This window comes from Peromyscus californicus, unplaced genomic scaffold (genome assembly GCF_007827085.1).
Source record: "Peromyscus californicus insignis strain IS unplaced genomic scaffold, ASM782708v3 Scaffold_2__1_contigs__length_46816999, whole genome shotgun sequence".
Lineage (NCBI taxonomy): Eukaryota > Metazoa > Chordata > Mammalia > Rodentia > Cricetidae > Peromyscus > Peromyscus californicus.
Genome location: NW_026294540.1, coordinates 35,605,952 through 35,678,040, shown reverse-complemented (window position 1 = coordinate 35,678,040; position 72,089 = coordinate 35,605,952). Strand labels below are relative to the sequence as shown.

At 38.0% G+C, this 72,089-nt stretch overlaps 1 protein-coding gene and 1 long non-coding RNA gene across 2 annotated transcripts in view; one reads left to right on the top strand and one right to left on the bottom strand.

Annotated features, from left to right (window-relative positions):
• The window catches only part of LOC128120400 (uncharacterized), a 7,284-nt gene extending 385 nt beyond the window's left edge, over positions 1–6,899 (bottom strand). Inside the window, exon 1 of the long non-coding RNA XR_008221863.1 lies at positions 5,848–6,899. This is a non-coding gene — a long non-coding RNA (uncharacterized LOC128120400). The remainder of the gene's footprint in view (positions 1–5,847) is intronic.
• Positions 6,900–54,749: 47,850 nt separating this feature from the next.
• Positions 54,750–62,255, top strand: LOC128120816 (cytochrome P450 3A19-like). The gene is made up of 3 exons (XM_052755024.1): positions 54,750–55,093; positions 58,372–58,534; positions 62,160–62,255. Exons 1-3 carry the CDS (start codon positions 54,897–54,899, stop codon positions 62,253–62,255), a joined length of 456 nt encoding a protein of 151 aa, XP_052610984.1. The 5' UTR covers positions 54,750–54,896.
• Positions 62,256–72,089: the final 9,834 nt, after the last annotated feature.

Here is a 72,089-nt window from a genome sequence, read left to right as displayed (position 1 = left end):
GTATATCCAGAGTCTCCCCAATATGCTAGCATTTCAGTGACTGTAAGAATATAGGTTTTCAGTCTCGATTCTCAAAAACGTCCAGGAGTTGCCCTACTGTTCACTCAATTCCTGCTTCACCATAAATGCACTGCCAGGCTCCTCTTCTAGCTGCCTTCCTTCTTCTGGGATAATTCATCTTCCAGGGAGAAAGAGCTAATCACCAGCCTCACCATGTCCCCCTTATTCTCAAGAAACAGGGAACCTCAGACTATTGACTGAATCCCTGCAGCTACAAGTGTGCTGTGTAACAATTTCCTATGAGTTCATACATCCATTTCTGGAAGAAGACTCAGGAAGTACTATTTGAAACATTCTCTTCAAGACAGAGGTTCTCAATCTTTCGTATACTGCCGTCCTTCAATACAGTTCCTCATGTTGTGGAGACCATTAACCATAAAGTTATTTTCCTTGCTACTTCATAACTTTAATTTTGGTAGTGTTGTGAATCATAATGCAAATATATGATATACAAGGATATCATATATTTTGAGGATCTTGTAAAATTCACCAGGGAACCACTCCATTTATACTCTCATTTTTTATGTAAGGAGATTTTTAAAAAATGCTCTTTCAATATTACCTCTTCTTGTTTCTGATCTGCTCTAATTACTGCTTTCATTATGGTATATAAATGTTTCTAGAAATCCATACCTTGTAGCATGAATATTAATGGTACTTATTAATAAAATCAAACCTGAGGCCAGTTATTGGGGTGAACTCTGAAAGATCAGAGAAGCAGAAAAAGCCACAGCCACCTCACCTTGCCAATTCCTCAGCTGATTCTGTTTCCTCAGACTGGAAGCCTCTGAGTCCTCATCTGAATGAATCTCAGCTGAACTGCTGCTAGAAGCTTAACAGTCAAATGCTTAACCAGCCAAATGTTTCTAGTTTCTGGTTTCCACGCCTTATATATCTTTCTGTTTTTGCCATCACTCCCTGGGATTAAAGGCTCTCTTTCTGGGATTAAAGGCGTGAGTCACCATGGTTGGCTGTATCCTTGAACACATGGATTTCTGCCTCTGGAATGCTAGGATTAAAGGTGTGTGCTACCACTGCCTATCCTCTATGTTTAATATTGTGGCTATTCTGTCTCTGACCCCAGATAAGTTTATTAGTGTGCACAATATTTTGGGGAACACAATACCACCACAATACTTCTTTTCTAAAATTTTGAATTTAATGAAATAACGGTTTTCAGATTTTCTTTATAATGATCTGGATTTTATGTTCCTGGATCTTCATGATGTCATGTCTAGTTTATCACCTTGGGCATTTTCACTTTCCTTTGGTGGCTTTGTCTAAGGGTTTATTGATGATGATTTTCCATTCAAAGAACTGGATGTTCATTGATTCTTGGTATTGTTTTTCCCCAATTATATTTCATTAACTTTTACCTTCCACCTATTTCTCTTTTTCTTTGTATTTTTCCTACTGATTTGGTGTTTGTTATGTTTTTTCCAGTGCTATAAGTTGTATCATTAAGCCATTTATTTGAGGCCTCTGTGACTTCTAAATTTAGGCACTTAGAAGCATAAACAGCCTTCTTAGACTGTGTTCCCAACATACCACAAGTTTTCATATTTTTTTACATTTATTTCTTTATTTTTATTTCATGTGTATGGGTGTTTTATCTGCATTTATGTCTGTGCACCACATGCATGTATTGCCTAAAGAACTTGGAGTTACAGATGAGTGTGTGCCTCCATGTGGGTGCTAGTAATTGAACCCAGGTTCTCTGCAAGAGCAGCTAGTACTCTTAACCCCTGAGTATACATGTTATTTATAATAAAGATTTATTAGCACTTATGTTCTAAAAACTCAACCCATGTCCCCTGTAGGCAAAATGCAAGTGCTCACTCTTAATCGCCAAGCCACGTTTTCATTCCTCAAGGACCAAAACTGTCATCAATTGAAACAGTGATGTCTGCTTATTTTTAGCTCCATTTCCTCAGAGAGAAACGTTTTTTTTTTTCAGTCCTTTCATTCTAAGGGAGTGCCTGTCTTTTAAGACAAGACACTTTTCTTTGATGCAAGATTGTTTCTATACCCATTATTGGGAAGATGTGTGTGTGTGTGTGTGTGTGTGTGTGTGTGTGTGTGTGTGTGTGTGTGTGTGTGTGTGTTGTTCACATGTGTTTGTGTTGCTTGTGGGGAGAGGTGCATGTGCATATAAGTTGGCATTCATTTGTATGCCCAAGGTTGGCATCAGAAAATTCCATCCATCATTCTTCACTTTATTCACTGAGGTAGAGTCTATCAGTTGAACTGAGAACTTGCTTGTGCAGGCTAATTTGCCCTGAATTTGCCCAGTCTCCACTTTCTATGTTGTTGAATTGTTGATGGGCTATCAAGCCTACCCAGCATTCTGGGGTCTCAATATCTGAACTCAAGTTTTCAGAAACACCTGGAAAGTACACTATGCATCATTCTCCCTTGCCTTATTCCTGCCTTTGCATCCATTTTTATAAGTATGTGTGTTTAATTTTTAATTTTATATGCTTGTATTTTATATGAGTGGGTGTTATACCTGCATGTACATCTATATACCACTTGCACTTCTGATGTCCATGGAGCACAGAAAGAGTATTGAAACTCCTGGAAATGGAGTTACAGATGGTTGTGAGCTACCATGTGCATCCTGGAAATGGAACCTGAGTTCACTGGAAAAGAAGCCATTGCTCTTAAACACTGAGCAATCTTTGCAGCCCCTGATTAGTCCAAGATGGGGCAATTGAAAATAATAATAATAATAGTTGTTGTTGAAAGTTGTGTAATTCTTTTTTGGATTTTGTTTGGTGTTATCCTGCTCCTCTCTTGCTTAACTTTCACTCATGTATAGTTTATTCTTGCCAGTGACCTAATGGATGTATTTACATTTCTCTTCAATGTGAAGGGTACCTTCCAGAATCTTATGTAGTTGTAGCTTAGTGGATTTGATATCATTTTTATAGAATGTTTTCTTTTCTTTCTTTATCATGACTGAAAAAATTCTGTGTTTGTTATAATAATCTAGTTTCCTAGTGTGTTTCAAAAGTTGAAATGCTCAATCCCAAACTTTTCTGGATTAAATTTTTCCCCTTGAGAATTTTGCCCCTCTCTGGAGTGTTAGTGCATACCTTTAATCCCAACACTTGGGAGGCAGAAGCAAGCTCTGTAAGTTTGAGGCTATATTGATCAACATAGTGAATTCCAGGCAAGTGAGGGATACATAATGCCACTCTGTCTCAAAATTAAGGGAGAAAGGGAGGGGCACTGGAAGGATGGTTCAGAAGTTAAGAGCATTTGCTGCTTTTTCAGAGGACCCTGGTTTGCTTCCCAGCACCCACATGGGTAAAAGCCCAGTCCATCTCTCTACTCATTGGAATGTTCTAATTTTGCTATCTTGTCTTCAAGCTCAAAGTCTGCCCTGATACATTTTATTGGCAAGCCTTTCCACAAAGCCCTTTGTTACACTGAATGTGTTCCCTTCAAGCATTTCAGTATGATCTTCACTGAATTCCTCTTTCACGTTTGTTTAATTCACTTTCTCCTTTTCATTTAACTGTTTCTTTGTGTCATCATGTGATTTATTGTGGGGTTAATTTTCTTCTTTAATTTTGTTGGCAATACATATAATCATTCATTTGAGGTCTTTGGTATTTCATCTAATCCATTCTGATTGGAGGTCATTTTGGGGAATGGATAATTTTGGGAGGAATTTTTTGTAATATTTGTTTCTCCTGTTATCTTGTTTTCTTCCTCTGATTTCCTGGTGATGAAATGGCTCTGTTGTAACACATCAGAGTTATTTGTAATACCTTCCCTACATGAGTTCATGAGCTCAGTTAACCTACACTCTTGTAAAGGCTACATGGTGAAATTGTTGGACCTGTGAACACATTCTGTTTGTAGTAACTTTTAATGAGTGTGGGAGTACTTGGGCAGAGTGCAAGTAAACGTGTCCTAGAAAACTCTGGTGCCTCAGAGAGTTACTCTTCTGACCCCTGATATTAAGCAAGTTTTTCCCTGTTAGAATTCAGATTTATAAGTACTCTCCCCATTTCTTGGTTTAATGGCTTTATCATTTGCAAAAGCTTCTTCCAATGTGTCTGTTTTCACATCCTTAAAGTAAGAATGAAAAATAGTACCAGCACTACTTATCCCACAGATGTAATGTATGGAACTCTTTTTTTAACTTTTCAATTTATAAAAAGATTTTTTTATTATTTTAAATATTGTGCTCATGTGTTTATGTGTAGGTACATGCACATGTATGCAGGTGCCCACAGAAACCAGAGGTGATGAATCTCCCTGAAACTGCAGTTACAGACAGTCATAAGCCACCTAATGTGTATATTAGGAACCAAACACTGTGCCCTTTGCAAGAGCAGAATAGTCTCTTAACCAATAACTATTTGTCTAGCCCCTGTACTTTCTTTTTTGTTTAATGTTCATACATACTATATAAAGTGTTTTGAACAAATCCTCACCCCATTCCCTCACCTCCAGTTCTTCTACTATATCCTCCATAATGCTTTCCTCCACATTTCATGTGTTTTGTTGTTGTTGTTTAATAGCCACTGATTCCATATAGGCCTGACTGTGTGCCCATGGGTATGAGACCATGTATTGGAGCTTGGGTAGTACTTTAGGACTCTACAATTTTATATTACTACAAATCCCTAAGACTAAAAGATCATCAAGGAAGAGGGGATAGAAGGATTGTTGAGCCAGAGAGAACAGTTGTTTGCAGAGAAACAGAGTGCAGTTACACACATGAACTCATGGGGATTGTGACATAAGATCAAGCATGCCAGTACCCCAGCATGGATGCAAAAAGGGCTCATGCAGTCCCATCTTTTTCTTATAATTTTGTATTATTAAGAAAATTTCTATTCATTTTACATACCAACCACAAATCCCCATCCCTTTCTTCTCCCATCCTCAGCTTTCCTCCCTCCCATTCTCACCTCCTTCAAGACAAGGTCTCTCGTGAGGAGTCATCAGAGCCTGATAGACTCAGTTGAGGCAGGTCCAAGCCCCTCTTCTTACACCAAGGTTGGGTAAGATGTCTCACCATGCACACCAAAACACTCCAAAAAGCCCACTCATGCCCTAGAGATAGATCCTGACCCCGCTGCCAGGGGCCTCCTTAAGCAGATCAAGCTACATAACTGTCTTGCCTATGCAGGGGTCCTAGTCCAATCCCATGGAGGCTCCACAGCTATTGGTCCACAGTTCATGAGTTCCTACTAGTTTGATTTAGTTGTCTTTGTTTATCCATCATGATTTTGATGCCCCTTGCTCATAGAACCCTTTTTTTCTCTTTGCCTGGACTCCTGGAGCTTGGCTGTGGATCTCTGGATTTGCTTCAATCAGTTACTGGATGAAGGATCTATGATGACAGTTAGGGTATTCACTAATCTGATTACCAGGGTACCTAGTTCAGGCACCCCCTCCACTACTGTTAGTAGTCTCAGGTGGAGTCATCCTTGTGGATTTCTGGGAACTTCCCTAGCACCCAGTTTCTCCATATCCTCATGATGTCTCCCTCTGTCATAGTATACTTTTTGTTGCTCTTCCACTTCATCCCTATTTCTGCTCGACCATCCCATTCCCTTATATTCTCATTCCCCATCCCCTACCCTCAATTGCATCCCCTCACCCCCAGTCTACTCATGAAGATCTCATTAATTTTCCCTTCTGAGGACAGTCAATGTGTTCCTCTGGGGATTCTCCTTGGTAGAAAGCCCCTTTGGAGCTGTGGGTTGTAGTCTGATTATCCTTTGCCTTTCATCTATTATCTACTTACAAATGAGTACATACCATGTTTATCCTTCTGAGTCTGGGTTACTTCAGTAAGGATGATATTTTCTAGTTCCATCCATTTTCCTGCAAATTTCATGATGTCACTTTTTTCATGCTGAGTAGTATTCTATTGTGTATATGGACCATATTTTCTTTATCCATTCTTCAGTTGAAGGGCACCTAGCTTGTTTCCAGGTTCTGGTATTATGATCAATGCTGCTATGACATAGTTGAGCACGTGTCCTTGTAGTATGATAGAGCTTTCCTTAGGTATATACCCAAGAGTTATAATGCTGTGTCCTGATGTAGATAGACTCCCCATTTTTGAGAAACCACCATACTGTTTTTCAAAGTGTCTGTACAAGTTTGCACTCCCACAAAAAAATGGAGAAGTATTCCCCTTGCTTCACATGCTCTCCAACAAAATTTGTTATCAGTGTATTTATTTTAGCCATGATGAGCGATGTAAGTTGGTATCTCAGTGTTTTGATTTGCAGTTCCCAGATGACTAAGGATGTTGAGCAATTCCTTAAATGTCTTTTGGCCATTTGTGATTCTTCTCTTGAGAATTCTCTGTTTGCTTCTGCAGCCCATTTTTTAATTGGATTGTTTGGTATTTTGGATGTCTAGTGTCTTGAATTCTTTATATATTTTGGAGATAAGCCCTCTGTCAGATGTGGGATTGATGAAGATCTTTTCCCATTCTCTAGGCTGTCCTTTTGTCTTATTGACCGTGTCGTTTGCCTTATAAAAGCTTCTCAGTTTCAGGAGATCCCATTTAATAATTGTTGTTCTCAGTGTCTGTGCTACTGGTGTTCAATTTAGGAAGTGGCCTCCTGTGTCAATGCATTCAAGGCTATTTCCTTCTTTATCTTCTGTGAGATTCAGAGTAACTGGATTTATGTTGAGGTCTTTGGTCCACTTGGGCTTGAGTTTTGTACATGGAGATTGATATGGATCTATTTGCAGTCTTCTACATGTTGATATCCAGTTATACCAGCACCATTTGTTGAAGATGTTTTCTTTTTTCAACTGTATAGTTTTGAATTTTGTCAAAAATTAAGTGTTCATACGTGTGTAGATTAATGTCAGGGTCTTCAATTTGATTCCATTGGTCCACATGTCAGTTTTTATGCCCGTATCAAGCTGTTTTTATTTCTGTAGCTTTATTATAGTACAGCTTGAAGTCAGGGATCATTACGCCTACAGAGGTTGATTTATTGTACAGGATTCTTTTAGTTATCCTGGGTTTTTTTTGTTTTTCCATATGAAGTTGAGTATTGTTCTTTCCAGGTCTGTGAAGGATTGTGTTGGGATTTTGATGGGGATTGCATTGAATCTGTACATTGCTTTTGGTAAGATTGCCATTTTTACTATGTTAATTATACCTATCCTTGAGCATGGGAGATCTTTCCATTTTTATATCTTCTTCAAATTCTTTCTTCAGGGACTTAAAGTTCTTTTCATACAGGTCCTTCACTTACTTAGTTATAGTTACCCCAAGGTATTTTATATTATTTGTGGCTATTGTAAAGGGTGATGTTTCTCTGATTTTTTTTCCTCATCCCATTTGTCATTTGTATATATACACGAGAGATACTGATACTTTTGAGATAGTCTTGTATCCTGCCACATTACTGAAGGTGTTTATCAGTTGTAAGTGTTCCTTGGTCGAATTTTTGGGGTCATTTATGTATACTATCATGTCATCTGCAAATAGTGACAGTTTGTCTTCTTCCTTTCCAATTTTTATCCCTTTAATCTCCTAGCTAGAACTTCAAGTACTATATTGAATAAATATGAGGAGAGTGGACATCCTTGTCTTGTTCCTGATTTTAGTGTAAGTGCTTTGAGTTTCTCTACATTTAATTTGATTATGGCTGTTGGCTTGCTATAAATTGCCTTTATTATGTTTAGGTATGTTACCTGTATTCCTGATCTCTCCAAGTCCTTATCATGAAGGGTTGTTGGATTTTGTCAAAGGCCTTTTCAGCATCTAATACAATGATCAAGTGGTTTTTTTCTTTCAGTTTGTTTATATTGTGTATTACATTGAAGGACTTTTGTATGTTGAACCAACCTTGCATCTCTGGGATGAAGCCTGCTTGATCAAGGTGGATAATTGTTTTGATGTGTTCTTGGAGTCCTTTTGCCAATATTTTATTGAGTGGTTTTGCATCAGTGTTCATGAGGGAGATTGGTCTGTAATTCTCTTTCTTTGTTGCATCTTTGTTTGGTTTGGGTAGCAGAGTAACTGTAGCCTCATAAAAGGAGTTTGGTAATATTCCTTCTGTTTCCATTGTGTGGAACAATTTAAAGAGTATTGGTATTAGCTTTTCTTTGAAGATCTGGTATAATTCTGCATTGAAACTATCTGGTCCTGGACTTTTTTTGGTTAGGAGACTTTTGATGACTGTTTCTATTTCCTTAGGGTTTATTGGTCTATTTACATAGTTTATCTGGTCTTGATTTAACTTAGGTATGTGGTACCTACCCAGAAAATTGTCCATTTCTTTTAAATTTTACAATTTTGTGGAGTACAGTTTTTTGAAGTATGACCTGATCATTCTCTGGATTTCCTCGTTGTCTGTTGTTATGTCTCCCTTTTCATTTCTGATTTTGCTAATTTGGATGCTCTCTCTCTGCCTTTTGGTTAGTCTGGATAAGGACTTGTCTATCTTGTTGGTTTTCTCAAAGAACCAATTCTTTGTTTTATTGATTCTTTGTATTGTTCTCTTTTTTTCCTTTTTATTGTTGTCAGCTCTTCAATTTGATTTATTCCTGGCATCTTTTCTCCTGGGTGACTTTGCTTCTTCTCCTAGAGCTTTCAGGTGTGCTGTTAAGTCACTACTGTGAGATATCTCCAACTTCTTTATGTGGGCATTTGGTACTATGAATTTTCCTCTTAGCACTACTTTCATACTGTCCCAAAGTCTGGGTATGTAGGACATTCATTTTCATTGGTCTTTAGGAAGTTTTCAATTTCTTTCTTTATTTCTTCCTTAACCCGTTGGTGATTTAGTTGAGCATTTTTCAGTTTCCATGAGATTGTAGGCTTTCTGTAATTTTGTTGTTGTTGAACTCTAACTTTAAGCCATGGTAGTTTGATAGAATACAGGAGGTTATTCAATTTTTTGTATCTATTGAGATTTGATTTGTGACCAAGTATCTGGTCTATTTTAAAGAAGGTTCCATGGTGGTGCTGAGAAGAATGTATATTCTTTTGTGTTAGGGTGGATTATTCTTTAGATACCAACTAAGTCCATTTGAGACACAGCATCTGTCAGTTCCCTTATTTTTTCTGTTAAGTTTCTGTCTGGCAGATCTGTCCATTGTTGAGAGTGAGGAGTGGAAGTCTCCCACTCCTAGCGTGTGGGGTTTGATATGTGGTTTAAGCTTTAGTAATGATTGTTTTACAAATGTGTATGCCCTTGCATTTGGACATAAATGTTCAGAAGTGAGACTTCATCTTGATGGATTTTTCTTGTGATGCATATGTAATGTCTTTCCCAACCTCTTTCAGTTGATTTTAGTTTGAAGTCTATTAGATATTAGGATAACTACACCAGCTAGCTTGAGTCCATTTGGTTGGAATGTCTTTTCCCGGCCTTTTGCTCTGAGGTAGTGTCTGTCTTTGAAGTTTAATTGTGTTTCTTGTATGCAGCCGAAGGACAAATTCTGTTTTGTATCCTTCTGTTAGCCTGTGTCTTTTTAGAAGTAAATTGAATCCATTTATATTAAAGGGTATTGGTGACCAGTGATTGTTAATTCCTGTAATTTTTTGGTGGTAGTGTTGTGTGTTTCCCTTCTTTGGTATTTGTTGGTGTGTAACTATCTCTTGCCTGTGTTTTCGTGGGTGTATCTGACTTCCTTAGGTTGGATTTTCCCTTCTAGTGCTTTCTGTAGGGCTGGATTTGTGGAAAGGTATTGAAAGTTCAGTTTTATCTTGGAATATTTTATTTACTCCCTCTGTGGAGATTAAGAGTTTTGCTGGGTATAGTAGTCTGGGTTGGCATCCATGGTTCTTAGTGTCTGCATAATGTCTGTCCAGGACCTTCTGGCTTTCAGAGACTCCATTGAGAAGTCAGGTGTTATTCTAATGGATCTGCCTTTGAATGTTACTTGGCTTTTTTACTTTGCAACTCTTAATATTTTTTGTTTATTCTGTATATTTAGTGGTTTGATTATTATATTGCGAGGGGACTTTCTTTGGATCAAGTCTATTTGATGTTCTGTAAGCTTCTTGTATCTTCATAGGCATTACCTTCTTTAGGTTGGGAAAGGTTTTTTCTGTGATTTTGTTGAATATATTTTCTGTGCTGGTATTCTTATCCTTCTTTTATCCCTATTATTCTTAGGTTTGGTCTTCTCATAGTGTCCCAGATTACCTATACATTTTGTGTTATGACTTGTTGGCTTTAATATTTTCTTTGACTGACAAATCTATTTCATTTATCATATCTTCAATGCCAGAAATTCTCTTTTCCATCTCTTGCATTCTGTTGGTTATGCTTGTATCTGTAGTTCCTGTTCATTTACTCAGATTTTCAATTTCCAACATTCCTTCAATTTGTGTCTTCTTTATTGTCATTATTTCAGTTTTTAAATCTTAAACTGTTTCCTTCACCTGTTTAATTGCTTTTTCTTTGTTTTTTGGCTTTCTTTAAGGAATTTTCAATTTCTTTCAAATTTTTGTTTGTCCTTTCCTCAATTTCTTTAAGGGAATTTTTCATTTTCTCTTTGAAGGCCTCTATCATCTTGTTAAAGTAATTTTTAAGGTTGATTTCTTCTGCTTCTTCTGCATTGGGATGTTCAGTTCTTGCTGATGTACAACCACTAGGTTTTGGTGGTATCATATTTGTTTTTATGTTTCTGATTGTATTTTTGCACCAGCATCTGCCTGTTTCTTCCTCCACTTGGTCTATGTAGTGTCAGTGTCTGAGGGGGCCTCTCTTCCTCCAGTCAGAGCTGTTGGTCCTCTTAGTCCTATGGGCTCTGGTGGGCTCTGTCTCAGGGAGAAGCTGTGGTCTTGGAGTGTTGGTGGGTTTGGAGGGTGGGTTGGGGGATGGTGGTAGTCTGGCCTGCTTGCAGGAGACCTGCCTGCTGGCCTGAGACTAGGTCTGCCATGGGCAGTGGTGTGGGTCCCAGGGGTTGTGCCCCTGGACCCAAATCCTAGAGGTTGAGCTGATAGGCTAGGGGAACAAAGATTCACCTTAGTCCAACCAGTGTTGGCAGGCTCTGTGCAGTTCCATCATTACCTGAGGAACTTCTGCAATTGATTGCTCCTATGGGAAAGAGTCTGTTTTCATCAGGAACTTTTTAAAGAGTTGGAAAAATAACTCAGGATAGTCTGTGAAATGCTAGAAACATGTTAGTGGTTGCCTGGTCTGGAAAGAGATGCTGGGAATAATGATCTCCTTTGCTACAGAATTGACAGAAGGTTTTATCATTTGGTGCCTGGAGAGCAGAAGGAATGTTCCTTCTTATCACCATCACCCTCATCAATGAGCTTTCTAAAAACTATCACTTTCTCCCTATGAAGCAGGCCACGTTGGTGACACTATGTATACAGAAGGTCTAGGCTGAGATGCTGTTCTCCCACTTACCCTGTGTGGTCTTGGGTGAAGATTGTATCTGGGGCTAGAGTGTGGAAACTTCAATGCTAGCTATACTTGCACTTAGTGCTGTAGTATTGGATCAGAGAACTAACCTTTCTTTGACTTAGTATACCAATGTTAAGCAAAAGTTTTGAAAGTTTTTTTTTTTGCAATACAATTCAGTTCTACATATCAGCCACGGATTCCCTTGTTCTCCCCCTTCCCACCCGCCTCACCTTCTCCCCAGCCCACCCCCCCATTCCCACCTCCTCCAGGGCAAAGCCTTCCCCACAGACTGAGATCAACCTGGTAGACTCAGTCCAGGTAGGTCCAGTCCCCTCCTCCCAGGCCGAGCCAAGTGATCCTGCATAGGCCCCAGGTTTCAAACAGCCAACTCATGCAATGAGCACAGGACCCAGTCCCACTGCCTGGATGCCTCCCAAACAGATCAAGCCAATCAACTGTCTCACCCATTCAGAGGGCCTGATCCAGTTGGTGACCCCTCAGCCATTGGTTCATAGTTCATGTGTTTCCATTCGTTTGGCTATTTGTCCCTGTGCTTTATCCAACCTTGGTCTCAAGGAATAGGAGACCATGGTAAATGAAGACCACATGAGAATAGGAAGAAGCAAAGTGCTAGAGAGGCCCACAGAAATCCACAAAGATACCCCCACAACAGACTGCTGGCAATGGTCGAGATATAGCCCGAACTGACCTACTCTGGTGATGGGATAGCCAAACACCCTAATTGCCGTGCTAGAAACCCCATCCAACTACTGAGGGATCTGGATGCAGAGATCCATGGCTAGGCCCCAGGTGGATCTCTGGTAGTCCAATTAGCGAGAATGAGGAGGGTTTATATGAGCGAGAATTGTTGAGAAAGTTTTTTTTTAAATTATTTTAAAGAAGATCTATTTGATAAGACTCTTGATTGACTTACATCAGTAATTGTGTCAAAATACTTAAAAAAATAAACCTTACCTTTCATTTTTGGACTTTTTTCTCTGTCTCTTTCTGTCTCTATTTCTCTGTCCCCTTGTTTATGTCTCTCTCTGTCTCTGTCTTTTTTCTCTGTTTTATTATCTTTCTTTCTCTGTTATATCTCTGTCTCTCTGTCTCATTCTCTCATACACACATGAGTTATTAGGTAATAGACTAGTGTGGGGTCATTGACATCACAGTCATATGCATCCACAATTTTCATGGCTCAGGTGAAGAGTTACAACTTTTCTCTGGCATGTCTGGCATGTCTGGTAAGTTATTGGGTTTGGTTTCTCTGATTGGATTTCAAGATGCCCATATGCCCTGTAGTCTCAATTCCTCATGATAAGTTTATAGGTGACAGCCCTTCTAATTCCTGGAATAAGTCATTTATTAGTCTGTGTCACATGGGTGGTACCCAACAGATGGTTGTTATCTGAAGATTCACCTTTGGGTATAATTGTCCTCTACCCTCAAACTGGAATGAAAAGCTATCTGTAAAGTGGAGTATCTCAGGTCAAGGTACGGTGTGGAATAACTTAGAGCAGTGCATATCTGATTTCAATAAGGAATTCTTAAGTCTCATACATTCACAGTGTGCTTTGGTTTCTGAAGATAGAGTCATACAGTCTATGTTAATTTCCTCACCTTGTGACCAAATTGTTGACAAGAATCAACTTAAGAACATAACAATTAATTTGGTATAACCGTTTAAGAAAGGACAGAGTCCATTACAGTGGAGAAGGCAATGAAGCTGGGGCATAAGATGACTGACCACATTGCATCTACAGGCAGGAGATTTGACAGACACAAAGTGCAGCAAGAGATAAAGCACATCCCTATACACCGCATCACCAGGTAGGATGAGATCATCAGAGTACACTGGAGATACTTCACATCTAATCTACAATATTCTGCCACAGGCCCCATAGGTTCAGGATTTTAACGAGAACTCCTGGAAAGGAGTGATGTCTACAGCGACTGATGGACTGATTAGAACTGTCATAAGATGAAGATGTTGGAATGCTGCAGGTCTGGAGCCCAATTACTCTATCTTGGGAAGTTTTACCTCCCTGGACAGCCATCCCTTGACAGTCTCTGTGTCAGAACTAACTAATAGATAAAACACATTTGGAATCTATTAACCCAGCTTCCACCAACCCCAAAGCTAAGATTGTTATAAGACGGCATCTGAGGCTTATCTGGGAGATTTCCCCATCTTGCTTTAACCACCTCTATGAGGTACCAAAAGTAATTTTAAATTGGCTTGATTTATGACTTACTTTGTTCTGTTACTATAAAAACTCCAAAAAAACTGCTTCCACGAAGGAACATTATATCTGAAGGAATCTAAATGTATGTTTGCAGGCCATAGTCACACATATATGTTCCAAAATAAAACATGTTTTTAATTCTTTTGAGGTGAGAGGTGTTTCTTTTGATGACAATGGCTATTTCATAATGCAGAATTCATTTGTTACTACTTCTATGCTCTTCACAGTCCCCACAGTCTCCATAGTCACCATAGTCCCAGAGTTGCCACAAAAATGTTCAAAAGTCCATTGTCTCTTCTGAGACACAAAACAAATTCTGGATTCTAAATCCTTGAGAAATTTAAAAATGAAACAAAACAATGTTACATGGATCCAATATATAATGTCACTGATTTAGTGTCTCCATTCCAAAGAGATAAATGATGTTATAGCAAGGAAGGTTTAGATTGTTGCTTGACCAAAATTACAAAGGATAAACATGACATCTTTCAACTCAATTTTCAGCATCAGGCTTGTGATGGAATCCTGTGGTCTCTTAAAAAACTTGGTGAAGCCTTCCCCTCAAATTCAGCAATCTACAGTGTGTACATCTCTCTTGACTCAACTCCTTCTTCTTAATTTAGTATGCATCATATGGCCATGACATCTCCAAAGTTCTGGGCTCTCCAGCTTCATAACTTCATGCAGTGTCCCCTAACGGTCTCCTTTCAGGAAATTCAGCCTTTCTGCACATTGTTTGGCCTCAGCAACATTCAAGAATCTCAGAGAAGTTTCCATGCTTTCTCATTCTTGTATTTTTATTCCCTCAAAAGCAGAACCATGTGAATGACACATTCTGCTTCCAGCTTGAGCTGTTCTCTAGCCTCCATGGAACATAATTGCAGTGGACTCTAGGTTTCTCAATAGACAAATATGTGAAAAGACTTTTCTAGGTTTCTGCTCCTGTAGGATGCTCAGATTCAGGCTCTCTATCTTTAGAGTATGAATATTCTCAGAGTGGATTCTGGGTCTTGTCCTCAAGGCATTTTCCTAGTGCCCAGGGGAAGAAGCTATGTTACTTTCACACAGGACTTGTACATCACTTCCAACAGTTACAGGTACTTTGGAAACTAGTTCATTTGAAACTTTAAATGCATTCATGCTCCTCTTTCTTTACCCATCTGCATGCTTGTCTGTGTCTCACTGCTTCATTTATTTCCCTTTCACTGTAGACCTGGATAGGAGAAATTAGAATGAACCACAGTGAAGCCTGATTGCTATACTCTATTGAAATTTCCTCTGCAAAAAATGAGTCCATTTCCATAGAGAAGTCAGGAAACTTCCTACCAACCATTTAGCTTTCATACTGCCCAAAGGTGCTGTAGGCTGTTGCAGGAGAAGAGACAGCAGTGATGTTATGCAGTGTTGGAGTCTGCATGCTGCAATTCCAATCTGTCACACACAAAGTGCCTACTGGTACAATAATGGTATGATAGTTATGAGGTAACTAAATGCTTTATGACATATGATTGCCTAAAGCAGTGTTTCTCAACCAGTGGGTCACAACCTTTTTGATGGTTTAGCAAATGGGAGCCACACATCGGATATCTTGCTTATCATATATTTTTTGGTTTTTGTGAGACAGGGTTTCTCTGTGTAGCTTTGTGGCTTTCCTAGATCTCACTCTGTAGACCAGGCTGGCCTCAAACTCACAAAGATCTGCCTGGCTCTGCATCCTGAGTGCTGGGATTAAAGGCATGTGCCACCACTGCCCGGCTGCTTATCATATATTTACTTTATGATTGACAAGAGTATCAAAATTACAATTATGAAGTAGCAACAAAAATAATTTTATGGTTGGGGGTCACCACAACATGAAGAACTGTATTAAAGGGTCACAGCATTAGAAAGGTTGAGAACTCTAATCTAAGAAGAGGTAAAAGCATTCCATTCTACAGGGAAACTGCTAATTTCAGGAAGCAAACTACTCAAAGTCTTCAAGAAGTCCCTGAAACTGACAAAATTCACCATACCCCTCCCTCCTCAAGCATTTATAACCCGTTAGAACTTCAGAGAGACACTCATAGACAAGAACGGGTGCCTAGAATAGACACTCTAACATGTCAGGCTGTCTGATAGCTGTGCTGTATGCTCCAGGTTTCCAGTTTTTGTGAGCCATCACAGATGTTGAGGTGGGCTTTGGGTAATGTATCTGTCTTTGAGTCATTTTGCCCAATAAAAATTATTGGTTTATCAAGTAGAAAGTCAGTGGTATTCTTACTTTGGTCTCTCATTGCTTCACTGTCTGGCGTGAGTAGATGTTGTTTCACATCATCCCAAATATAGCATCACACAGCAGGTCCTACATTCTAGATTATCTATAGGAAATTGTTGAGGTTAAAGCCATGGTAGATAGAAGAATTCAACAGATAAGTGTTTGTAGTCTTGTATCTGTATGTTTCTTATTATGATTCTTTCTTTAGAATGACAGCTGTTGAATATTGATGTACTTGAGCACCAAAGAGAATTTCAACCTGCTTTCATGTTACTTTTACATATGAGAGTCTGTTATGATCTCTTACGATCTGTGGCTATTGGGGAGCACATTTCAATCACTGAGCTTCAGTTTCTCCCTCTGCATGCCAGAGACAGTAATATAACCATATTAAGAAGTTAAAGTCAATAAAACAAAACAGGAATGCATTAAGATTTCCTGAGCTACCAATCCTACTCTTCTGGCACACTGTATCCAAGATTTTCATTTGCTTTTCATTAGCAGACAAGTTCTTTGCCACAAGTTTTCTTTCATATTTCTGATTATTCCTCAAGTGCATTAGGCATGTTCTCAGAACAAGACTGCATGAACATGTCTGCTTCTTTCTCACCCCCGGTGAGGGAAAACCTGAACAAGGAACCTCTGCAAGACAATCTACACACTACACAGGAGACCCCAGATGACATTACTTCATTTGCATTGAGTCTATGCATAGATGCCTGGTCAATGGCAATTTTTAAGGAAAACTGTGAATTTTATCTAATGAGTCTTGGAGGAAAAACTTTTTAATGTACAAAAAATGAATCTAGAAATGTTACATCACCTGATAATAGCAAAAGAAAAACAAAACCATCACACCACCACCAACACAACAACAACAAAAGAATTGAAAGATGAAGGCAAACAAGCAGATGAAGAAGTGACTATGTTGTACCATGAAGACATCCTTCTACTATAACCAGTGTCTTTCAACAATCAGAGGTGTGTAGGTAAAAAATGGGAAGATTTGGTGAATGGTTTTTGGTAATCTCTGGACATAATAATAACACTGATCCTGTTGCTCAATATCCCACAGATTACAGTTCCACTGGAGTTAAATTAGGAGTGTGTACACAATTATTTTCCAACAGTCCAAACTAGAAGATGTCTCACTCCTTCAGGGACAGGAAATACATAGTCTGTGGATTACTGTGAAAAGGAGACAAGACACTTCAAAAGGGTAAAAAGGAAATATGTTCACAAATATAAACTTATTTTTATTTTCTAAACAAGGTTTATTTTTATTTTAAGTATCTGAGCATTCGGCCAACGTGTATGTGTGTGCTATTTGTGTGCTTGGTGCATGTAGATGTCAGAAGAAGTTGTCAGATCCACTGTACCTGGTGTTACAGATGGTTGTGAGTCACTATCTTAATCAATGTTCCAGTGCTGTGAAGAGACACCATAACCAAGGCAATAATTACAAAGGAAAGCATTTCATCAGTAACTGTTTACAGTTTCAGAGGTTTAGTTCATTATCATCATGCTGGGAAGCATGGAGGCATGCAAGCAGACATGGTAGCTGAGAGTTCTACATCCTAGTTTATAGACATCAAGAAGAGAGAGTCACAGGGCCTGGCTTGGCCTTCTGAAACACCAAAGCCTACCCTCAGTGACAAACTTCCTCCAACAAAGTCACACCTCCTGGTCTTCTCAAGTAGCACCACTCCCTAATGACCAAACATCCAAATATACGACTCTTTGGGGACCATTTCTACTCAAACCACCATAGCCACCATATAGGTGCTGGGAACCTAACTGGGTCCTCTGCAAGAGAACAAAGACTTCTTAACCATGGAGTCATATCTCTAACCTCACTTGAATGATTCTTAAAAACTCACTTGTTGGAGCTCTCCCATCAAGGTTGTGGTATAGGTCACAAGAGACAGTTTCAGCCAGTACAGATTGATATGTGTCACACCATATTTCTATTTCAGGTATTGGCTGAGCATGCGTGTATTGTCAGTGAACCCTTCTGTTAGGTCATTCACACAGAGCATAACCTTCAGTGGACCATAAGGAAGTCATTTGTGAACTGCACTGCCTCTTCAACTCAACTTAACCAACCAATTTGGATGTCCAATTTGATATTGATATTGATACAATATTAGATACTTTACAGTCTTACCATCTATTACCTTCATAGAGATTGAACTTTTTCAGGACCTGACAGCTAATTTAATAATATACCTTGAGATCACTTAAAATTTATGCTGATACCCTACTACATACTGTTTTGATTAAAAAGCCTTTAAGACAATAATGTCACAAACAACTTCACTAACCTTTGATTTCCCATGTAATGAGCTTTTACAACCTAAGCTAATGCACAATTTTAATCTTAAATTATATATCCTTCCATGCCCCTGATTCAGTAATGCATGGGTGTGTTGTGGTAATCATTTGCTGAGAGCAGCCCATAGGTTGGAAGCAATTCTATAAGTAAATATCACCTATTAATGTTGCAAATAACACACAGATATAACTTGGTAGTGTATGCTTGCTGTACTTTTTTGGTATTCTGAGGTTTCAGTGTTTGTCGGGGTCAGTAAATTATTTCCTCCCCTCCATAAAACTCTTCTAAAGATTTCTGTAAAGAGTCCTTCATCCATTGTCCATGTCATGCTTTCTGTGCTATCCAATAAATACAGGGCTAAGTCCTTTGTTAGGGACACATACACAAGCAGTAGGTACACACAGGTTCACAAGTACAGATGACCAACATACCATCATATACCACAGAGAGAGAGAAGGCACAGGGGAAGAAGAGAAAAATTCAAGCTTGGGCTTGTGACACTAACATATTCTGGTCCTATGGGTGTATTTTTAAAACACTTCACTGACACTAAGAATACAAAAATAATAGTGAGCAATGCCCATTAATAATAAAGTATAAGGCAAATATATACAGAAACCACAAATGCTGCAAAAACGATAATAAAAGAAATGCATGGGGAATTTTAGTTTATCTAGGGATGATGTGATTTATTTTCTTCGTCAATTTTGTTATTAAATGTGATCATTCATCTTCTAGGGTATACACAGGGTTCCACAGAGAGAAATATGCATGTTTATATATTTATAAATGGGGCTTGTGTGCAAAGATTCAATGTGTTTTGCAATATAGACAGCCCCATAAACATCAAAAGACATTTAATGTCAATCACTCTATTGCATTTCTGACAAACATCTATGACCTCTGGTCTTAACAAAAACATTGGTTTAGTTACTTATTAATTTTCTAGGGAAAAGAACTAAAAAGAAGTCAAAATGTGGGTTAACATGAACTATTATAAACTGTCAACTGAAGATGTCACTCATATTCTCCATACCCAAGGAAGATACAATGTTGATCTTTCTACTAGCACTAGTGACTACTCCACCCCCTTTCCCAGCACATAAATACTGCACAGTGTCTTCACAGATTCACACCTGAACTCAGAAGGAGAACTCATGTCCTCACCTACTAGGAAAAGAGAGATTTCTTGAAGGAAAAGAGCAATGGACCTGATTCCAAACTTTTCCACAGAGACATGGGCACTGCTGGCTACCATCCTGGTGCTCCTCTACCTGTGAGTAATTGATTAGATGTCTCCCTTTTGTGGGCTCAGAGGTGAATAATTCTCAGGCCCCCTTTCCCTGTCAGAAAATCAAAAGGTATAATCCAATGGAAATTCGTACTCCCACAGCTGAACACATTTCTCCTGTAACCTAAATAATTTAATTCACTGTGCTTTTAAGCTAAGTGTTTTTTCAATAATGTTAAAAGGCCAACATTGGGAGACAATCTGGAGCAGGCTGAAAATGATTGCAGTCCCTGTTTCTCTTGTTGTTTTCTGTCATTAGTTTGTCACATTGGGATAGGAAGGTGTGCAGAATATTGAAGCCACAATGAGGGAAACAACACCTGGGATGTTACTTAGACTCAGACCTGTCTGTCCAGAGAGTATTGTCACAGAGATTGTTGGATTACTGACAGTAAACTAAGTGCCTGTGGCTGATCATCTAAGTACAGAAAACGGCCGTTGTGCTTTCTAGGGTCTAGGAAGAAACAGAATGGAGAGATTATGCTTTCTGTAGTTCATTGCCTCATGAGTTTATATGGATAACACATTGAGCTATTTGAGTTTTCTGGGAAAGATGGGAACAGCTATCCTTTGACCTCAGTAGGGCACAACTGACAGATCAATGTAGCCATTCCTAGAAAGTCTACCCTGGAGAGACCTGAGTTTATGAAGTTATTACAGGAGTGTGTTTGAAAGGTTACTTGGAGGAACATGAATGGTTCAAAGACAACTGTAGCATCAAAACCCCACACCTGAACAGAGGACTCCCAAAATTGGTATCTTAAAAAATATATTTTTATATTGCCCCTATGAATGTTTTGCATGAATGTATGTATCTGTATCATATGTATGCCTGATGCCCATGTAAATTAAAACAAAGCATTGGATTCTCAGGGACTGGAATTATATACTGTTGTTAGCTCTCATTTGGGGGCTAGAACGAAACATGGGCCATCAGCAAGTGCAGAAAATGCTCTTACCTGCTGAGCCATCTCCCCAGCCCAAAAACTGCACTTGGGAAGTTCTGCACACATTTAAGTCTGAGAAAAAGGAAAGGATAGAGTCTTGTCATGGGACTCTGCTGGTGGACTATATTCCCCCTCTGAACAACCACACTATTTACTGCTTACTAATGTTGAGGATGGATCATGTGGATCTTGCATTGCAGGTTATTCACACTGATAATATGTGACTACTTCCTAAGTCTAGTGAGTCCTTTAGCAACATCCAAACTCAAGTTTATAAAGTTTTATTACATGCTAACTCTAAGACTGGGACCATCAAGTGTTAACCTAAAAGTTTATAGTAAGATGGTGTATGAAGGGGATTAGTTCTCTGAATTTTTATGTTGTATTCTTCCCACTTGTTACCTCACTGAAAAATTCTGGTAATTCTCAATATTTGCATCCAAGAATACATATATCATATACACATATCATATATATACTCATATATACATGTATATCTACTCATATAATACATATTGAGTCCATAATATACATGAATTAGTGTATATATGTAGACATAACTATGTATATTTTTATATTGCAAGTGGGAATATGCATATTTATGTATGTGTATGATTATGAATATTTACGTGTATGATTAACAAGCCCATGATCTGACTGACTTTCTCCTCCATGTTTTAGGTATGGAAACTCTTCTCATGGACTTTTTAAGAAGCTGGGGATTCCTGGCCCCAAACCTCTGCCTTTTGTTGGGACGATGCTTAACTACAGGAGGGTGAGTGCTGTTGAGTTCCCTGCTTTTCTTCTGTGACAGTGTCACTTACACAAATATTAAACCCCATGTCAGTTCATCCATTCTAATGGACATTGGGATCAATTGTAAGGCTTTCAGCTGGCAGAATTGTTTTTGTCACACCCACATCATTGCCAGGTTACCCTTGGGTTTGACTAACATGTGTTTGTGACCTCAGGTTTGCGGCAGGTCAGGTATGACTTCAGGTTTGTGTCAGGGCAGGTGAGGACCCTGGCTGTTAGCACACTAGGACCTGAAGTTAAATGCTGATGTGTAGACTTTGAGAGCATCAAAGATTTCGTTTCCTTTTTAGTACAGATTCCAGAAAAGTACAGTTATTCTTAATTAGTATTTAAAGAAATACATGTAAGGCCACTGAGTAGCACCTCATCAAACTGAGTGATTTATTCAAATCTAAGTTAAGTAATAATATTTATACTCCTTGCTGGGTATCTGTAGAACATACCTATCAGGAAGCACATAGTTATTTCTGGGGAATATGCACATACTTGAATCCTCAATTGAACTGTTTAATCCCATTATTACTTCCAAGGCTCTAGCCAAGCTTTTGCCACCTACAAGAAGATTTGCCTTTACTCCTTTTCACTTCAAGGTCTATGCATGAGTCTAAAGAGCAGGAATATGGGAGACTAAATGATGTTGCCTATAAAACAGACTGAGTTTTGTTTCTTGAAACAGAAGCAGAATCATTTATACAAAATCACTAATAAAAGCGTAAGTTGACAAATCTGTGAAAAATATACATGTAGTATGTGAAATATATATATGTATGTATATATATAATTGTATATGTATATACATATACATGTACCTATATAATAGGGACTGTGAATTTACACAGAGCATTTCTGGATGCTTTCTAAAGGTTGGACTCTTGGCCTGTCCTTCCTGAGCTCCTGCGCAGGAGCAATGCCTACATGCAGGCTGCACTCTTGCAAGATTTGCTTTTCTGAATTCAGATAGTTTACTTATTAGATCATAATTCTTCAAAACCAAGGATTCCATTGCATAAGTTACTAAGAATACCATGCTTTGCTCCCAATTGAAAACGCAATAACTTCCTTGTCATTTTTGGATGAACTCTTCCTTAGGTAGTTTTTGAAATATACTTCTTGGGTTTTTGTTTGTTTGTTTCAAGTAGTGTCTCCTGTAGACAAGATTAGTCTCAAACTTGCTGTTCAGAATTTGACCACAGATTTATCTTACTCAGTACTTGGATATACCATGATATCCTATTTATAGGTGACTAGGTATTAATAGGGATGTGGTTATACTATGATGACCCAAAGCTGCAAGAATAAGAGTCACAAAAGGTGAGGCTTTGTGAGGGAGTACCAAGGGAAAGAAATAAAAAAAGACAGGACCTGAGACTTGGAGGTCTTGCATAAGCTGATGACTTACACCAAGGAAGTTTATTAATCAGCATAGATCCTTACATACTTACTATTTGCATGAGGAAATGGCCAAGGTCAGCTGAGAGCTAAGTCAGACAATGTTGGCAAAGAGAACCCAGGATACCTCAGACACAACTGCCTTATGACTGATAACCACAACCCAGGGAAAAGATTAGGATCCCCATAGAATACACCCAAAACTTCTTAGAGGCCCTGGCCCCAGACCCAGAGAGGAACTTGTCAAATCTGTGTCTGAAAGGCCACAGAATTGTAAAACCTTTTGTTCTTTAACAGTGGTGTCTGAGAAAACTTTGAATTAGTCTGTTTCAAAAAGGAGTCCCCCCCCCGACTTTTTGCTTTTTACGTCCAGATGAGTCATTTGTGTCTAAATATTTAAGAGCCTAAAAAATGCTTTAAACCAGCAAATTACTCCCAATGTTATCAGATGGATTATCAACACAAGTAATCTGAGGATAATAGTGAACAAATGTTTAACAGTGTTAAGGAGATTGCATGTAGCAGTTTGTGTAATAAATCTTTGGCTGACTCCAAAGGGGAACTGAATGTGTAATGAGTATGGCACATGCCAGTAACTATTTGCTTAAGGGTTACAAAATCTAATATAACATTCTGATGTTGTCATATTACCTGAAAATGATTTTAATTATCTCCTATTTCCATTGACATTCACCATAATTTAAAGGAGCAACACAAATATATCTAAATCCAGCAAGACACTGTAAAGATAATTAACTTTGTATTGCTTTAACTGTATCTCCCAGGCTCAATACACAAACTTTCAGAGCATTTAACTTAGCTTCTAGTTGTGGCTTTTATTTTTAGCTATGTTTATCTAAGCTACAGAAGTATTTTAAGGAATCTGTTTAACAAAATGGGCAGTTTGCGCTTGTTGGGCAATGGACACTGTGGAAGCGGCCTCTGACTGGAAAGCTGTAAGTGCTGCAAAAACTATAGTTAAAATAAAATCCAGAAATATATTTTTAGTAAAATCCTGATGTAGTTCAAAGAGAATGTGTTGTCCAAAGTCCCCATACTTAAAGGATCATTACGTTACATAGGAACCATAGCAAAGCAAGACTATTAAAGTAAAGGAAGGCTCCCATGAGCAAAGGCGTCTATACAATTAGTGAGGATACAAGTAATACATGTAATTTTGAAGTGTACTCCCCTTTATTTAATAGAGGGATTCTGAGTCAGTTAGATTTATGGAGTTTTAACAGAATAAGTGAGGTCAAATATAAAATGATATGCCATGGTTGGTCATCTTCTCTAATAATCCCATATGTCACCCCATTATCAGGGACAGTGGCTCAAAACCTAATGTTTTCCTCTAAAGATAGTATAAACAGGACATGGCCAATGAGAGGATTTTAGGATGTTATATTCATTCAGACCAGGTGGGCACCTCAAAGACAACTCCACCAGTACCTCAGATCATCCATTCAGAGGTAAGAAGTACTTTAGAATCATGGAGCAAGCCACTCAAGGTGAATTCCATTCTGAAGCAGGGCACAGGAAAGTCACTAAATTCTGGGAAATGTCCATCCAATGGGGTAACTGGTGGATGATCAGAATGGTGAATGAGTTGGTGATGCTTAATTTGATCCCATGTGGACCCTTGAGTCACTCACAAGAGAAGAACATAGTCATACTGTCCCATCAATGACAAACAAATAGGAATAATTTATGATCTACCAATATAGTTAAAGTGAGTAGTACCAGGCAACACATGTGAAACATCAGCATTGCAAAATAAACAAATGTATCATTAGTAAATACTCCAGTAGACAGATCTTCCCTTGTGATTGGATAAGCCAAAGGGAATGTAAGCTATGCAGGCCCAGTAGACTTCTATACTTTCCAGAGTAAGTTTAGAGGTTGAGGCAATGCAAAAGAAATCTACATTCTGAGAAGACTTAGCTGAAACATTCAACGTATGAGGAGTTACTTCTTGAAGTATAACATTAGGCACCCCAGAATGCTCTCACCTAGGAACACAGTATCTGTTTCTGGGATTGTGTACCTCCTATAAAGTAGTATTAAGAATTTTGAATTAGCTGGGCGGTGGTGGCATACACCTTTAATTCCAGCACTCGGGAGGCAGAGGCAGGTGGATCTCTGTGAGTTCGAGGCCAGCCTGGTCTACAAAGCAAGTTCCAGGAAAGCTCAAAGCTACACAGAAACCTTGTCTCAAAAAACCAAAAAAAAAAAAAGAATCAAAAGATCAGCAGGATATGAAGTACAAAGCTGGCCCATAAGGTCAAAGAGAGCTACCTGTCAAGAGTCAGTGAAGACCCAAAGTGAATCAAATAGTGAAGATGTTAAGGGGTGAACTATCAAGTCAATTTATTACGGAATAAATTGATGGGCTTGAGGATTCCTGTTTTCTGGATAAGCTAAGCAAGGATTTCATAGTAAGAAGTCAAGGGACAGCCAGCATCAGTGGGCAGAAAAATCCATTCTATTGGTCTCCTAGGTTGCAAGAGTCAGCCAGGCTGAGCTCCGGGAAACCAATCGATGAGAGAGAGGAGGGATTCTACAGTTGGGGGACATCGAGATCATGATGGAAGTACGTGCAGAGATGACCGGTCACACTAGTGGAAGCCTATGAACCGTGGACTGGTGCCTGAGGAGCCCCCATGGGACTGGACTAGGCCCTCTGGATATGGAAGAAGGTTGTTTGGCTCGAACTCTTTGGGGGGCACCCAGGCAGGGGATTGGAATCCATCCCTGTTGCACTGGCAGGCTTTTGGGAGCCCAGTGCCTGTGGTGTGATGTGCTTGCGCAGCCTTGGTGCATTGGGAAGGGGCTAGTACCTGCCTAGGCTCAGTGTGCCAGGTTATGCTGACTCCCCATGGGAGACCTTGATTTGGGCATGTGGAGTGGCTTGGGAGAGAGGGCTGGGGTTGGAAGGAGGGAGGAAGTGGGATCTGTAGGTGGTATGTGGAGTAAGTACAAAATTTCTCTCTCTCTCTCTCTCTCTCTCTCTCTCTCTCTCTCTCTCTCTCTCTCTCTCTCTCTCTGTTTTTCGGAACAGGGTTTCTCTGTGTAGCTTTTCACCTTTCCTGGGTCTTGCGCTGTAGACCAGACTGGCCTCAAACTCACAAAGATCCGCCTGCCTCTACCTCCCAATTGCTGAGATTAAAGGCGGGCGCCACCACCATACAGCTCAAAATTTCTTAATAAATAAAAATGAAAAGAAATGTAAAAAAAAAAAAAGTTAGCCAGAAGGATATGTTGGAGTAGCTAATAGTATAGGAGATAGAAGAAGCTTTGTGTCAATACTTGTCAACTGTGCATGAGTGATGATTCAATATAACAATTGTAATGTGTTTGACTCTTAGGAATAAGCTTTCTAGAAGAGGGGTCGTTATCTCCTCTTACTATGAAAAAATATAGAGTCAAATCTTTTGTAGTATGTTTCAGGGAAGATGTAAGCCAATTCATATTTTCTAAGATCTTTTGAAAATCAATAAATGTTAGTAGTTACATGTGGATCTTTGTGGGCAAATGGTACTGTCCTTTATAATATGATCTAAATAAGAAAAGGGAGGTTTAATATGTGATTTCTCCAAGGAAATTTCCAGCTGTGTCTGTTCTAAGTGATGGTGGATGGTGAGAAATAACTGAATGATTAGATTGTCAATAGGTACAGAAATCCCCTAGGTAGTAAATAATCATGAAAGAAGGGTACCTTTTTCTAACTGGGAGTGAGATTTGAGCAATAAATTGTTGGCACAAGTTGGGGCTCTTGGCCATACCATGTAGTAGCATCTTCCATTGATCTTTCCTCATGAGTTTTTGAAAACTAGAGGAAGGAAGGCTAAAAGGAAAATGAGGAGAGTCCTTAGAGGACCGGGTTTGGCTCAGTTAAACAAGGAGCAGCCAGTTCAGGCGATATTATTACTTCCCCAACAAAAAGGAAGTTTCTCCTAATCCTATGAAGTGAAAGTAATTCAAGAAATTAAGGTACCTCCTGCTCCTCAGGTACTAAAATATCTCTATTTTGTGAAATTTTATTTTTATCTTGTATCCCCCAGTTTCTATTGGAGTATTTTGGCTATATCTACAGGGTTGTTGAATTACAAATGAATCATATTCAAGCTGTGGATATAATTAATCATGTATAAAATTCAATAGCACAATCCCAAAATAGGAAACTCATGTGGCCCTCATAGGTGATATTTTGTCTTTAAACTTCCACCTACATGTTCCCATGTCTTTAAATTTACAGAATCTTATTCGGGGAAGCAAGGGTATATTTTTTAATGAAAGTAAAGAATTTATCTAAGTACCATAGTGATACATGTCAAAGTAGAAGCCGATGAAACATGTGAAAGAAAAGAAATTGTTTTTTAGAATCTTTTCCTCCCACGTTTTACTCTCAGCTATTCTTCATCCTTTCTTTCTTACAAGTCCCCACGTCTGACTCTTTTTGAACATTTAGCACATTAACACTCATTCTTGGTGATTTCTAGTTATCTTGAGCCCTGTATTGAGTACCAAATTATGTGAACTGGAAGGAATATGGATCCCAATGGTCAAGGTGATAAGATGTTTCAGGAGAGGACCATGTGTGACAAATAAAGAAGACATGTATCTATGCCTAAGAGGTCTTGCATAAAATGATGAGTTATATCAGAAGAGTATTAAGCAGAAAACTTCCTACATGGTATATGTAAAAGGGAAATGGCCAAGTCTAGCACACAACTAAATCATAAAAGGCTGGCAAAAAGAACACATATATCCATACCTCAGTCACAGATGCATTAGGACTGAAGCACAGACCAGGAAAAAGTCAAATCTCCATGAAACTACAACCTTCACACTTTTGAGAAACTGACTCTAGCCCTAGACTGGTTCTTGCCAATTCAGTTCCCGGACAAGGACCCAGAAGTAATGTTCCCTCTGTAATTTCATTAGGATCTCAGAGAATACCTTAGTTCAGTCTGCCTCTAAATACTAGGCTCTACACACTAGGATCTGTCACCTGCCTGGAGACATAGTTTTGTATAGTTGACATTCACAGTACCTGAATATGGATTCCCTTCTGTAGAATGCTTGCCTAGAATGGACAAAGCCCTGGGTTGAACCCAGCACCATAAAAACTGGACATAGCGACACACACCTGTAGTCACTAAATTCAGAATGATCAGAATTTCAAGGTCAGTTTAGACACATAGAGAGTTTGAGTCCAAGCTGAGTTTTTAGGATTTTATCCACTAAAATTACAATTGGCACTTAATGTTTACATGGACTTTTCCCCAAGATTCAGAGATGAAAGTTCAAACCAAGCCTTAACTTTTATGTTTTCTTTATGTGAGGCAGCATATCCTCATCTTTCCATATTGAACAGGGACACTAGAAGGCAAATTCATTTGCCTCTGCTTCCTTGTTTCTTTTCATTTAATATTATAAAAGGCAATTATGTAAATCTAATATGCTATATACATTGGTGTTGTCTTCAGTTTACTGACTATACTGAATCCTGGAGAAGTCATCAAGTGAGTCAAAGGGGCAACAAGCAGTGAGATGCAAATAGATTTTTCACAGTCATGGCAATCTCCCTGACTCTTGGTGCCCTCAGGCACCCAAGGAGGGGAAAAGACAGTGTTTCAAGATTTCAGAGTCAAGACAAAACTAGAGAACTCCCAAAGATAAAGACAGTTGCTACTTTTAATAAAGAAGAAACAGTTTTGGAATGTACAATATCCAGAAAAGAATTCATGAATATCTTTAAATTCACCCTGTCAAGTGTCTCCTGTATATTCTTTTTTCTCTCAGAGAACTTGGAAGGATTTCCATTAATTGCTTGGTAGGAAAATTAAATAATGAGCCTGATGTCCTGGGGGTTGAGTCATTTGTTTCCAGTTTAGTGGCCAATACAGGAAGAAAAATAATGACTTTTCATTTTCTTTTCTTTTCCCAGGGCGTATCAAAATACGACATAAAATACCATAAAAAGTATGGAGATATATGGAGTGAGTATTCTGCAAATGTCCGATATGTAGATTGGTTATGATGTGACACGAAACTGCATGAGAGAACTCTTTCAGTCCAGAGTTAATTGTGTCACATTTGCCTGATTAAAGAGTCTGAAAGCCTGTCCTGCCAAGGGTTCCACAAGTATGTTGTTGCCCACAGTCTGAATTAAGATGAGGGCATTACAGGTAATGATTTGTCTGCATCTGTCGATGTTCCAAAGACACCTAGCCTTACTTTAACCCAATGTCTTATAAGGGTTCCTGCCTCCATTTATTCTTCCTTGAAACTTTAAAAAATTTTAAGATATGCGTTAATTCAGATGCATGTAATATGTGCTCATAAATTCAGGAGAGTGTCCCCTGCCCATACTGATTTACACTTAGATAAAAGCAAAATTAATTTTACAAAAAAAATATTTCCAGTAAATGTGAACTTTTCAAAGATAGGTTAAGGGGAAAATAGGCATACTTCCAGTTATTATTTTTGTCTAATTTAATGTATTATAAAGTATGTTTTTTATTTTTATTACTTCATTTTTTGATTGAGGTTATAATATAATTGCATCCTTTCTCCTTTCCCTTTCCTCCTTCAAATACATCCTCTGGTTTTCATTAATTGTTGCTACATGACTATATGTATATATAAGTGCATTTCTATTCATAACTATGACCTATTCAGTCTGCATAGTGTTTTTTGTACATATGTTTTCAGGGCTGATCATGTGGAATTAGGTAACCAGTTTGTGGGCTCTTCCCTGGGGAAGACCATTTCTCTCATTCTCAGTAATCCTTACCTACTTATATTTCTATCTATAGTTTTGAGTCATCTTGGGCCTTGCCCTGTTGTTTATATTTTTGAGACCAGGTTTCAATATATCCAACATTGTTCTGGAAGTCGCTATGAGTCCATATTGGCCTAGAAGTCTCTGTCTTCCATCTCTGCCTCCTGACTACTGGTCTTAGAGTTCTGAGATTCCAAACTTTGTTGAATTTTCTTTTACTTTTCAATTTTTGTTACATTTATAAAAGACACTGACTTTTTAACTAAGTGTATATAGTTATTTCCTCTCAACACATACTACTCACTTTGAAGAAAAGTTGTTGGATATGTTATACCATGCTGTTGACTTCTGGGCTTGTTTCATTTATTTATTTATTTATTTATTTATTTATTTATTTATTTATTTATTTATTTATTTATTTTTGGTGGGTGGTGGTGGTGCACACCTTTTCTTTCTTTTTTTTTTAAGATTTATTTATTATGTATATGGCATGTATGACAGCAGGCCAGAAGAGGCACCAGATCTCATTACAGATGGTTGTGGGCCACCATGTGGTTGCTGGGAATTGAACTCAGGACTTATTTTGTGTGATGGTTGAGCTAACTGGGGATTTGTCTAGAGCATCGGAAGAAGTGACGTCACTATGCTATATGCCACAAGCAAGGTGAAAGAGGTTTTGCCTCTTTCTCTCTTCTCATTCATCACCAGAAACCACAGTAATAATCACAGGGTCTGCTGAGCTCCGATGGCCTTGTGACCCAAGGCCATGGGCATGTTGTACTGCATTTCTTTTGGCCCCAAGGAAAAATTCCTTGAAACATTACTGCTTGTCAATTGTTAATAATTTGCCCTTAGGTGCAGTAGAGTAGTAGTGAGTAAACACCTGGTGTTCTTACAGAAGGCCAAGGTTCAGTTCACAGAAGCATGTATATATAGAACCAGAGGTAATCTCAGGATCAAAATGTAATCATCTCTGTTTTCCCAATACAGGATATATAATGGGCTGGTCCCTGTGCTGGTTATCACAGAACCAGATATGATCAAGAATGTGCTAGTGAAATAATTTTATTCTATCTTCACAAATCGACAAGTAGGTATTCTTTCAAATATGTGATGATTATACAAACCAAAAATGTTATATATAGGAATATGTATATGTATATAAATATGCATACATGTATTCGATAACAATTATTTCAACAACCAGGCATGAATAAGAAAAAGAGAAGAAAGGTGTGTGTGGAAGTATTTGAAAGGGAGAAATATGCAATTACATTATAATCTCAAAAATAAAGAAATTAAAATGTGAATACTCACTTAAGAATTTTATTATGATCCCATATAATCTAGCAGTTAGGATTCCTGGTTTTCACTCAGGAGGCCTAGGTTGTACTCCAGGTATAGGAGCACCTGTAGCTTTCAAAAACAATTAGCCAGGCTATGTTGCTGCACACTTTTACTCACAGCATTAAGGAGGCAGAGGCATGTGGATCCCTTTGAATTTGAGCCTAACCTGGTCTACAAATCAAGTTCCAGAACAGCCAGAGATACACAGAGGAACTCCGTCTTAAAAAGCAAAAACAAAAAAAAGTATTATGAGGTTGGAGATGCTGCCCAGTGTTAGATTGACCTGACCCAGAGTTCAGTCTCCAGTACTGAACAAACATTTTATTATGAAATTCTTATGGATTCACTGTAATTTGCCAACAATTTACAAAGTATGCTATGAGTCTTCATGCTGTTTTGCCCAGGTGGGGGCTTCAACCTTTCCCAAGCAGAAATTCTCAGCACTCAGAGATAAACAAAACACTTCTTTTATTTGTTTTCAACCATTGTTTAAGTGGCCCAAACTTGCAGTCTAAGTGGGTACTCGTGGTGGTCACTTCTCAAGGGGGAAGAGCAAATGTGACCTTGGTCATCAGATGATGTGCAATCGGTGTCACAGACAGAAGTTAGTAGTTCATTTTAGCAGCTCTGCTGTCTCAGGGCAGAGACTGGCTGTTACTGTCTCCTTATACTCTTGTCACCTCATAGTCCCTAAGGAAGCTCGGTAATCATAAATAAGATTAAAGTTGGTGTTTTCCTTTCTCCTTCAGTTTTTTTTAGGCAGTTTACTTATTTACTTTATTTATTTTATTTGGCAGTGTGTTTAAGCTTTATTAGTAAATGTCAGTGGTTGCATTCAAACTCAGTTTGGTCTTGATGACAGAGCTAAGATAATTTATCCACATTTATATACCTCCTTGTATAAACAACTTAGAATGATACTTTTATAACTTTTTGATTAAAATACAAACATATTATTTGTTTATTCCCACTTATCCCTCCCCTGTTCCCACCTCAATTTCCTTTGGATAATATAAAATATTGAATCCCTGTGTCATTCAAGCATCCATAGTGTTATTTATCATTCCCTCTTCCTCTCCTTCTGTATTTTCCTCCTTCTTCCTTCTCCAGTTAAAAGTCCCTCCCATTTTCCCCATTTCTCCTTCATATTACCTGTGTCCGGTTATTTCCCTCTTAGGGGTTCCCCTTGTCATAGCCCCATTTTAGCTTCCTCCTCTCTGTGAACACTGTTGTATACACACATCTGGAAATTGAGGGCTAGGTACCAAAGGTGTGAAATAACATGGGGTATTTGTCTTTGTGGGTCTGGGTTATGTCATTCAATATAATATTTTCTAGTTCCACTCATTTACTGTATGGTTTCAATTTTCTTTACAGCTAAATTGTATTCATTTTACATATACTACATTTTCATTATCTATTCACTATCTATTAGTTGAAGGATATTTAGGTTGTTTCCATTTCCTAGTAATTGTTTACAGACCATCAATAAACATGTTTGCAAAACATCCGTGGAGTAGGATGATTCCATTTTCTCTGTTTGCTCACCAGCATTTGGTTGTTGGCTTTCTTGATTTTAGCCATTCTGAGATTGGTAGGATGAAATATCAAAGTTGTTCTAATTTTAATTTACCTAATTTCTATGGGTAATGAACAATCAGTATATATTTCTTAGACATTTTTATTTGAGAATTTTGTTCAACTCCATCCCCCCCCCACCTTTGAGACAGAATTTCTCTACATAGCCCTGGTTGTCCTAGAACTCACTATGTAGACCAGACTGTTCTTAAAATCAGAGAGGTCCATCTTCCTCTGCAGCTGGAGTGCTGCTATTAAATGTGTGAGACACTATGCCCTTCTTGCATATCTCATTTTGAAAATGAGTTGCTTGTTTCCTTGAGTCTTTGTTTTTGGGCACCTTATAGATTTAGACATTAAACCTTTATCAGATGTATAGCTGGTAAAGATTCTCACTTTGTAGTGTTCATCTTCACTCAATTGACTGCTTCTTCTTCTATACAAAGCTTTTTAATTGTATGAGGCAATATTTGTCAATTTTTTACCTTAATTTCCAGACAAATGGAGTCCTGTTTATGAAGTCCTTTACTACACCTGTATTTTTAGTGTACTGCTTCAGTATTTTTCTTGAATATCTAGCATTTCAGATTTTACACTGAGGTCTTTGAACCATATGTAGTTAGTTTTTTTTTTTTTTGTAAGGTGATCGATATGGGTCTAATTCATTTTTGTACATGGGGATATCCTTGTTTCATAGCATATTTTTGAAGATTCTGTATTTTCTCCAGTGTGTATTTTTGGAATCTTTGTCAAATATTAGGTGGCTATAATCATGTGTACTCATGTTTGAGTCTTTTGTTTTTTTCCATATGTGTGTGTGTGTGTGTGTGTGTGTGTGTGTGTGTGTGTGTATGTGTGTGTACACATATATGTTTTTGGACTGGTAAGATACATTGTTTATCTAAAATCAATCAAAAGAGATCAAGAAGGGCATTACATACTCATCACAGGAAAGATCCACCAAGATGAAGTCTCAATTCTGAATATTTATGCCCCAAACACAAGGGCACCCACATATGTAAAAGAATCATCACTAAAGCTGAAATCACATATAAAACCCCACACATTAATAGTGGGAGACCTCAACACCCCACTTTCACCACTGGACAGATCTGCCAAATTGAAACTTAACAGAGAAATAAAGGACTTAACTGATGTCATGACTCAAATGGACTTAATCGATATCTACAGAACATTCCATCCTAACAAAAAAGAATATACCTTCTTCTCAGCACCCCATGGAACCTTCTCTAAAATTGACCACATACTTGGCCACAAAACAAATCTAAACAGATACAGAACAATTGGAATAACCTCCCGTGTTCTATCAGACCACCATGGTCTAAAGTTGGATTTCAACAACAACAAAAACTACAGAAAACCTACAATCTCATGGAAACTGAATAATACCCAACTGAATCACCAATGGGTTAAGGAAGAAATAAAGAAAGAAATTAAAGACTTCCTAGAGATCAATGAAAATGAAGACACCACATATCCAAATTTATGGGACACTATGAAAGCAGTACTAAGAGGGAAATGCATAGCACTAAATGCCCACATAAATAAGTTGGAGAAATCTCACACTAGAGACTTAACAGCATACCTGAAAGCTCTAGAACAAGAAGAAGCACAGTCTCCCAGGAAAAACAGACGCCAGGAAATTATCAAAGTGAGAGCTGAAATCAATAAAATAGAAACAAAGAGAACAATACAAAAAATTAATGAAACAAAGAGTTGGTTCTTTGAGAAAATCAACAAGATAGACAAGCCCTTATCCATACTAACCAAAAGACAGAGAGAGAGCATCCAAATCAACAAAATCAGAAATGAAAAGGGGGACATAACAACAGACATTGAGGAAATCCAGAGAATCATCAGGTCATACTTCAAAAACCTCTATTCGACAAAACTGGAAAACCTAAAAGAAATGGATAACTTTCTGGATAGGTACCACATACCTAAGTTAAATCAAGACCAGATAAACTATTTAAATAGTCCAATAACCCCTAACGAAATAGAAACAGTCATTAAAAGTCTCCCAACCAAAAAAACCCCAGGACCAGATGGTTTCAGCGCAGAATTCTACCAGATCTTCAAAGAAGAGTTAATACCAATACTCTCTAAATTGTTCCACACAATAGAAACAGAAGGAACATTACCAAACTCCTTCTACGAGGCTACAATTACCCTAATTCCTAAACCAAACAAGGATACAACAAAGAAAGAGAACTACAGACCCATCTCCCTCATGAACATTGATGCAAAAATACTCAATAAAATACTGGCAAACAGACTCCAAGAACACATCAAAACAATTATCCACCATGATCAAGTAGGATTCATTCCAGGGATGCAAGGGTGCTTCAACATACGAAAGTCCGTCAATGTAATACACCATATAAACAAACTCAAAGAAAAAAAACATATGATCATCTCACTGGATGCAGAAAAGGCATTTGACAAAATCCAACAACCCTTCATGATAAAGGTATTGGAGCGATCAGGAATACAGGGAACATACCTAAACATAATAAAGGCAATTTATAGCAAGCCAACAGCCAACATCAAATTAAATGGAGAGAAACTCAAAGCAATTCCACTAAAATCAGGAACGAGGCAAGGCTGTCCGCTCTCCCCATACTTATTCAATATAGTACTTGAAGTTCTAGCCAGAGCAATAAGACAACATAAGGAGATTAAGGGGATACAAATTGGAAAGGAAGAACTCAAGCTTTCCTTATTTGCAGATGACATGATAGTATACTTGAGCGACCCCAAAGATACCACCAAGGAACTGATACAGCTTATAAACACCTTCAGTAACATAGCAGGATACAAGATCAACTCAAAAAAATCAGTAGCCCTCCTATATACAATGGACAATGAAGCGGAGAAGGAAATCAGAGATACATCACCCTTTACTATAGCCACAAATGACATAAAATATCTTGGGGTAACACTAACCAAGCAAGTGAAGGACCTATATGACAAGAACTTTAAGTCCCTGAAAAAAGAAATTGAAGAAGATGTCAGAAAATGGAAAGATCTCCCATGCTCATGGATAGGCAGGACTAACATAGTAAAAATGGCAATCTTACCAAAAGCAATCTACAGATTCAATGCAATCCCCATCAAAATACCAACACAATTCTTCACAGACCTGGAAAGAATAATACTCAACTTCATATGGAAAAACAAAAAACCCAGGATAGCCAAAGGAATCCTGTACAATAACACAACTTCTGGAGGCATCACGATCCCTGACTTCAAGCTCTACTATAGAGCTACAGTAATAAAAACAGCTTGGTACTGGCATAAAAACCGACATGTGGACCAATGGAATCGAATTGAAGACCCTGACATTAATCCGCACACCTATGAACATATAATTTTTGACAAAGAAGCCAAAAGTGCACAATGGAAAAAAGAAAGCATCTTCAACAAATGGTGCTGGCAAAACTGGATATCAACATGTAGAAGGCTGCAAATAGATCCATATCTATCACCGTGCACAAAACTTAAGTCCAAGTGGATCAAGGACCTCAACATAAATCCAGCTACTCTGAACCTGCTAGAAGAGAAAGTAGGAAGTAGTCTTGAACGCATTGGCATTGGAGACTACTTCCTAAATAGAACACCAGTAGCACAGACTCTGAGAGAAACAATCAATCAATGGGACCTCTTGAAACTGAGAAGCTTTTGTAGAGCAAAGGATACGGTCAACAAGGCAAAGCGACAGCCTACAGAATGGGAAAAGATCTTCACCAACCCCACATCTGACAGAGGACTCATATCCAGAATATATAAGGAACTCAAGAAATTAGACATCAAAATGCCCAACAGTCCAATTAAGAAATGGGCTATAGAACTAAACAGAGAATTCTCAACAGAGGAAACTCAAATGGCTGAAAGACATTTAAGGAATTGCTCAACATCACTAGTCATCAGGGAAATGCAAATCAAAACAACTCTGAGATACCACCTTACGCCTGTCAGAATGGCTAAGATCAAAAACACTGAAGACACCTTATGCTGGAGAGGATGTGGAGCTAGGGGAACTCTCCTCCACTGCTGGTGGGAATGCAAGCTTGTACAACCACTTTGGAAATCAATATGGCGCTTTCTTAGAAAATTGGGAATCCATCTCCCCCAAGATCCAGCTATACCACTCTTGGGCATATACCCAAGGAATGCTCAACCACACCATAAGAGCACTTGTTCAGCTATGTTCATATCAGCATTGTTTGTAATGGCCAGAACATGGAAACAACCTAGATGCCCTTCAACTGAAGAATGGATAAATAAAATGTGGTACATATACACAATGGAATACTACTCAGCAGAGAAAAACAATGACATCATGAGGTTTGCAGACAAATGGATGGATCTAGAAAAAATCATCCTGAGTGAGGTAACCCAGACTCAGAAAGACAAACATGGTATGTACTCACTCATAGCAGGATACTAGACATGAAACAAGGATAACTTGTCTGCTACTCACATCACCAGGGAGGCTACCTGGAAAACAGGACCCCAAGAAAGACACAGGGATCGCCCAGTGACAGAGAAATGGAATGAGATCTACATGAACAGCCTGGACATGAGTGGGGGTAGTGAAAGGCGAGGGTTGAGGGAAAGAGAGCTTGGGGGAGCGGGAGATCCCAGCTGGATCAACAACAGAGAGGGAGAACAAGGAATAGGAGACCATGGTAAATGAAGACCACATGAGAATAGGAAGAAGCAAAGTGCTAGAGAGGCCCACAGAAATCCACAAAGATACCCACACAACAGACTGCTGGCAATGGTCGAGAGACAGTCTGAACTGACCTACTCTGGTGATGGGATGGCCAAACACCCTAATTGTTGTGCTAGAAACCTCATCCAACTACTGAGGGATCTGGATGCAGAGATCCATGACTAGGCCCTGGGTGGATCTCTGGGAGTCCAATTAGCGAGAATGAGGAGGGTTTATATGAGCGAGAATTGTTGAGACCAAGGTTGGATAAAGCACAGGGACAAATAGCCAAATGAATGGAAACACATGAACTATGAACCAATGGCTGAGGGGTCCCCACTGGATCAGGCCCTCCGAATGGGTGAGACAGTTGATTGGCTTGATCTGTTTGGTAGGCATCCAGGCAGTGGGACCGGGTCCTGTGCTCATTGCATGAGTTGGCTGTTTGAAACCTGGGGCCTATGCAGGATTGCTTGGCTCGGCCTGGGAGGAGGGGACTGGACCTACCTGGACTGAGTCTACCAGGTTGACCTCAGTCTGTGGGGAAGGGTTTGCCCTGGAGGAGATGGGAATGGAGGGGGGAGCTGGGGGGAAGGTGAGGGGGACGGGAGGGGGGAGAACAAGGGAATCCGTGGCTGATATGTAGAACTGAATGGTATTGCAAAATAAAAAAAATAAAAAAAGATACTATGTTTATTAATACTGCTGTAGAACATATTTTAAAATCTTGAGTGATAATTATTCCTGCATTGTTCTTATTATTAAGGATTTATGTGGCTATCCAGAATCTTTTCTGATTCCATATTGATTTTAGAATTTTTTTTCTTGTTCTATGAAGAACGTTGTGGTGATTTTCTTGCTGTTGCCTTGAATGTGTAAACTGCTTTTAGTAGAATTATCATAATTCATTATCATGGTCAGTTCCACCATTCCAGAATCAAAGGATGTCTTTCCATCTTGTAATGTCTCAATCTCTTTTTTCTGAGATTTAAAGCTTTCACTGTAGAGTTCTTTCCTCTATTTGATTAGGTTCATTTCAAGGTCTATTACATACTATGAAGGTATTGTGAGTGGAAATGTGTTCATGATATTCTTCTCAACCTGCTGGTTTACATAAAGGCTACTGATTTTTGTAAGCTAACTTTGTATCCTGCCTCTTTATTGAAATTGCTCATCATTTCAACACTTTTTTCTGGTGGAATTATACACACACACACACACACACACACACACACACACACACACACACACACACATATATATATATATATATATTCTGCATAAGGATAATTTGATTTTTTTCTTTTCTGTAATTTTCTTCTCTTGCTATTTTGCTCTAGCTAGCACTTTGAGGATTTTATTGAAAAAGAGTGGGGAGCATGGAAAGCCCTGTCTCACTCTTGAATTTAATTTAATTTAATGGTATCGCTTGAGTTTTTCTCCATTGAGGATAAAGTTGGCTGTGAGTTTGTAATATAAAGCATTTATGATTTTGCTGTGAACTATATATATTTTTAATGTCTATTTCTGTCATTCCTACACTCTCTAGGACTTTTATAATGAAGCCATGCTGATTTGTTCTCAAACACTGTCTCAAAAGTATCTCTACCAGTCTGGGAACTCAATATGTAGTCCAGGCTGATGTTGACCTCACAGATGTCTACCTGCCTCTCCATCCTGTGTGCTGAGATTAAAGCACATAGAATCACTGTGTTGATTTTTTATCACTTATTTGTTTATTTATTTATTTTTATAAGATTTATTTTTAATTTTAAAATTATGTGGGTGTGTGCACATGAGTAATGATACTAATTCTTATTTTTATGTCTTTGTTGTTTCATATATGTGTGTACTATAAATTTTATGATGACATTATTGCAATAAATAGAATACATGCTAACATGGATATAAAATACATGAATATATATATGTGTATTTTGCTTCTATTCACTTCCTGTTACCTAGTCTTGTCTCACACTCTTACTGCTCCTCTCCCTCTCTTAAATTCTTTTTCCTTCTACTCTAATGTCTTTCAAATATTTGGTGATTCAGGGAATTTAGTAAGTACTGATTACAAGAGAACATACATTAGAGAGTTATTTGCAGGAACATAAGACCCTATCACTCTCTACACTGCTGAAGTAAATGGTTCTTTCTTCTCTGATTCCCACTAGCTACTCATAAATCCTCAGGGAGTGACAGAACAACATGGACCCTTCCCTTCTCCATGGTGGAATGCTGAAGGATCTTATCCTGTGAATGGTCTTGGGCCATTAATCACAATTGCTGGGATTTTAAGAGTGCAAAGACCTTTTCATGCCCAGAAGTGAACTTTTTATAACTCTCTACCTTTCCTGTATATCCTAAATTGTGTAAGAAACATAATTTATATTTATTTAAATATGTGTATGTGTTTGTGCATATGAGTAAAGTATCCATGAAGACCAGAAAGGAGTGTTGGATCCCCTGGTTCTAGAATTGCAGGCAATTTCTTCACCTGACTGGGGTTCTAGAAACTAAACTCAGGTCCTTGTCAAAAGCAGTATATGTTCTTAATAAGTGAGCCACTTCTCCAGTCCAGTCCTTATATTTCGTTTGTTCCTCTCTCTTTTTTCTTTTTTTTCTTTTTTTTTTTTTTTTTTTTTTTTTTTTTTTTGGTTTTTTCGAGACAGGGTTTCTCTGTGTAGCTTTGCGCCTTTTCCTGGAACTCACTTGGTAGCCCAGGCTGGCCTCGAATTCACAGAGATCCGCCTGGCTCTGCCTCCAGAGTGCTGGGATTAAAGGCGTACGCCACCACCGCCCGGCCCTCTCTCTTTTTTAATCTCTCCTGAGCCTTTGAGTGAGTGAACTATATGTCACATTTAGGAGTGAGCATTTCAAAGACACTTTTTTTTTTACATTGCCTAGTTATAAATTTCTATATTAATCTTTGGCCATTGTAAAATGAAACTTCTAATACAAATCTGACAGCAGTAATCTGAGGTTATATATATAAGAATCTAGAAGGCAATTAGATTATCATCACATTCCATTTCATAGCAACAACAGTCATGGTGATATTATGTTCCCCAATATATTGTGCACCCTAGTAAAATTATCTGGGGACAGACAACAGAACAGCCACTAGATAGACATAGAGGCCAGAAAATGGTGGCACACACACCTTTAATCCTAGCTTTCCAGAGGAGGCAGAGATCCATTGGGATCTTTGTGAGATCAAAGCCACACTGGAAACAGCCAGGCATGATGACACATGCCTTTAAACACAGGAAATTGTGGCAGGAAGGAGAAAGGTATATAAGGCATGAGGACCAGGAACTAGACCCTTTTTAAGCTTTGAGCTTTTAGCAGCAGTTCTACTGAGATCCATTCGGATGAGGACTCAGAGGCTTTCAGTCTGATCTTGGAAACAAGATCAGCTGAGAAGTTGGTGAGATGAGGTCATCTGTGGCTTGTTCTGTTTCTCTGATCTTTCAGCATTCACCCCAATATCTGGCTCCTGAGTATTTTATTAATAAGAACTTTACAGATTTGTGCTACAAACATTAGTTTCTACACTAGTGCTTATGACATGCTTTTATCAGTTTTACAATGCTGCTTATGCAGAGAAGGCTCGCTCAGGCATTAAGAAAACTAACTGCTATCACAGAAGACCAGGGGTCAATTTCCAGTATCCACATGGTGCTGAAACTCATCTCTAAATCCAATCTCATTGGATCTGATGCCCTCTTCTGGGCACTTCAGGCACTACACATGCTTAGTAGAGATGTTCTACAGATATACATGGAAAATATTCTTGCTACTATTATCAGCTCCACAGATAGGGACGGTAATAATCCGAGCCTCTTTCCCATCTGTGCTGGATTTTTAAAATTAGATTGATCTTCTAGAGTGCTAGTGGGGATAACCATAGCAACTGTGAGTCCATGTGAGTCATACCCATGTCACGCCCAGAGTCCAGCCCTTTGTGGCACTCCTCTGGTTCTAGCAGCCTTTTCACCATGTCCACCATGTTCCCTGAGCCTTGGGTGTGAGTGGTTGTAGGCATTCTGTCACTTTCAGTTTCCTTAAATTTTTTGTATATAATCTTTATTTGTTCCACATAGTTAATAACATAACGTGAATATGGAAATATTTCTATTTCCAATGAAATGAAATCAACATGTCTTTTAGTTTACGTTTTCCCTTATTGCAATAGCTAGTCACAAGGTTGAGATGTAGTAAAAGGTGAGAACAGATATTTTAAAATGGTTTCTTAATGTTAAAACCAGGGTTTCTTTCAAAGCAAGGTGTTGGATGAAGATTTTGTGTGATGTAGTTTTTAAGTTATGTATGAAAGTTCTGTCTCTCTATTAACATGTATTTATATCATTAAGAACTATTGAAATGTTCTAAGTTAGAATCAAATACAGGGGCATATGGTGGAAGGAACTTTCCATTGGGAAAAGAGAATTACAGTGGTCTTTTGCTTATTTTTCAGTATACACAATCAAGGAGAGATATTTCTATGATATTCAATTAATGCTCAGGCTAATAATACCTAGTCATTCAGTATTTGTAATAATTTAATGATTACTATGTCATGTCACTTCTTTTCAAAATATCTCAAGCTGAAGATACTTGTTAGTGCCAAACTGGTTTAAGGAAAAGTTAACCAATATAGCCCTCTGTTGCTGAAAGTTTTCTTGTGTCCCTCCTTGTCCTCAGCTGCTCAGACCCAAGTAAACACATGCAGGCTTATATTTATTAAAACTGCTCAGCCATTATCTCAGGCCTACCACTGACTAGCTCTTACACTTAAACTCAGCCCATTTCTGTTAATCTATATGTTGTTACGTGTTCTGAGTGGTGTCTCCCAACTCAGCCTTCCTCTTCCCAGCATTCTCCTTGTCTGCTTATCCTGCCTATACTTCCTGTCTGGCTACAGGCCAATCAGCATTTTATTTATCAACTAATCAGAGCAACACATTCACAGCATGCAAAGTGATATGACCCCTAAGCCCTCCTATATGTACCCTGTTGTGCTGGTTGCTTTTTGGCAACATGAAACAAACCTAGACATAGTTAGCAAGAGAAACCTCAGTAGAGAAATGCATCCATCAGCTTACACGTAGAAAAGCTGTGGAGCACTTTCTTTATTAGGGACTGAGCTCAACTCACTGTGGTTGGTGCCAAACCTGGGCAATTAGTCCTGGGTTGTATTTGAAACCAGGTTGAGCAAATCATGGTGAGCAAGCCAGTAAGTGGCATTCCTCAAAAGCTTTGGCTTCAGGTCCTTCCTTCAGGGTCCTGCCTTGTTTCCAGCCTTGACTTCTCTCAGTGACAGACTGTGGCCTGAGAGTTGGAAGATTAATAAACCCTCTACATCACAAGTTGCTTTTGTACATTGTCTTTATCACAGCAATAGAAACCTAACTAAGAAACCTACGTTTTCTGTACTGACTTGTAGAATACTTTTGGTTTCCTACCTGTCTTTTCACATAGAAAGACTTTTTTTGTACAGAAGGAATCATATTGAAATGAAGATTATAACATAATAGCTTTATCCTATAGAGATGGCTATATGTATCTTTAATTTTGAGGCATTTTACATATTTTATTTATCACAGATGTGTGCCTGAGTGTATGTATGGGTACTGCATGTGTGCAGTACTCAAAGAAAACAGAAGAGGGCATTAGATACTCATTAGTTACTGGCAGTTGTGAACCACTTAAAGTGGTTGCAGGGAATTGAACCAGAGTCCTCTACAAGAGGAGCAAGTGGTGCTAACCACTGAGCCATTGTTCCAGCCCCAGTTTGAGGAACTGTTATTGAGAGACTAGCATGAAATCTGCCACCTATAAGAGGATAAGTAGCTGTTAAGAAATGTTGTCTATTTCATATAGGCTTTATAACTGTTAAGATAACAAATCTAATGGAGGACAAAATCTATTTTTCTTGGTATTGTAGTCTCTTGGTCCACCTGGATTTATGAAAAAAGGTATAATAAGATCTAAGAATCAAGAATGGAAAAGAATTCAATCATTGCTGGCACCAACCTTCAGCAGTGGAAAACTGAAGGATGTAAGTTAATGAAGAACATTTTATTGTAAATGTAATAGAATCTATTGGAGGCTGGTAGAAATAATATCATACTATTTAAAGAGATGTTGCTTTGATCATTACATTGCTAAGAATGGTCTCTGTTTTTTGTTTCATTGTGTTGGTTTTTTTGTTTTGTTTTGTTGCTGTTATTTTTTCTTATAGAGTACTTTTAAAAATATGATGATCTTTTTATAATTTCAAAAGACTTGTTATTTGGGGACTCAGATGTTGCCATTTACCAGGAGACTATGTTGTGTTTTGTGCTTAGATGTTCCCCATCATCCAAGAATATGGAGACGCGCTGGTGAAAAACATGAGTCGGGAAGTAGAGAAGGGCAAGAATATCACCATGAAAGAGTGAGTAGTGATGCATGCATTCTCTGGGGACTCTGTGCCCCATCTGGAGACCTCCCTCTTCCTGACAGGTAGCTAAAATTTTTCTAGATCAAGAGTAAGGGAGAGGCATGATGTTACCCGGCTGTGAACCCACACATTAAATAAAACTTCCCAAAATACCATTTGAAACTCTCTCCCTTGTGTACATGAGACAAAATTAGGTTATCTGTTGCCATCTTGTATGTTTTAGAAGACAGTTATATAGTTTAGAATGAAAGAAGCAAATTTAGGAAAGCTGCAGATGTGGGGATTAAGAAATGTGGGAGGAGGATTTATGTGCTACATCAGAGGTCATTGGTTTGGCCAATGAATATTATAGCTGTAAGTTTCAACAATCTAAATCATCAGGATTTGCTGAGTGTCTTAGAAAAATATCAGCAAGGAACAAATTTCTTCTGCCTCTCTTTCATCCAACTGAAGAGGGAGAAGTTTCTGGAAATGGTGTGGGTAGCAAAAATTATGTTGAGTTCTGAAAATACCACAGTAGTATAATCAGGCTGTGTTGGTGATACTGCAGACAAATGGTCACATACTTCAGAGGTTGTATGAGTAATACATTAACTCACCTGCTTCTCTGCTCAGCATCTTTGGGGCCTACAGCATGGATGTGATCACTGGTACCTTATTTGGAGTGAAGGTGAATTCCCTCAACAATCCCCAGGATCCCTTTGTGAAAAACACCAGAAAGCTTTCTATTTGACTTTTTGAATCCATTGGTTTTCTCTGAAGCTATATAGTCTATTTTCAACTATATTAAGACTTTAGATTTCTTTTAATTAGCATACAAAGTAAAGGGGTTCTTCATAGCATATCCATACACAATTATTATCTCCCTCATCTTACCTTCACTCTTGTATTATCTGGTTCTTTTATTGCCCTTTGAATTTTAATATCACATGTGTTTATCCATCATTGCCACATACTTTGTACTTTTTTGGTAAATATGAGATAATCAGGTGATTTCTGTCTTTGAGCCATTAATGTCATGATTTATATTTTTTCCATTGACATATATTGAATCATTCCTCCATCTCTTGAATGAAACTTGAATCAAAGTTAAATTAATATGATCTACTTCCAATATTTTTCTGGTTAATTTGTTATGGATAGTGTATTTATTTTAAAATGAATGTAGAAGTCACTCACAATTATATTGCAGGATTTATTCTGTGACATTGTATCTGATAATATTTGTTTTATTAAATGGACTGCACATATTGATGCATATATATTTACAGTAGCAATTTTGTGTGGGTGGATGGTTTTCTTAAAGTGTATAAAGTGATTTTCTACATCCTTGTGACTAGCTTTAAATTGATATTGGAATATTGATGCACATTTGTTTCCTACATTGGTGTTTGGTGGTTGGGTATATTTCTTAGAGTCAGGAAAAAGCATTATGCTTGCTAATCCCATCTGCTTGTCTGTGTATTATTTACTTATCTTTTTATTTAAAGACAGGCTCCATGTATTCCTAGCTGGTCTAGAACTGCCTATGTAGACAAGATTTTTCTGAATCCCATAGTGATCTGCCTTCCTCTGACTCTTGAGTGTTGAGATTAAAGCATGTATCACTATCTTCAGCATTAGTCTGTGTCCTTTGATAAAGAAATATAGACTTTTAATATTTAGACTTCTTATTGAAAGACATGCACTGATTCCTGACATTTTATTGTTTTTCTCCTGTCTGGCATTGTCTTGGCCCTCTTTTCTTAACAGGTGTCTTAGTATCATTATTTTTCCTCTAGCCCCTTGTCTGTATTTACTTCTGTATTTACTGTATTTTCTTCAGTCCAAACCGACCTTTATATTATATAATGCAAGCAGCATTCATTGTGAAAAATTCTATATCATAACATAGCATAGATAAGTCTTTTTCTCCTTTGATTATAAGTAAGGATTTAATATATATATATATATATATATACATACATGTATATTTATATGTTTGTATATATATTATTCATATATTGTTCAGTAGTTCTTATTTTCCAAACATGAAATACAACTTTCTATGCCTTCCTGGCAATTTGTTTTCCATTTTGATGTTCAGGAGTTATGCTCATGGACCTGTCTTTGTATGTGATTTTGTCCTTCTTCTCAAAGCTTCTAGTATACTTTCTTTATTCTGTGTATTCCCATTTATTTTTAATGTAAAACGGAAAGTTTCTTCTCTGGTCTTTTTATCTGTGTAATACTCTTTATCTATTTTGGATCTTGATGGCCATTTTTTCTTTCATTCTGGGAACTTCATTTCTATGATTTTATTGATAATATTTTCTATGCCTTTGACATGGAATTGCTCTATGTTGAAAGTCATAGACTTTTTCTTATATACTCAAAACTTACAACTGTTTAACAAGGTGGTCACTGTTCATGACTGAATAATCTTATTATTCTGCCTTGTCTTCATGACTTCACCTTCTGTCTTCTATGTCATTGACTCTATTTCTGATCTTTTGCACTGAATTTTGTATTTGACTTAATGAAACATTAATTTCTATCATCATTTCATTTTGGTTTTTTTTTTTTTTGGTTTTTCGAGACATGGTTTCTCTGTGTATCTTTGCGCCTCTCCTGGAACTCACTTGGTAGCCAAGACTGGCCTCAAACTCACAGAGATCCGCCTGGCTCTGCCTCCCGAGTGCTGGGATTAAAGGCATGCGCCACCACCGCCCGGCCTCATTTTGTTTTTTTATGTATATCTATCTCTTTATCAAATTACATCTTAATATGTAGATTCAATTTCCTTATATGTAGCTAGAGTTTTCCTGCCTGGCCCACAGTCAGGACAAATCTCTCTCACCTGCCAGTCCCTCACCTGCTAGTCCCACAGACGCTCAGACCCGACCAAGTAAACACAGAGACTTATATTGGTTACAAACTGTATGGCCATGGCAGGCTTCTTGCTAACTGTTCTTACAGCTTAAATTAATCCATTTCTATAAATCTATACCTTGCCACATGGCTCGTGGCTTACCAACATCTTCACATGCTGTTTCTCATCATGGCGGCTGGCAGTGTCTCTCTGACTCAGCCTTCCACTTCCCAGCTTTATTCTCCTCCTTGTTCCGCCTACACTTCCTGCCTAGCCAATGGCCAATCAGTGTTTTATTTATTGACTAATTAGCAACACATTGCCATACAGAACATCCTACAGCACTTATGTCTTTCATCATTTGGTGCTTCCTTTGGATTAATTCAGGAGATAGTCATGTGTTCATCTTTCTCCCTTCAGGTGGAGATTTTTCAGTGTTCAGGAAAGCCTTGGCTATAGTAGGGTTGAAGTGATGTTTTCTCCTGTTAGGCTTGTGTTCTGGACTCCAATCTCTTCTCCTAGTGATCCTCTGGTAGGTGGTCAGTAATTTCAACAATAGTTATCATCAATCATCAAACCCTCTATCAAATTAGTGTAGCAGTTGACTTCAAAACAGTCATTAGTCATTCTTTAAGGGCCAACTGTATTATGGAGAAAAGGAAGACTCCATTCTTTCTATACTGACATGTTATATGTTGTGGGTATAAGTAGAAATAAAGGGGAAAAGTAAGAAATAAGTCATGGTGGGACTAGTCATTAATAGAGTGTTACTAAGTGGGATATAGAGGAGCAGCAAAAACATCATGATAGAGTAAAATGGGGGTATGGAAAGATTTCACAGTTTGGGTTAAAAGTAAACTGGAAAAAGAGAGTGCAGTCATATCATGTAGAACAGTCCCAATTCTCAGGAAACTGAGCCACAGAAGTCCTGTAACCAGGACAGTCTGTGTTACTATGATGGAAGAAAGGCTGTATGAAAACATTTCCAAAAGCAACAAATTACATAAGATGTGAAAATAGAGAAACTGGGCCTACCTTCCTACATTGACCTTAGGTGTGATATAAAAATGAAATAATTGTAGGAAGAAATGCAATTTAGTGGATCTATTGGATCATAAAAGTAAATGTCCAGAATATTGGGTTATCTCATCACTGGGAGACCCTCTGCATTGTTCTCCCCAAAAGTCCTGCTCCATAATATTCCTTATATTGAGTTTCAGCATCAAGTTCTTCCTTGACCATCCCCCATGAGTGTTATATGAGCAGTTGGACCAGTGTGCAGTGGTTGGACCATGATTATTTAGTTTGATTATTTTGCAAATGATGTTTTCTTTATAATCATTGGTTTTATTTGTTACATTAGATATGAAAACACTAAAGTAGAGGAACAAGACTGTGTCAACAGTATTGAGGAATATTTTTAATCCCTGCAGTAGGGCCATAGAGGTGGGAAGAATTGAGTTCTTGCCCTATCCTACATTGAATCAAGATTCTTCCTCAAACCCAGATGCTAGAGTTGGAGTTCTATGACATGGTGCTAGGCTAGTATGCAAAAGGCTATGCCTTTCATCACCAACACTGCAATTTTTCTTAATATTTAGACAGATTCTATTTAGTAATCAAGTCTGCTTTCAAACTTGTGTTTCTTTGACTCAGCCTCCAGAGAAGACAATTGCAATTTATTTTCATGTATGTTGTGTGTATCATGCTGTAGCATAAAAGATATATATGCACCTTCTTTTTGGTTCTAGTCAGAGTAGAAGTAATGATAGAGTGAGAAAACTCTCATTGTCTAAGTAAGGATGTACTCCTTCAATTTCTCTGTTAGCTCTTAATTTCCATTAAGACTTCTCATAAAGTTAAGGGAAATCCCTGCTGAGCCTAATTTTCTGAGAACATTTCTTAGGAAGGAATGGTAGGTTTTATCTGAAAATTTTCAAAATACTCCATCTCTGCTTGCTTGTGTGATTTGGATTTATTCTGTGTTGTGCCTCATTGGGTAGCCTACAAAAGAATTCTTTTCATGTTTCTGCATTCAGTTGGTAAGTGTTTTACTGATAAAATCACTTTGGTATATTTAAGTCACATTTCTATACAATTTTCCACTCCAAAATATATTCTGATGTTAGTAACAGGGCAATAGAAGCAACCAGATTCAACTTTCCTCTTTCCCCAAGTTTTATAAGTTTTAAAAATACCTGTGAGGAACTGGTAAGAATTATCTGATAAATATTTCATAGAATTGCACCCTGAATCTTCCTGGAGCTGAACTCTTCTCTTTGTCCTTTTATTTAAAATTCAATTACTTTTAGGAGTGATATACTTTCTATATTTTGTAATTAAACTCTTTTCTACCACAGTTATTCCTGTTGTTTTGATATTTCACTTAAATTATTAAAATTTTGCAGTTGGTGAAAAAAAAACCTGTCAAATGCATAAATTTGCATTTTAATTATTTTGTCTTTTTCTCTATAGCACTCGTTCCATTCCTTCCAAGAATATATAACAAACTAAACATCAGTATGTTTCCAAATGATGCTATATCATTTTTTAAGAAATTTATAGAAAAGACCAAAAAAGAGCGACTTGAAAATACCAAAGAGGTAAACTATGACAAAATTTACTTTAATCCTAAATTAATGATGTCAAAAGATACACATTCCTCACAAAAAGACCTCCTCAGATATTTAATGTATTTGGTCTGTTCAGTTTTGGTTGTAGTGTGCCTAGAACTTCAGCAATATCTTCGAGCATTGAGATTACCACTTGTATAATCCAGTTTTGCTTAATACAGCTTACATGCTGGACTAAGAGTAAGGATGTTGGCAGAAAAAATGATGACAAAAGACTGTCAGGGAGTCAGCATCATGTGTGAGGAGGTGCCACTGCTGATTTGCTAGTATTCTGGGGTTTAGAACATGGTTGCCAAAGGGAGTGGCACTATTAGGAGGCGTGGTTTTTTTGGAGTAGGAGTGGCCTTATTGGAGGAAGTGTGTTGCTATGTAGGTGGGCTTTGATCTCATATATGCTCAAGGCACGCCCAGTGTCTCAGACCACCTGCAGTTGCCTGTCAAGGTGTAAGAACTCTCAGCTACCTCTCTAGCACCATGCCTGCCTGTATACCAACCTGCTTTCTACCATGACGCTAATGGACTAAATATCTGAACTGTAAGTGAGCCACTGGAGTTAAATGTTTTCATTTATAAGAGTTGCCAAAAAAATTGATGGTGTCTCTTCACAGCAATAGCAACCCTAACTAAGAGAGTAGGCAATCACATAAAACCTAGCAATCAGTTCCAGAAACACCAGTTGATGAGTATGAGATATTGGTTAGCAATATGTCAAGGAGAAAAACTGCAACCATCCAGCCAGGCGTCTGTCCTCAATAGCTACAGGTGCTTAGAATGAGGGAAAGCAATGAGAAATGGTGTTGGACATGGCAGCATGATACACTACCCTGACAGACTTACTTAAAACAAATATTTTTTCCACGACAAGGTCTGTCAGAGTAACCCTGGCTATCCTGGAACCCATTTTATAGACCAGGCTGGACTCAAACTCAAAGATTAGCCTGCCTCCTAAAGTGCTGGTATGAAAGTGTGTACCATCACTACTGGACTCATGAACATTTTGTTCCCCAAAATCTATGGATCAGTGTTTGTGTTACTAGTAATTCAGACAACATTAGCTGAACTCTTAAATGAGCTATTTCCTCTCATGAGAGGTAAACTTCTAAATTTCATCCTTATTTTTGGCCTGCCAACCCACTTTCTGCTTTTAAATTTTCTGTCTCCTTTCAGCACCGAGTGGATTTTCTTCAGCTGATGATAGACTCTCAGAATTCCAAGGACATGGAGTCCCATAAACGTAACTACAGATAATTTAGGGTCTAAAGGGAATGCACAGAGGGAGGGGCTGATTCTTGAAATGTAAAGGGGTCATTCAAGCAGAAAAAGCTTCCTGCTAATTCACAAAAAGACACAGACATGCTGTTATAGGCAGCAGACTGAGGCACTTTCTAAAATCATGGTGTATATGCATACAGAATACATTATGTTTATTGTACCTTCCCTCTGTGACTGGGAAGCTACAACCATGAAATCTCACCAACATGGCTACCTAACCTAAATTAACCCAATAGGAGTTGACATTTCAACATAGATGGGGAAAATTTCATAAGAACCCAACCTTAGATGAAGAGTTGCAGGTAGTTCAGGTCATCTGAGAGAGAGATAATTAGTCTTCCCAAGGGATGAGTCCCTGATTGTTTATCCAATACTAAGTTGCCAACCCAGAAACAGGTACAAGTAGGCAAAACTGAGTAGATTCAGTATGTTATATTTGTGAGTATTTATTTTTATATGTAATAAAAATACTTAAAGATAAGGCCGTAAATTTGAGAGTGAGTGGAGGTGTGACATGGGAGGCTAGGAGGAAGGAGAGAAAGACAGTAGTGAAATAATTATATTTTAATTAAACTTTTCAAAATCTGAAGGTCTGTTATGAGCATTGCTTTTACACTCTAAGAGTCTTCATTGATGTGTGGATCAGCTGTACCAGTCAAATGCTGATTCATAGTCTCAGGCAGGGCCAATGAATCAGAACCTCTACTTACAAATCTGCATCCAGAGGACCCAATCAGGAAGCACAGTGTCCAAATAGCAAAATTCACTATGGTTATTCATTGGAAGTGTGTTCACCAGCTTATGGGACTGTGGAAAATTATTTTTACTTTCACAATAACATAGCACATTAAAGGAGAAAAATCACAGTGTTTATATTTCCTATTCATTCTTTTACTCACTGTTTATTGCAGAGTAATGCTTCTTGCCATACATTGGTACTACAATGTGTGTTTTGGAAATTACAATTAATTAATTCCATAATTATCCCCACATTTGAAGTCAATGCCCAATTTTTTGTTATTTTCTATTATTATACAGTTTTTTTAATTTAAATATATTTTGATCATATTCTTCCCCTCCCCAAAGTCCTTCAGGATCCCTCCACCCAGTGAACATTAAGTTCTTTTTCAAAAGCAAACAAAAGCCCAACACAACAGAAAATTACCCAAAACCAAGGAAAAATATAAAACAGTACCCAAAACAAACACTGAAATGTAACTAAATAAACACACACACACACACACACACACACACACACACACACACACACACACACACACACAAACTGTGGAGCCCACAATATAATATATTGGGGAAATAAAATGAGGCCTGTCCTGGAGTGGTTGATATTCCCAGTGTCACTCCATTTGGAAAGAAACCTGATTTTCTCTCTCCCAAAACATATAAAAGACAGTTTTTACTCTTTTCTCCAGTGACTAGGTTTTCATTTATTCTTTCATTTTCTAATGTAACAAAATAAAATATAAAAAGATAAAAACTAATATATCAAAGCTGAGGAAGAAAAGCTAACAGAAGAAAAGAGTCTAAAGGGAAGATACAAGAATCAGAGACCCACTCATTTGCACATGCAAGAGTACCATAAAAACACTGGGAGCCATAATACATACACAGAGGACCCGGTAGATACCTGCAAAGGCCCTATTCATGCTTCTTCAGTCCCTGGGTGTTCATATGACATTTCATCATGATGATTTGGTGTGTTGTATTCTTGGTGTTCTTGGTATTCTCATCCCCACTGCCTCATAAGTCTTCCTGACTCCTTTTCTGTGGTATTCCCTGGGCTCTGAGGAGAGGGATTTGGTGGAGATATCCCACTTAGGACTGAGTGTTCCAAATGCTCTCACTATCTGCCTATTGTCTGGTTGTCGTTCTCTACATTTGTTCCCATCTGCTGCAGGAGGAGTCTTCTCTCATGATGACTGAGCAAGGCTCTTATCTACAAGTAAAACAGAATATCATTAGGAGTCATTTTATCCATTCATTTCTTTTTTTTCTTTTTACAACAGTATTATTTGGTTTTGTCCTTGGTCCCTGGGATATGTAGTTGCACATTCTTGGTCATCGAATCAGTGCCAATTTTAGTTCCATCTCATGGAGTATGTCATAAGTCAAATCAGTTATTGGTTGGTTACTCCCACATGTATTGTGCCACCATAGTCCTTGCATATCTTGCAGGCAGTACACCATTGTACATAAAGTGCAGTGTATCCTCCTGCACCAAAGATGATAGAACAAAGCAGGTGAAGACTCTGTGTAGGCACCAGCTTTGATCATTGACAAAAAATGTCTAATTTCAATTCAGCTCTTTCTGATCTGGAGATCCTGGCCCAATCAATCACATTTTTTTTGCTGGCTATGAGACAACAAGCACTGCTCTTTCCTTTACTACATACTTACTGGCGATTTACCCCAATGTTCAGAAGAAACTTCAGAATGAGATTGATACAGTCCTGCCCAATAAGGTGAGTGGATGGTGCTGGGAGCCTCAGGGAAAATGTCAACCTGAAACACTACTTCTGCACTTGCATTTAGAATTACAGTAAATACAGTAATAATTGATTCTTTCATCAATAACCTGTGGAAATCTAAAAAAAGGAAAAAATTATGTGTAGAGAAAAACTAATCTCTCTAATTCTGTATTAATCCTATAATATGCAATGAAACAGTTCAAAAACATGCATAAAATCTCTTCTGATATTTTAAAGATAATCAAGTGTCAGTCAAGTGTCTTTAAATGGGTGTTTTGTCTGCATGTATATCTCTGTAACATGTGCATATCTGAAACACAAGGAAGACAGAAGATTTCCTCAGATTCCCTGTAACTAGACTTCTAGCATATGTGCTCAACATATGGGTACCGGGAACTGAACCTGGGTCCTCTGCAAGAACAGTGTTCTTAACCACTGAGGAATACCCCTAGAACTTAAACAATTGACCTGATAGCTATGTTATTATTACTGGAAATACTTTGGCATGGCTGATATCAATAGTGTTTTGTGTGGTCCTTTCTGGGCAGGCTGATTCAGCTATGCTCTGCATTACTCCTCTCTCTAGTCACATGATTAGACTCAAACAAAGCACATCATGGCAGCTTTCAACTTAAAATGTTCACCTCTACATTATGGTAACGTCGGAGTCCCACAATGTGAGAGCCACACATCACATAAGCTGTCTTCTCATCTATGCCCAAAACTGAGTGCAATGGGGTATGAGGTACCTGAACTCTGGGAATGGTTGGATTGTCAATGACATGCACACAAAATGTCTTCAGACCTCATGCTCACCCCCTGTTCTTGTTTCATTCTGTCACTGTGACAAATGCCATGACTCAAAACAACTATGGGGAGGAAAACATATACTTCGTCCTACATTTTCACATGACAGGCTATCACTGAGGACAGTCAATGCAGGAACTCAAGACAGGAACTAGTAGGCAGGAATGCCTGCCATTCTACACAGCACTGCTTCTGACCAAGGTATTCACATACAGCCAAAGAAGCACATCAGGAACTATGAAGGTTGCTGACTGCCATCTGGCCAACTCAATGACATAACATTATCTAGTTGTTCTCATGCAGCCCAGGGTCATCCACTCAGGAAACAGTACTACCTGCAAATTGCTGGACTCTCCTACATCAATGAACAGTTAGGGCAACAACTCCCCCAGATATATGCATGATCCAATCTATTCTAGCAATCCCTAATCTTTCATTTTAGACCTCCTTTTCAGGTGACTTTAGCCTGTGGGAATTTGAAAGTTAAAGATTTAGTAGAGCAACATATGAAGTAACAAGAAAAAGTTTCTTTCAGGAACTTAGCATGGAGCTGAAAGGGTCTCTCACTAGAATAGGAATTTTTTTGCTCAATTCGTCTCCATTTCTAGGCTGTTTTACCATGAAGAGTTTCAAAGGGAAAAGATTCTACTGAAGTTAATCACTCTAAGTTCATATACTATTCCTGTTTAATATGGCATTGATCTTTAAATTGAACATCTATAGTAATAAATTAAATTTAATCATAGGATTTAAAAAGTGTGAGTTGTACTCTGAAAGGATTGATATAGAATTTTAAACAGGAATTTAATGTTTCACACATTATATTTCCTCAGTCTGGACTTGTGGATTCCCTATATTTAATTTTGACACCCTTAACAGCTGATTTATGTTGAGTAAGATTGACATAATATGCTTTTCATTATTACTGAAAGGAAAACAGTACAAAGGAAAACTGATGATTTGGAACCAAAGTCTAAGCTTATGTGAATATTCTTCCATATTTACTTCACCATATATTTCAGTGGACCTTTAGTATGTCAACATACATGAGTGCGGTGAATAAGACTTATCAATGATAAATACAATCATTAATCTGGGTTGAATGTGGAGTTCCAAAAAACTTAATAGTACTGTGTAGATTGACATAAAAGTTAGTTTTAAATCTCAAACCAGCAAAGTCTTTTTTTTTAATTTTCCCAGGCACCTGCCACTTATGAAGCACTGGTAGAGATGGAATATCTGGACATGGTGGTGAATGAAAGTATGAGAATATATACAATTGCTACCAGGGTTAACAGGCTCAGTAAGAAAGATGCTGAAATCAATGGTGTGTTCATTCCCAAAGGGACAGAGGTGGTCATACCTATCTTTGTTCTTCACCAAGATCCAAAATACTGGCCAGAGTCTGAGGAATTCTGTCCTGAAAGGTACAAGAACCCTGAGAAAGGGAACACACACATAACCAGACTTCTTTCAGTATGTTAAGATGTCTCTTACTTTAATCACTTAAATATAAATGTGCATTACCTTGCTGTATGTAAGTTTGATTTTAGAATGCCAGTAGTACAAAATGATAATTATTGTAAAAACTACAGACATTTTAATGGACCAAAAATGACATTTCTATATTTTGTAATTTGTTTTAGAGTCTTAAACCTGTCTTAGTTAAGGTTTTTAATGTTGTACAGAGATACTATGACCATGGTAACTCTTATAAAGGAAAATATTTCTTTGGGGTTGCCTTATGGTTTCAGAGGTTTATTTAGTCCATTATCATCATGACAGGAAACATGGCAGCATGCAGACAGACATGGGGTTGGGGAAGTAACTGAGAGTTCTATAACCAGATCAGCAGGCAGCAGGGAGAGAAGAAAGACAATAGTCTTGGCCTTATCTTCTGAGACCTCCAAGCCCACCAGCAGTGACAATTTAGCACAAAAGGCCAGACCTCCCAATAGTGTCAGTCGCTATGAGCCTATGGGGCCAATTTCATTCAAACTACTACAAAACCTTAATATAAATTCCATTAATATAATGATATTATTGGAAATATTTTGAAGTGTGTGTAAATATTTAGATATTAGAAAAATCATCAGTTTTCACATGTTTTTACAATTGCTGGTTACTTTCTATAACCTATATTTGCTATTTTATGACAGGTGCTTGAGTGTGTGTGTGTGTGTGTGTGTGTGTGTGTGTGTGTGTGTGTGTGTGTGTGTTTCAAAGAGAGCAAGTACAATTACCATGATTAGGAACTCAATTATCTTATTTAAGTTGTGAAGTTTATATTTCTTTACTCTGGACTCATCCCAAAATATAGGAATAATTTCCCAAATATAGGAATCCATTGTATTAGACATTGGTGCAGGTAGAGGGGCAGAAAGCCTCCTCTCAGATGGTCTAAGGTACATCACTGAGGATGAATGTTAATATAATTCCCCTTAGTCTTATTCCTGTCTGTTTTGTGAAGGAAATTCCCTCACACTTATCCAGTGGGTGAGTCCTCCAAAGTCAAGTAATCTACTCATTAGAAAGTTGTTATTTTAATCCTTCTGGAATCTGAATCAGGGTATTCTGTTATTGGAATGTAATAAGCAGTCTGTGGGAATTGTTGCTAGGTTACCATTGTTGCCTCACTAATAAAAATACAGGATCTTATTTTATCTTATCTTTTTAAGTTTTGAGAATATAATTTGGAATAACATTTTTTCATTCATTTCCTCCCTTCATATTCTCCTATAGCTCCCTCCCCACATTTCTTCAAGTACATGGCCTCTTTTTTTCACAAAATGTTACTTAGGTGCTCATATACAGGTGTGTGGATATACATACATATTCCTATAAATAACCTGTCCAATCCATATCATGCTACATATGTAAAAATGATATTTTTAAGATAAATGCAGCTGAATCAGGAGGCCAAGAATTTAGACATGTAGTAGCATCTTTTATGAAATTCTTGATGCCCAAGGCCTTGTATAAGAATACAAACCTAAGCCATGTGTCTCTGGTCACATACAGATGGTCTATGTATAGTGCTTATTAGACAAGTAGAATGGAGTCACCTAACTCCTGTTTTCTGGTTAGGTGAATTTTATGTCCCTCTATATAGACATCATTTCCACCCCCTTTAGTTCAGTGGCTCCAAACTTGGACTTTATTTGTTTTGCATCTCTATTGTTACTTCTGCTTTCAATCATATAATATAGACTCAATGTTATCAGTGACTAGACCATGGAAGAGTAATGTAAAAGTTAGAATATACTGATGTTTTAATCAAATGCAGTACATAAGATGTCTACAGAAGAATGCCAGTGTTTCCCATGTGTGTGTATGTAAAATCTTCCCAAACAGGATTCCACCAAGTTCACCTTGCACACACATACCAGTACAACTTTCACTAGACTCCAATGCAGTTCTGTAAAATAGCTTAGAAATTATTTCTTCATCTTCCTTGATACTTAATAACTCTTAGAGAATAGATGGTTATTAGCCCTCTACAACATTTCCAGAATCAGCATTTTTATATAAATAATTGTGTGAGAAATCAAATTTTAATTGGACATAGGTCTGTACTTTTAATAGTTTTTCCACTAATGGAGGAGATGGAGAAAAAAATTCAGTGATAACAGAGTAGAGAAGCAGCATGTGTCCTTGAAAACCATTTCACTTAATAATTCTTGTAGGAGAGAGATACAGGGACTTAATGAGGAAGAGGAGGAAGAAGAGGAAAATGATTGGGATGAATAGAATAAAACAAGGACAGGAAGGAAGGAGATGATGGTGAAGAGAGAATGGAATATTAAGGGTTCATTTATAACATACATGTCCTCATTCTCCAATGAACAAATCCCCAACTCAAGTGTCATGGTCAGGGCAATTCCTTCCTTCTTCAATTTTACTTTCTGATGTTCACACACTGGGAACACAAGGCATCCTTAATATTGTCAGCTGTAAAGACATGTTTGATTTCAATGAGCATTGGCCACAATCATCCTATTAACTACAGTAGCTCCTTTGCTGTAAATTTGTAAAAAGAACTTTAACTTTTTTTTTTTTTTTGGTTTTTCGAGACAGGGTTTCTCTGTGTAGCTTTGTGCCTTTCCTGGAACTCACTTGGTAGTCCAGGCTGGCCTCGAACTCACAGAGATCCGCCTGGCTCTGCCTCCCGAGTGCTGGGATTAAAGGCGTGCGCCACCACCGCCCGGCAACTTTTAAATCTCTGTCAGGGACAAGGATAGAATCTCTAGTTAGTGGAAAAGTACAGACCCCCATAAGACAGGGAACTAGATCATCTTACAGTCAGGTTGCCTAGCAACAGGACATTGAGGCAAAGCCCTTGACCCTTTCACCCTGTAAACATCCTATACAAACATCCTGATAGCTTGCCCCACCTTATGCAGATGACAGCTTCTTGCTCCCCCCACCCTGCAGAAACTATATAAACCCTCTTGGAGAAAAATAAAGTTGCACCTTGATCAGAATCTAGACTTGGTGTGTTTCCTTGTATCTCCTGTCTCTATCATTCCGTCCTTAGGGTGATCGAACCCGTTGAAGCCCTGCAGGCGGGGCAAATCTCAAAATGAATTAACTCATGCTGATTGGACTAATGAACATACTGGAGTTACTTGTATGATTCTGAAAACTGTAAACATGTGGCTCTTGTGCAATTCATGTTTCATTAATCGTTCAATTGTAATATCAGGTTCAGCAAGGAGAATAAAGATAGAATCAATCCTTATACATACCTGCCTTTTGGATATGGTCCTAGAAACTGCATTGGCATGAGGTTTTCTCTCATTAACATGAAGCTTGCTATTGTCAAAATCCTGCAGAACTTTTCCCTACATCCTTGTGAAGAAACAGAGGTGAGGCAGAACATGTGTTTTTTGACATGTTTTTGTTATATATTCATAGGCATTTTCATAAAGTTGTGGATATATAAGTTAACATATGTATGAAGTATATATGTATATATAATATCCTGTTTTATCTAATATCTAATTGATATTTTCTCTGTCAAAATATCTATATAAAGCTATGAGTGAGCTCTAGGGTCCTTGAATTCTGAAACAGTTAGTCTGTGTCTAAGTATAAATATTAAGATCATGTAGAGTCATTGAAGATATTCTTTTAATGTTTACATATAATATCATGGAATTTGAATATTTTTTCTTGTTACAAGTATATATGCCTTTTTAAAATAACAGACTTTTTATAGCATTTTCATACTTGTATATACCATACCTGGAAAAGATTATTTTCTTTTTATTTATTCTTCTCTCATAAAATGCATCCTGACCACAACCTCCTCTCTCCTTCCTCCCCTCATCCCAGTGCCCCCTCAAACTCCTCTATCTCCCAGATTCACTGCTCTTCCAATTCCCATGTGGAAATACCAGGCCTCCCAGGGATATCAAACAAACGTGGCATAAAATATGCAATAAAACTGGGCATAAATGCTCATATCAAGGCTGGATTAGACAACCTATTAGAAGGAAAGGTTCCCATGAGCAGGCAAAGGAGTCAGAGATACCCCTACTCCCACTGTTAGGATTCCTACAAAAACCCCAAGCTAAACAACCACAGCATGTATGCAGCAGGCCTTGCATAGACCCATGTAGGCTCCATTATTGCTGCTTAATTCTCTGAGTCCCTATGAGCTCTGCTTAGTTGATTCTGTGGGCCATGTTCTCCTTGTATCCTGAACCTTCCTGGCTCTTAAAATCATGAAACTGATTTTTAAATTGTATTTCAATTTACCTACATACATGTACATGTTTTGTCTCTTGGAGGTGTAATGATCACTTTATGATCCCTGTGTGATCTCAAAATGTCCCAAATGTTTCACCCACCAAAGTGGCTTTAAACATTCTACAGTGGTTCCAATTTATAGACACAGACAAAAATCACTGCATTAAATCCTTTTTCATGGATATGAAGGACTTCTTTTTTGGCCATTTTATGAACCTTCCTGGCTCTTAAAATCATGAAACTGATTTTTAAATTGTATTTCAATTTACCTACTTACATGTACATGTTTTGTCTCTTGGAGGTGTAATGATCACTTTATGCACTTGTCCTCACATTTTAGGAACTTAGGTCTAGACTAGCAGGCATATACATACATTCTTATGAATCCATCTGTTTCTTCCCTTCTTTATTCATTTTTATTTCTTATCCTACAAGTTCATATCAATCAAGTCCCCTCCAAGCCAAGAACCTTCACTAGATTTTCTTGGTGCAATTTACTCCTGTTTTCTACTCCTTCTTTCTGCCACTGTTCACCAACCCCCAAACCTATGAACTACCCCATGTAATTCCCGCTGTTATTTTATCTTTGTTCATCCCCTAATTTCTAAATTACCTAATTTTATTCTCTCCAGAAATTAAACTGGTGTCTTGGACGACATTTTTATATTAAAATCCTGCAATAAATACATTAAACATTTTGAACCATTTTAATTACTAAAAACTGACAAAATTATTTTTATACATGCATTTCTTTATGTATACTTTTAAACATTGTTATTAATCCTTTGAGAATTCATATAATGCATTTTGATCACATTCACCTGTTCATCACAGTTTATCTCAGATCCATCCCCACCTCCCCTCACACTCAATGTATTCTTTTTCCTTTTTTCTCTCTAATTTTTAAGTCAATCAAGTCCAGTTTCTGTGGCATGACAGCTCTTATGTGTTTTGCCTGGTCTGGAATCTGGTTTATTTAAGAGAGTTCACAGCATTAATTAAAAAAAAACTACATTTCACAGCAACTATCAAACATTAAAGCTCCTCAGCCACAGGTGGGACTATGTTTCTACACACACACACACACACACACACACACACACACACACACACACACACAATTTCAGATTGAGTTTGCACATATTACATGTCTTGTGCATGCTGCCACAGCATTGTAAGTTTATATGTGCATCTGCCCTTGTCTATCTAGAAAATACTGTTTCCTTGAAGTCTGTGACCATGTCTAGCCTTACAAATCCTCAGCCCCCTCTGTGTACACTGTTAATATAACGTGTCACATTTAGAAACATGTTTGGAAAGATCTCCTCTGAAGAACTTAAGAATATGTTGTCATTACCTTAAATGAAGCAATACCCAACAAGTTTAATTTCGTGACCTTTGTATTAAATATGACTCAGTAAGTCTTTCTGAGAATATTGAAAGAAGAATATTATGTGGTCATTATTCTTTAGTGACTTTAGGTCAACTGTCCTCCTGCTCTGTACTTCAATACAGTTGAGTAACTTTGTTTTGATGATAGTCAATCTGTAGGTATCTGACAATCTTTAACAAGCTCAAACTACCTACAAGATGGCCTCTCTCAAACTATGAGACAACAATTTCACATTCTTCTGCTGATACATGATTATTACTTTCACAAACTGACAAGAATGTCATTTAAAAAATTAGTCAAAATGAGTGCAAATTCCTCTTTTAGCACCATCTTAGAATTTTAGAAGAGATAGAGAGGATTAATGCCATGGTGGTACCCAAAGTCCCCCTACCCATTCATGAACCCTCATGTATCAGATTGGAAAGTAAATGCATTGTGATAGTATTACCATGTACCAAACCTACTCGTGGTTTTCTTTCCAGCTTTACAAAATGAAAATTAACTTTATATCACCCTTTAAAATCTGTTTGCTATGTGTTCACAAGTGTTCTTTACAAATTTCAAACTTCTAATTTTCAGTTAAAATTTAGAACAATAAAGAAAACAACCATCTCAATTTTGTCTCAGGCCATTTACAGATTAGGTGCTCCATAAGTATGTTGAAGTATGAATAGATTGAAGCATGTTTTCATATTCTATGTAAGCAATTCATGGCTTTTGGTGTTTGTCTTAGTTGGGGTTTCTATTGTAATGAAGAGACACCATGACAATAGCAACTCCTACAAAGGAAAACATTTTTATTGATGTGACACCTTGCAGTTTCAGAGGTTTAGTCCATTATCATCATGACAGAGAGCACAGTGGCCTGGAGGCAGACATGGTACTGGGGAATTCTTTATCTGTAAACAAAAGCAACAGGAAGTGGCCTGAGACACTGGACATGGGTTTATCATATGAGAACTTAAGGTCTACCTCCATAGTGACACACTTCCTATAAGACCACATCTACTCCAACAGGACCATATATCCTAATAGTACCACTGTCTTTGGGAGCCATTGTCTTTGAAAACATCACAATGTTAAAAAGTCTTTTATTCACTTATAAAGATGAATTTATTTATTTCTAGAAAGCAATCCATATTGTTCAAGATGGTACGGAACATGCTATGTAACCAAGCAAGTCTTAGCCATGTATTTCTCTGCCCTCTTACTTCTGAATGCTATGGTCACAGCCATGTGACAACAGAGGAAGAAACAGCTATTGTTCTTAATATATTGGTTCTACCAGCCTTCTGTGTAATTGATGATTTATTTAACTCATCAATGTATTTATTCAACTATTTCAGGTTCCCTTGAAATTAGGTAAGAAAATGATTCATGCTCCAGAAAAGCCTATTGTCCTGAAGATTATATCAAGAAATGGGGCCATAAATAAAGGTTGATTTTATCTCAAGTTCTGATATGTTCTTCAAAGAGTTCATTCTAAATACCTGGATTTTAATTTAATCTGGAAACCTACATGAATATGACTTTAATCTATTATACTTCATGACACAATCTTCAATTATTTTTATTGTCTTGATTTTGTGTATGGACTGAAAATAATTATTTAGCAATCTTTATGCTATCTCATGTCAAAATTTGCCCATTTTCCCAAAGATAGAACAATATCTTTCATTGCAATGCTGATAAAAGATTTCTCCTTAATTTTGTCAATATTGTTTCCATTATAGAATCTTTAATTTCCCATTTATGGGTGAGCATTCCACTAACAATTATTCTTTGCACTTTGATGGATTGTCGACTTCTTTGTTAACCACTATCCACTTCAAAAAGAAATTTCTTTGATTATATCTGAGGGCTATATTAACATATTGGTTAAACGTGCTAATTTAGAAGGCAGTTGGATATAAGACCATTTATCAGAACAATAGGTCCATTTCTTGTGTCTGTGAGCTCCTCAACCATGGCTCCTTGGCTAGAGAATAACCATGTGTTTCCTCCCATTTGATGGAGTTAAATCCAAATAGAAAGTGGCTGACTACCCCCATAATATTCATGCCATTATCTCCTATATACACCCTAATCTTGCCATGATGGTTATTATGGGAGTTTATGGGATTCACTGCTGTGTAAGAAAGACTGTTGATTTCTTTCCCCCTAAAGCATCTGCTCAACCACCTTCCAGTACTATAAAAGATTGTCATCAAGAAGAAAGTTTCCTGGTCAGTACAATGTTGACACAGCCTATAACCAATGTGTTTAGTATCTTCTGCTATAGGATCTTACCCTCAGGTTCTGCTTAGTAACCTAGAGCAATGGTAGACTCCTGTAGTTTTAGGTGTTCTTCAGGACAACTCTGGTGAACAATCTGAGTGTAGATATCCTACATCTGGTAATGGGCTATTTATTAGAAACCTTTGGCTTCTGAAAGGACCATAATCCTCAATTTAGGGCATGTTTTCATATGTACATGTAAAGATGATGAAAATGTAGCTTTCCATCCTGGTTTGTTTCAATTGCCCACAAACTGTATCCAGTCCTCACAAGGGTACAAACTGAAAGTAAAACAAGAGAGGAAGAGAGATGACTGTGCTTGAACTTGAATGGTCAGGCAAAATACATCACTACCTTCTGCCAGGTGTCAGGAGGGTACTAACAAACTATGCATTCTAGAAGTTCCTGTTCAGTGGATGCCAGCTATGGGGTCTCCTTTTTTCTCATAGCCCATTGGCCAACAGGATACAGGGAGAAATGGACCAGAATCACTGAGTAGGGTTTGAATGGCTAGAGTATTAGGAAAGAACCTCTGAGAGTCAGCTCAATTTCATTCCAGAGCATGTGGGGGAATATATAGGACGGGGACACCAACTGGGGCATCACATGCTCATAGTATGCTTTGTTTGTATTATACTGGGACAACACCCTGGCAAAGAAGGAAGAGGAGGAGGAGAAAGGAAGGGAAGAAGAAAGAAAGAAGAAAGGAAATCAGGAGGGAAGAAGAAAGGAAGAAGTAGAAAAAAACAAATAATTTAGTTTTTAGGAGTGATCCTGTCTCAGGTATTCTATAGCAACACAAAACAAAAAAAAAGCAATAATGACATCTAAGTGGAACAATTTTCACAGCCATGTATTTCCATTTACCTACTTTTGTAGAAGTACTTTGTTTCTATTGTAGTACAAGAATGTTGCACCCAGCCCATGTGTATCAGTTACTTTCCTATTGCTGTCACAAGACATGATGCTCAAGACAATTTATAAAAGATGTGATTAATTGGAATTATGATTTCAGAGAGCTGTTTTCATAATGGTAGATCAGTATCTTTGTTTGGGCCTCCAACCTACATATGGTTCTCTGCAATGTCTTCCTAGCTGCTATGAGGATAGGCCATTAAATCCTAGTTATAGCATTCATCCTATCTTCTCATTTAAAACCCCAATGTCATTCACATTTCTCTAAAAACAACATAGGCAAGCCTGTCATAGCAATAGCCCACTCCTTGGTAGCACCTTCCTTCTTAGTTATTTATTTATTTTTTTGCTGAGTCAAAATACCATGACCAAGACAATATCTCAAAGAAAGCATTTAACTGGGCTTAGAGTTACAGAGTATTAAAGTTTGTTGTTGTGAAACAAAGGCATGCAGACAGGACAGCTGAGAGCTCATATCTGGATCCAGAAGCAGGAGACTGAGAGGACACTGAAAATGACTAAACCTTTTGAAACCTCAGAGCCTACTGCCAGTAACACAACTCCTTCAACAGGGCTGCATCTCATAACCCTTCTTAAAGAGTTCAACCAAATGGAGAATAAATATTCAAACATTTGTGCCCATGGGAACCATTTTCATTCAAATGATTAATAGATGCAACTCTAGAACTCCATAGATCTGCCATCATTGAGTTTGTGCTGCCTCTACAGACAGTTTACATCAAAATACCTCTTTGGGTGCCTGGTCTGGTTTCCTTTAGAATAGTGTTGTACCCACTTGCTCTACTGTTCTGTCCCTCTCAATGCATCATAGTACATAGCACAGTGAAATCCTAATTCAGAAAGCTGCACTAGGTCCTGCCCCCCAGGAATATGTCTTGTGATTGATCAAAATAGAGTGTTGTGTTCTTGAAACAAGAAATTGTGTAAATTGAGTTGGTAAGAACTCAAGGAAAATCCTTGGGGTTGGTGGTACCACAATGACACGTCTCCACAGAAAGCCGTTACCAATGCCTGAATAATTATGTATATTCTTTTATTGTATTGTAGTGAATTCACTATTTCCATGCACTCGTCAAGGAATATTTTAATTTAGGGGATAGCTAGAGATAACATCTTGGGAACTGAGGAGATTTATGAGACTGGAGCTAGTGGTCCTCTTTTTTCTCTGCTCCGTGAGGTTCATGGAGTTCACAAATCTGCATGAACTTCAAGAAATATTTTATTATTTCTAGTGATTCTTGGGTTGTTTTCTTGTTTGTTATGGTATATACAATTCATCTCTTTCTTTATAAAACTTTATTGTATTTGGAAATTTTATCTGTGTGCCCCTGTGGTCTCCATCTCGTGTCACTGCATGGAGTTGGAGGTAAGAGGACAACTTTCATGAGTCATTTCATTCTTGTCTCTACATTGGCTGCACAGGTCAGTTCAGCTTGTCAGCCTGGGTGTCAGGTTTTTTAACCCAATGAAATATCTTTGCAGTTCTATAGCTTTACTTCTGAGTAAAATAATTAAGAAAAGTCTCATTCATAATTGTCAAACTAAGAGACCAGATGGGATTTTCCTTATTAAAAATGAATTACTTCTAGAAAGGTGAAGTGCACAGATATTAAAACACTAAAATGGTGCATTAGGACAAGGCTTTGGGTTTACCAAGAATTGTTTTATATTTTCAAAGTCTTAACTGATACAAGAAATGTCCTTCTTAATGCTTTCATATTCCTTTGCATTGTAAATTGGATTTAAATACATTTTTCTAAGTACTCCTTCTGAAATGACTGCTAGACAATGACTGCAAAGATAAATTTTTAATCTTGTGATAATTCTAACCAGACAAGTAAATAATTTGTATTTTGAAAACTAAAACAACTTTATGACATTGAAGAAAGGCATTGAGAACTATACCAGAGATGGGATGCTCTATGATTAGAAGGATTATTATTGTGAAAACTTCCCTGCCACTAAAGCTACAGATTCAGGGCAATACCCATTAAAAAATGTCCAACACGCCGGGCAGTGATGGCGCATGCCTTTAATCCCAGCACTCGGGAGGCAGAGCCAGGCGGATCTCTGTGAGTTCGAGGCCAGCCTGGGCTACCACGTGAGTCCCAGGAAAGGCACAAAGCTACACAGAGAAACCCTGTCTCGAAAAACCAAAAAAAAAATGTCCAACACATGTCTGCACAAAAATTAAACAACAAAAAACAACTTTCAACATCTTATGGAGACACAGACACATACACAGATACATAGTGTCTTGGGGTTTATTGAAAAGACGGCATGACTATGGCAAATCTTATTTAGGAAAACATTTAATTGGAATGCTTTCTAGGTTCAGAGGTTCAGACCATTATCATCATGGTGGGTGGCATGAATGCAGACATGTGCTGGAAAAGAGCTGAGAATACTACATCTTGTTCTACAGGCAATAGGAAGTTGTCTGAGACCTGGGCATAGCTTTGGCATAGGAGACAGTGACACACTGCCTTCAACAAAACCACACCTCCTAATAATGCCACTCCTGGTGAGCTTATGGAGGCCAATTACATCCAAACTAACACACATACACACAACAACTAAAACATTGTGAATAATAAAAGAAGTACTAGAGGTATCTATTACCATCCTAGTATTTAAGTTGTACAAAGATCTATAGTAATAAAAACACCATGATTGTCATAAAAACAGACACATTGACCAATGGGATTGAACTGAAGACTTAGAATTAAGTCCACACTTCTATGAACATCTCATTTCTAACAAAAAAAAAAAGCAAAGAATTCACACTGGAGTAGAGAGCGTTTTCATCAGTGGTGCTCATCAAACTGCTTGATTGCATTAGAAGAATGCAAGCAGATCTGTGTTTAAGACCCTGCAAAAACTCCACTGAAAGTGAACCAAAGACCCCAACATAAGGCCAGACACAGTGAATCTGATAAAATAGAAAATGGGGAATTGATTTGAACTCATTAGCATTGAAAATATTTTCTAATCAGTAATTTAATAGCACAAGAACTCAGACCAATGATTGAAAAATGGGACCTCATGGAGCTCAAAATACTGTGTGGCAAAGCACACCAGTACCCATATAAAGAGGCACTCTACATATTCAGATAAGATCTTTATCAAATACATATCTGATAGTAGGTTAGTATTTAGGATATATGTAAAACTTAAAAAAATGAAAATTAAGAAAACAAACAACCCAATTTTAAAATTTGGTATAGAAGTAACCACAAAGTTCTCAAAAGATGAAACACAAATAGCTAAGAAACATCTGATGAAATATATGACATCTTTCAACACCAGGGAAAAGCAAATTCAACAATTTTGAGATTTCATGTTACACCATTCACAATGACAAATATCAATAAACCAAATAGCAGCACATGCTGGTGAGGATATGAGAAAAGAGGAACATTTATTTACTGCTAATGGGAGTGATAATTTGTGTGACTATGAAAATCACTGTGGTGGTCCCGGAGGAAGCTGCCAATTTATATATTCTAAGATCCAGTTATACCACCAGTGAGCTTATACCAAAAGGACTCTACATTATACTACAGAGATACTTGCTCATCTATATACTTCGCTAACCTATTCAAAATATCAGAAATTGGAAATACCCTAGATGTTCATCAAATGATGAGTGGATAAGAAAAATATGGTATTTTCACACAGTGAAATATCATACAACAGTTAAGAAAAATGAAATTTACAGGAAAATAGATGAAACAAAAAAATCACCCTGAGTGAAGAAACACAGACCACAAAAGACAAATATTTTGGTTTTTTTTTTTTAGAATGTCAGCTCTTAAGTCCTTGAAATGAGTGCTATAATCTGAATAGCCTCAGAGGTTAGGTACCTACTATGCAGTATGGGAGAAAGGATCCCCCCAGAAAGGGGAAATATAACATTGTTATAGGGAGACAGAGGGTAGATTAGAATAGGAGGATTATTTAGGGAGATGAATGTAAAAATAACCTTCAGAATACAAGGAAAAAGCAAAAGATTAGGATATCTGTAAAATATGGGGCATTAGATTATGTGAGTTTGTATATGATGCAGGGGCTCTAGTCACTCTTTGGTTGACAGCTGTAATCCCTACCTCACCCCAGGAGGGCAGGATCCCCAAAAGATAGGACCCAACTGAGTGCTGGCCCCACCTGAACTGGCCCCTGTTCCAGAGAGAACACACTGACTAGTCCCATTCCATCCCAGCTCCCCTATCAGATTGTGACGCCCCTCGGGCACCTCACCTCCCCACTATGCTGTCTGCTCAGACCATACCAGAGCCAGACCCTCTCTTAAAACTGCTAGAGGCCCCTACCAAGTCCTAAATGCTTCTAAACAAAACATCACCCATTCCTGTTGGTTATGCTTTGACACTAAGACCCCCTACTATGAGAACTTATGCTGAATCTGTCCAACCTTCTCAGTGCTGTTGACAGCAGAAAGGAGAGGGCAGGCTCACTCTACTGTCTCTTGCAGAAATGGAACTCTGGCTAGGAACTGTCCCTGCCTCTAACTAGCCACTATATTATTAGAAAATTCAGATGCTTCCCACAGATATTTCCATTTCCTACAGGACATGCTGGTGGGCTCGCTTCTCTGGGATTGCTCTCTGTGTCCATGGGCAGTTAGTGAGTCAGAACAAAGACTTTGCATATTGGTATGTTTGGTTCCAAAACAACCTATCATCAAGAAAAAGACGTATCCCAAAAGCTAGAGGGGAACCAGGCTTGACTAAAAAGACAGCCCGTGGCAGCCTTCATGTTAGGTGTTCTCCTAAGTCTTGGACTGGCAGCTGCAGGGTCTGAGATATCATCTTTAATGGTACAAGGCAAATATTACACTGACCTGTGAGCTGCCATCAATATAGACATAGGAATGCTTGAAAACTTTATTGCCCACCTACAAGCCTTGCTGTGTTCCGTTGCTGAAGTGGTCTTACAAAACAAATGTGGTTGGACCTTCTTACAGCAAGATGGATTATATGAAGCTCTTGGAGAAGAACATTGTTTCTATGTTGACTATTCAGGGATGATAAAAGAATCACTGGCAAAGGTCAGAGAGGGGTCGGCAAAATGCAAAAATGAACAAGAACAAAAACAGCTGATTTCAGGCACTGTTCAACTCATCCCCATGGTTGACTGCTCTGATTTCCACCTTGCTGGGTCCCATACTGATCTAGCTACTCTTACTCACCTTTGGTCCCTGTGTTTTGAACAAATTAGTTTCCTTTATTAAGGAGCAGATAAATATAGTACAGGTGATGGTGCTGAGGTCTCAGTACCATCCCTTAGGGACCCTCAGAGAGAACCCATGATTGAGTCCTCTTAAGTAACATCTAGAGGTGGAAATGAGGAACCCAGGCCCTTGCCCAAACCCTGCTTTGGCCATTCTGCAGTCATGACAGATTGCAAAAAAGACCCAGCAAGATGTAGGCCCCTGGTTCAGCAAGATGTGCCCTTGAGCCACTGACCTTGGGCCTAGCTCTAGTTAATGAGAAAACCTCACCAGAAATCCCCACATGGTAAAAGAAACCAATTGAAAGTTACAACTAGCAGGCTCATAATAAAGATAAAATGTAGTAACCACAGCAACCACTGTAAGAGATAATAACTTTCCTGCCACTGCAACTGACCAATTAAGCCAATGACAGCAAGTCTGGCTGGGAGGTACACCAATCCTGAGTTTGTTCCTATGCAGTCCACAGACCGCTAAACCCCCTTGCTTTACTCCCTATAAAAACCCTACCCCATTGCTGCTTGGGTTCTCTCTTGCTCCACTGCTATAGCAGACAGATTGAGAGGCCCAAGTTAATTCTCAATAAAAGACTCTTTGCTTTTGCATTGGATCTCTTCTCTTGGTGGTCTTTGGGGGTCCAGACTCTGGGAATACCACCACCATGTGAATCCCAAGATTTAACTCAGGTTGTCAGACTTGGCAGCAAGTGCCTTCATCTGCTGAGCCGTCCCATCAGCCTCTTTCCTGTTTGTTTGTTTGTTGCTTTTTAATCCAGGTCTTAAATATATATGATTTAGATTCTCAATTGAAGTCCTTCAAACAAGAAACTTCTCTAGTTTAGTCTCAATGGAAATTATTATCTTTATATCTTTACTTAGACTATTACTAAATGCTCTATCTGAGTTTAACTAAGTGTGAAATCAATGAGTTTCTACAGAGAAAATTAAATATTTTGTCATCTGCTTTGATGATTTGGACTGAACTGATAAACACAAATCTAAGGGTATTTATGATCTGTTCATCTAAACCAGCAGCTCTTAACCTGTGTGTCTTAGCCTACAGGGATCACATATCAGATATCCTGCACAACAGTTATTAGTTATGTCTTGATCAACAGAGAAATAAACCATTATGGTGAGTTTTCAGTATGATGTGCACTTAATCTAAGATTCATAGATCCAAGGAGGAGTTGGTCTCTTTCTTTCATAGCTGGGAGTTTAACACATGCTGGTTTCAGAATTCTGAGCATTGAAAAGGTCCAGGCAGTCTGCTATATGACTGGACCCAGGAGCAAAAATGAAGCATTCTCAAGTCCCCAAATGTATATCAAATAAAATTGGTATCCTGAAGCAATAAGATAGGGAATTTGTAATGGGATTATGCAAGAAAAACACAAACATTGTGACTCTGTCAAGAGTCAGCCCATGGGTAAAAGGACAAGAATTTCTCATGACTAGGGACTTTAAAATCCATTTACTTGCCAGGTGATGGGGGCCCATGCCATTAATCCCAGCACATGGCAACCAGAGGCAGGCAGATCTCTGTGAGTTCAAGGCCAGGTCTACAAAGCAAGTTTCAGGATAGCTAAAGCTGTTACAGGGAGAAGTTCTGTCTCAAAAAAAATACAAAAAAACCCAAATAAGTAAATATTTAAATAAATAAATCCACTGTCTTGTGCCACATCATTATGGCAGCCATTTTTGCTTTTTCTTTATGCTGGTGTCCCTTTCTCCAAAAGCCTATTAAAATTTGCTTCACTTTTACTAGTATCTTTAATTTAATGAAGACTGTGGGTCTTGTTTCCCACATGCTGGGATTACAGCTGATCTGTGACAAAATGCCCAGCTGCTTTGCCTCTTCTTATCACTTCAATAACATTCCTGGCCTTCTGTTATCTTCAATGACATTTTAAGTCAGCTTACAGACATGTATTTCTCTTGTCTTGGTTTCCATGACACTGAATTTTCATTAACACCATTGAGATGTAGGTATTCTCCCCACCTTACATAGAGTCTTGGGGATGTGGGTACAGGTACATATTTTGGTATATATACTTGTGCATGCATTCGTAGAAAACAGACTGTTAGTGTCCAGTATCTCCCACTATTTCTCTTATGTTTTTTAAAACAGGGTCTCTTAGTGAACCTGGAGTTCATCATTTCAGCAGGACTAGATGACCAACAAGCCCCCAGGTTTTGTGTCTATCTCCACCTTCGTGCTTTAAGCATTCAAGTGCCTTACCCCTGAGCAATCTCCTCAGCCTCCTTTCTCTTGCCTGTAAGTTTGACTGTAGTATGGCTCTGGAAGTGCCTTGGATGAGATTTTAAGGATGGATTGACAAGTAGAAGGATGAGCAAGAAGGCATTTAAAACATGTCTTTTATTGTAAGTGCGGTTTCTAGTGATATTCTTAGAAAACTGTAATTTATAACTGGGAAAGGAGAAAGGCCTTAAGCAAATGTTAATTGTACTGGAATTATTGAGTCTCAAATAGAGAGAGAATTCTAGCAGACTCCTGGATGAAGGGCTCTGGTCTCTTCCCGTGTCCCATATTTTCCCTGATTCTGTATCCTACCTCATATGCTGTCACCAACAAAGGAAGAGAAGGGACCACAGAATGTCCATTACCCGGAGAACAACCAGATGTAGTGTGTCCATATGTTGTGCAAGGTCAAGTTTATGACATTTGGAGAACTCTATTTTCATCTTCTGCTTTAAACTATGCTCTCTTGCAGTGCATATCTAGAGTCTCCCTGATGTGCTAGCATTTCAGTGATTGTAAGAACATAGGTTTTTGGTCTCAATTCTCAAAA

Excerpts from the sequence above, each read along its gene's own strand:
- LOC128120816 (XM_052755024.1), top strand. The coding sequence starts at position 54,897 with ATGGAATATCTGGACATGGTGGTGAATGAAAGTATGAGAATATATACA. Across the intron at positions 55,094-58,371 it reads GAGGAATTCTGTCCTGAAAG|GTTCAGCAAGGAGAATAAAG; the intron begins GTACAAGAACCC and ends TTGTAATATCAG. Across the intron at positions 58,535-62,159 it reads ATCCTTGTGAAGAAACAGAG|GTTCCCTTGAAATTAGGTAA; the intron begins GTGAGGCAGAAC and ends CAACTATTTCAG.